The sequence below is a fragment of the Hipposideros armiger genome, unplaced genomic scaffold (assembly GCF_001890085.2).
Source record: "Hipposideros armiger isolate ML-2016 unplaced genomic scaffold, ASM189008v1 scaffold_908, whole genome shotgun sequence".
NCBI lineage: Eukaryota > Metazoa > Chordata > Mammalia > Chiroptera > Hipposideridae > Hipposideros > Hipposideros armiger.
This window is the reverse complement of record NW_017732258.1, coordinates 253,856-325,944: the sequence shown is the minus strand read 5'-3', so window position 1 is coordinate 325,944 and position 72,089 is coordinate 253,856. Positions and strand designations below refer to the sequence as shown.

The window sequence follows — 72,089 nt, the reverse complement described above, 5'->3', positions numbered from 1 at the left end:
TCTTAAAGGACCCACCCACAGACTCACTTGCTTGCAGGCACTCACCCTGGATTCATCAGAGGGACAGTGACTCAGGAGGCATCAGAGACACAGAGGGAGAGACTGAGTTCTGTGGCTTCAGGGCAAGAAGTGTAGGGACAGTCATAATTTTTCCTGTGTAGAATTCTCCTTTTGTGCAGTTGGCAGATGGGCACCATCTTTCCTGTGTTGAGCCCGCCCCCATAGGCCAAATCTGTATCTGATTGGCAAGGTGAACTCCTCTCATTCCATCCTGGTCACTCCCTGGGACCCTGCCCAACCCAACTCATACAACACCAGAGTCACTTTCTGGGCAGGCAGCCAGCCCTGTCCACATTGCAGTCTTACTTAGACACCTCTCAGGGTTCTGCAGGCCCCCAGCAGGCAGAGGCTGACCGCATGGTGCTCCGAGACTTTTGCTGAGTAGTTTCAGGCTCAGCATTGGCACCAAACCAGAATCTACATTAATCTGGTAAACACCACTTGTCCCACCATCATGACTCGAGATGCTGCCTCACCCAAGGAGTACCACACCAGGTTCTGTCAGTGGCTGAGCCTTACAGATGCCAGCAAGTTGCAGCAGGCCTCAGGGTGCCCTGAGCTTTTTGTGGAGCTACTCCAAGCTTGCTACTGGTGTCAGTAATCCTCAATCTGCAGCGTGGCCTCTCCCACTGACCTCCATATCCAGCACAGCCAGTGACCACCTGCAGTTCTCTTTGTAGCTCATACCAAGTAGTCCCCAGGCTGTCACAGGCAGTGATCTGGGCCTGTACTGCAGCCCCTCGCAAGAGGCTCCAGAGCCAACATACCTGAAGGTGAGCTTCAGGCCATAGCAGAGCACCACCCAATTACCCCCTCAAGTGGCACACCTAAAGGGTGGTCTCAGTAGGAAGTAGAGCCCACTGGGGCAAATCCTGCTCAGCAGCAAGCTGAGGATGTGGACAAACACCATACCCAATCAGACGGAGGGTTAATGCCACACACTGACATGCCAATAGCAATCAAGGCTCCACTATAACAGGAGGGCACTTGCAACCCACACAAGGGACACTTCTGGAGCACCCAGAGCAGAAGACTGTGCCAGGGCCCCACAGGGCACCTCCTACATAAGGCCACCTGGCCAAGACTGGGAGACATAGCAGATCTACTGATTATGTAGAAACAAACACAGGGAGTCAACCAAAATAAGAAAACAAAGAAATCTGTCCCAAATGAAAGAACAGGAGAAAACTCCAGAAAAGAATGAACTGAAATGGAGATGAACAACTTACCAGATACAGAGTTTAAAACAATGGTTATAACGATGCTCAAGGAACTTAATTGCAACTTCCACACAGATGAAAAGGATAAAGAAACCATAAAAAAGAACCAGTCAAAAATGAATAATATAATAACTGAAAGGAAGAATGCACTAGAAAGAATCACGAGCAGACTAGATGAAGCAGAGGATCAAATCAATGATTTGGAAGACAAGGTAGTGGAAAATACCCAATGGAACAGCAAAAAGAAACAAAAATTTTTAAAAATGAGAATAGTAGAAGAGAGCTCTAAGACAACATCAAGTTTAACAATATTCACATTATAAGAGTACCAGCAGGAGAAGAGAGAAAGTAAGGGATCGAGATTCTATTTGAAGTAATAATGACAGAAAACTTTCTTAACCTGGTGAAGGAAATAAACATCAAGCAGAGGAAGTGAAGAGAGTCCCAAGCAAGAAGAACCAAATCAGGCCCACACCAAGACATGCTATAATTTAAATGCCAAAGGTTAAACACAAAGAGAGAATTCTAAAGGCAGCAAGAGAAAGGCAACTAGTTACTTACAAGGGAGCTCCCATATGACCGTCAGCTGATTTTACAACAGAAACATTGCAGGCAAGAAGGGACTGGCATAAAATATTCAAAGTGATGAAAAGCAAGAACCTACAACCAAGACTACTACACCCAGCAACACTATCAATTGAAGGACAAATAAAGAGCTTCCCCAGAAAAGAAAAAGATAAAGGAATTCATTATACCAAACATGAATAATAAAATGCAATAACTACATATCTATCATCAATTACTTTAAAAGTAAATGGATGAAATGCTCCAATCAAAAGATAGGGTGGCTGAATGGATAACAAAACCAAACCCTTACATATGTTGCCTACAAGAGACTCACTTCAGATCGAAAGACAAACACAGACTAAAAGTAAGGTGATGGGTAAAAGATGTTTCATGAAAATGGAAACAAACAAGAAAGCTAGAATAGCATTAGTTATACCAGACAAAATGCACTCTAAAACAAAGGTTATAACAAAAGACAAAAAAGGACCCAGTAATTTTACTTCTGGGCATTTGTCTGAAGAAATCCAGAACACTACTTTGAAGGGACAGGTGTATCCATATGCTCTTTGCAGCATTATTTACAATAGCCAACATATGGAGGCAACCTGGGTGTCCATCAATGGATGAATGGATAAAGAAGAGGTGGGACACATATACAATGGAATATTACTCAGCCATAAGAAAGAATGAAATTTTGCCATCTGCAACAACAATGGATGGACGTATAGGATATTGTGCTGAGTGGAGTAAGTCAGACAAAGACAAATGCCATATGAGTTCACTTATATGGGAAATCTAAAGAACAAGATAAATGGATAAACAAAGGAAAACAAACTCATTGATACAGAGCACATTTTGATGGTTGCCAGATGGGAGAAGGGTTAGGGTATGGGTAAGAAAAGGGAAGAGATTAAGAAGTACAAATTGGTAGTTACAAATTGTCATGGGGATGTAGGGTATAGCACAATGAATTTTTCAACTGTAATTGAAAAATAAAAAATATTGAAATAAATATATAAATAAAAGACAAAGAACCCAGTCAGATGGCAAACCTAAATAAATGGAGAGACATAATGTGTTCATGTATTGGAAGACTGAACATATTAAGGATATCAATTCTCAAATTAATATAGATTTAATGTAATAGAATAAAAATTTCAGCAAGGTTTTTTATAGATAAAGACAATCTTCTTCTAAAAGTTATGTGGAAAAGCACAGGGTAGTTAAAACAATTCTATATATTAAAATAATCACAAAGGAGGAATCACCCTACCTGATATTAAGGCCTACTAGCTACGGGAATCAAGATAGTGTGACATTGGTCAATGGAACAGAACTAAGAACTCAAAAATGGATTCACACAAATATTTTTATGCCCAACTGATTTTTAAGAAAGGTAAATAGGAAGGATAACCTTTTCAATAAATAGTGCTGGAGCAAGTGGACATCCATAGGCCAAAAAAATCATAATAAATGAATAAATACCATTGACCTAAATCTTATACTTTATACAAGAATTAACTCAAAATGGATCACAGACTTAAATTTAAAATGTGAAACTACAAAACTTTTAGAAAAAAGAAATGTGAGAAAATCTTTGGCATCTCTGGCTAAGCAACACATTCATACATTTGTCACCAAAAGCACAATCTATAAAAGGTAAGACTAACAAATTGGATTTCATCTAAATTAAAAACTTTTGCTCATTGAAAGTCCATGTGAAGAGGATGAAAAGAGATTCACTACGTAAACAGGGCATTGTAAAACAAGAGAACATTCAGAGGAGAGTAATAATGATACATAAAGAAATTTGCTTTGAGAGCTGGAGAAAAGAGGATACTTAGAGGGGCTATGAAAGCTGTTTTTAAATGGTTTAAGAGTTATCATGACGGAGAAATGTTCTATTTATTTTATCTGGCTATAAAGGATAGAAGCTAGAACCAAGTGTTAGGGAAATGGATTCAGCTTTAAATAGGGAAAAACCTCTAATGATTCAAACTGCTCTATATTGGAAAGTCCTTCTTTGAAAAACTGGTAAAGATCCAGGCAGAGGCCAGATGACCACCTGGTCTTTAAAACAGAGATCCCTAATTTGGATGGGTTGTTGAATCACATGATCTCAAATTCTGTCGTGAATTCTCCTTCAAAGCAGAAGTTATGTCTGATTCTTCACAGCATCCTTGTAGAGTGTACCAACTATCCTCCACTCCAGAAATACATAGTGAGGAACACACTCTACGAAGGAGGCATCCTACTAGGGTCAGTAAGCCAACAAATCCAACTGTGTATGTCCTGTAAAGTTCCTGAGAGACCCCAGCTAGAGGAATATATTCTTCTGATCCCACATTGATCATGTTTTAGGGCAGGCCCAGGCAGACAGAGAAGTTGATTAGCATCAGACAGAAAAAGGCAGTATTATTTCACTTATATGTGGAATTTAAAAACATTGAACTAATAGAAACAGAGAATAGGATTGTGGTTGCCAGAGGATGAGGGGTAGGGGAAATGGGGAGAATGGAGAGATGTTGGACATAAGGTACAAACTTCCAGTTACAAGATGAATAATTTCTGGGCATTTAATGTACATCATGGTGACTGTAGTTACCAATACCATATTGTACACTTGAAAGTTTGCTATGAGATGAGAACTTAAATGTTCTCACCATAACAACAATAAAATGGTAATTATGTGAGGTAAAGGATGTTTTAACTAGCCTTATTGTGGTAATAATTTCACAATATATATGTATATCGAATCATCATGTTGTCGACCACAATGCTTTGAAATTGGAAATCAACTGCAAAAAGAAAGCGGGAAAACCACAAATATGTGGAGATTAAACAACATGCTACTAAATAATAAGTGGGTCATAAAAGAAATAAAAGAAGAGGTCAAAAGATACATAAAGACAAATGAGAATGATAATAAGAAATACCAAATTTTGAGGATACAACAAAAGCAGTAATTAGAGGGACATTTATATCATTACAGGCCTACTTTAAAAAATGAGAAAAATCTCAAATAAATAACCTAACATTTCACCTTAAAGTACTAGTAAAAGAACAAAGCCCAAAGTCAATAGAAGGAAGGAAATAATAAAAATTAGAGGAAAAGTAAATGAAATAGAGAACAAAAAGGTAATAGGAAAAATTAATGCAACAAAGAGTTGGTTCTTTGAAAACATTAACAAAATTGAAAAACCTATGGCTAGACACACTAAAGGAAAAAGAGAAAAGACTCAAATAAACAAGATCAGAAACGAAAAAGAAGTTATAATGGACACCACAGAAATACAAAGGACTACACAAAAATACTATGAAAGGCTACACACCACCAAATTTGATAACCTAGAAGGAATGGGCAAGTTCTTAGAAATATATAACCTTCCTAGACTGAATCATGAAGAACTGGAAAATCTAAATAGACTGATCAACAGTAAGGAAATTGAAACAGTTATCAAAAACCTCCTATGGGCCGGCCGAGTGGCACGATGGTTAAGAACTGGCTTGGGACACCAGAGGACCCCAGTTCAGAACCCACATATGAGGGCTAGTGACACTGCCCTCCACAGCTAAGATGCTGAACAACAGCTCAACCTGTAGCTGGGCTGCTGTGAGTCGCCGGCGACGGCGTGGGCTGCAGCCCCTGCTGCAGTGGGTTGCCATGGGCTACTGTATGTAGCCACCAGCCAGTGTGAGCGGCCAGCAGCCGCAGTGAGCGGCCGTCCAGAAGCCGGTGACTGATCTGATTTGCCCGGGAAGGCGCAATGATGGTGCCAACTTGGGCCAGTGAAGCAACGTCCTCCACAACTAGACTGAAGACCAAAACAACAGCAACTTGTCTGTTCCCCCCAATTCCCCAGCACTGTTCCCATCCCCCAAATTCCCCAGTAAAAATCTTTAAAAAAACCCCAAAAAACAAATATCCTAAAAAGTAAAAGTCCAGGACCAGATAGCTTCACTAGTGAACTTTACCAAACATTCAAATAAGATTTAATTCCTATTCTTCTCAAACTCTACCAAAAAATCAAAGAAGAGGCAATACTTCATAACTCATTTTATCAGGTCACCATTACCCTGATACCAAAACCTGGTAAGGACAACACACATTAAAAAAATTACAGACCAGTATCTCTGATGAATATAGATACAGAAATCCTAAAGAGAATACTAGCAAATCAAATACAACAACACAGTTAAAAGATTATACATCACGATCAACTTGGGTTCATCTTAGGGGCACAGGGATGGTTCAACATATTAAAATTGATCAATATCATACACTGCATAAACAAAATGAAGGATAAAAATCATATGATCATATCAATAGATGCAGAAAAGGCATTCAACAAGATACAACATCCATTTATGATTAAAGCTCTCAATAAAATGGGTATAGAAGGAAAGTACCTCAACATAATAAAGGCCTTATATGACAAACCCTCAGATAATATACTCAATGATGAAAAACTGAAAGCTTTTCCTTTAAGATCAGGAACCAGTCAAAGATGTCCACTCTCATCACTATTATTCAACATAGTACTGGAAGTCCTAGTCAGAGCAATCAGGCAAGAGAAAGAAATAAAAGGCACCCAGGTTGGGAATAAAGAAGTAAAATTGTCACTTTTTGCAGATGACATAATTCTTTACATCACCCTAACCAATCCACCAAAAAGCTATTAGAAACAAAGCAAATATGGTAAAGTTGCAGGATACAAATGCAATGTACAAAAACCCATTGCATTCCTATAAACTAACAATAAAATTTCAGAAAAATATATGAAAAAATTCCATTTGTAACTGCAACAGAAAGAATAAAATACCTAGGAATAAACTTAACAAAGGATGTGAAGGACCTATACACTGAAAACTACAATACATTATTGAAAGAAATTGAAGACACAAAGAAATGGAAAGATATTCTATGTTCACAGACTAAAACAATCAATGTAATTAAAATGGCCATATTACCCAAAGCAATATACAGATTTAATGCAATCCCCATCAAAATCCCAATGGCATTTCTCAAAGATATAGAACAAAAAATCTTCAGATTTGTATGGAACCACAAAACATCCTGAAGAGCCAAAGTAATCATGAGAAAAAAGAACAAAACTGGAGGTATCATACTCCCTGCCTTCAAATTATACTACAAAGTTGCAATAAGCAAAACAGTGTGGTATTGACAGAAAAACAGACACATAGGCCAATGGAAGAGAACTGACAGTCCATAAATAAATTCCCATGTATATAGCCAACTAATTTTTGACAAAGGAGCCAAAAACACATAAAGGAGAGAAGAGAGCCTTTCAATAAATGGTGTTGGGAAAACTGGAAAGCCACATGCAAAAGAATGCAACTACACTGCTTTTTGACACCATACACAAAAATTACCTCAAAATAGATCAAAGACCTAAAAATAAGATCGGAAATAATTAAATACATAGAAGAAACATAGATACTAAACTTATGGACCTTGGTCTCAGAGATGATTTTATGAATTTAACCCCAAAGGCAAGTGAAGTAAAAGCGAAAATAAATGAACAGAACTATATCAACTAAAAAGCTTCTGCACATCAAAAGAAACCATCAAAAGGGCCGGCTGAGTGGCTCAGTTGGTTAAGAGCTCGCTCAAGAGTTTGAGCTCTGAGCAACAGTGGTTCGAGTCAGCCCGAGCTGAGCAGCCGTGAGCTGCCAACAGGTGGCGGGATGGCTCAGCTAAAAAAAAAAAAAAAAGAAAAAAAAGAAACCATCAACAAAACAAAAAAGTAAACAACCAAATGGGAGAATATATTTGCAAACAATGCCTCCAGTAAAGGGTTAATATACAAAATATATTTGGAACTTACACAATTCAACAACAAAGAACAGACAATCCAATTAAAAAATGGGCAGAGGATCTGAACAGACACTTCTCCCAAAATATACAAAGGGCCAACAGATATATGAAATGATATTCAACTTCACTAGCTGTTAGGGAAATGAAAATCAAAACCACATTGAGATACCACCTCAGAAGTGTTAGAATGACTATTATCAATCAACAAGACAAATAATAACAAGTGTTGGAGAGGCTGTGGAGAAAAAGGAACCCTCATACACTGTTGGTGGGAATGTAAATTGGTACAGTTGCTATAGAAGGCACTGTGGAGGTTCCCCAAAAATTTAAGAATAGAATTACCATATGACCCAGCAATCCCTCTTCTGAATATTTACTCAAAAAATTTCAAAACATTTGTACATAAAGGTATATGTAACCCGGGCCGGCCGAGTGGCGTGATGGTTAAGAACTGGCTTGGGATGCCAGAGGGCCCCGGTTCGGATCCCACATATGAGGGCCAGTGACACTGCCCTCCACAGCTAAGATGCTGAACAACAGCTCAACCTGGAGCTGGGCTGCCGTGAGTCGCTGGCGACGGCATAGGCTGCAGCCCCTGTGACAGTGGGTTGCCATGGGCTACCGTGTGTGGCCAGCAGCCAGCGTGAGCGGCCAGCAGCCACAGTGAGCGGCCGTTCAGAAGCTGGCAACTGATCTGCCTCGCCAGGGAAGAGCGCAATGATGGTGCCAACTTGGGCCAGTGAAGCAACGTCTGAAGAGCAAAACGACAGCAACTTGTCTGTTCCCCTTCCCTCAATTCCCCAGCACTGTTCCCATCCCCCAATTCCCCAATAAAAAATCTTAAAAAAAAAAAAGGTATATGTAACCCTTTGTTCATTGCACCACTATTCAGAGTGGCCAAGACATGGAAACAACTGAAGTATCTTTTGAAGATGATTGGATAAAGTAGATGTGGTACATATACACAATGGAATATTCCTCGGCCATAAGAAAAGATGAAATACTGCCATTTGCGACGACATGAGTAGATCTTGAGAATATCATGCTAAGTGAAATACGTCAGATGGAAAAAGTTGAGAACCATACGATTTCCCTCATATGTGGGATATAAAACTGAAAGCAATAACAAACAAGACAAACAAATAAACAAAAAAACTCACTGACACAGACAACAGTATGGTGGTTACCAGATGGGAAGGGGATTGGCAGGAGGTTGAAGAGGGCAAAGAGGGTCAAATATGGGGTGACAGAAGAAGAAACGTTAGGTGGTAGGCACACAATGCAATTTACTGATGATGTATTATAGAACTATACACTTGAAACTTATATAATCTTATTAACCAGTGTCACCCCCAATAAATTTAATTAATTTAAAAAATGAAAAAATTCATATCATATACCTTAAATTTACACAATGTTATATGTCAATTACATCTTAATAAAGTTGGAGGGAAAAAAAACAAAAAACTGTTGTTTTTTAATCACACTGAATCTATACGTCAATTAGAAAAGAGCTATTATATTTAAATATTTAGTTTTCTAATCCATGACCATGGTATATAAATTTGAATCTTCTTTATTTGGGTCTTCTTTGATATATTCCAATAAAGTTATTTTTTTTAAAAAAAGTAGATGGGCCTTCTATAGCAGTGGCATAATGTCTGAGCTTGGCAGCTTTAGTCTGTCTAGAGGACCAATAGGGTAAGGGCCACAAGGTTCTATGAGGTCTGGCAATTATGTTTGCAAACTAGAAAAAATGCTCCATACCTCATTGCTGAATATCACTATGGTCATCTTCGAAATACTCCCCTCGGGAATCTGCACCAACACCAGTGCTTAGTCCACCCTTCAAAGCAATTTTGGAACTTTTTCTGGAATGGCCATCAGGGCTATCATCGCATTATCCTCAATGTCCTGAATGTCATCCAAATGTCTTCCTTTCAATATTTCCTTTATCTTTGGGTAAAGAAAGAAGTCATTGGGGGCCAGGTCAGGTGAGTAGGGAGTGTGTTCCAATACAGTTATTTGTTTACTGGCTAAAAACTCCCTCACAGACAGTGCCGTGTGAGCCGGTGCATTGTCGTGATGCAAGTGCGATGAATTGTTGGTGAAAAGTTCAGGTTGTTTTTGTCTTTTTCACACAGCCTTTTCAGCACTTCCAAACAGTAAACTTGGTTAACTGTTTATCCATTTGATACAAATTCATAATGAATAATCCCTCTGATATCAAAAAAGGTTAGCAACACTGTTTTGACTCTTGATTTGCACTGATGAAACTTTTTGGTCATGGAGAATTGGCTGACTTCCATTGTGTACTTTGATGCTTTGTTGCAGGGTCATATCGGTACATCCATGATTGATCGCCAGTGATAACACAGCCCAAGACATCATCTTGCCTCTCCAAAAGGTCTTGGCAAACTTCGACTCTGCTTTTATTCATCAGTGAGCTCCTTTGGGAACCTTTTTGCACAGACCTTTCTCACACCAAGATTGTCAGTTAAGATTTTCCTGTTTCTCTATAGATGTTACTTGGTCTGCTATGCTTCTCACAGTCAGCCAATGATTTTGACACACAATTTGATGAATTTATGCAATGTTTTCATCAGTTCTGCTCGTTACTGGCCACCTTCATCTCTCTTTATCAGTGACGTGTTCTCTCCCTCTAGAAAAACATTTAATCCATTTGTACACTGCCGTTTTCTTCATGGCATTATCTCCGTAAACTTGGACAAATGTTTCCCTGATTTCACTTCCACTGTTGCCAAGTTTAACAAGAAATTTAATGTTTGTTCATTCCTCTAATTCAAGCTCATTCTCACGATGGCACACAAAAACATGCAACAATAATGAGCGCTGCTTGTCAAGACACTGCCACACATCGACACAAACACAGCTGTGCGACACTGATATACCAAGGTTATGAAACCTTACCAAGCTGTTTGTACAGTGTTGCCAATGTAAGTGCATGGTGGCAATTTCGCAAACTTAATTGTCAGACCTTGTATTTACTTGAGGGAACTGAATAGTCTCATAGAGAAAAACTCTTCCATTAGAAGGATAACTGGGATGCTTAAATTTGGTCCAAGTTTAATAGGTCAGTTTTGAAGAGGAGACAAGGGCGTTAGTCTAAGAATATCACTGTTCCTGCCATTCAGATTGTCCTTAGACTTAGCCTCTGCAGTCCTAAGTCCTGGAGTGACAGGATCATCATAGTAGGAGGAAGAGAGAATGAGGGGTAAGGGAGAGAGGGAGAGGAAGAGAGGGAGAGAGGGAAAGAGGGAGAGAGAAGAGAGAGAGAGAAAGAGAGAGAGAGAGAGAGAGAGAGAGAGAGAGAGAGAGAGGGAGAGAGGCTCTAAAGTGCTCGATCTGGAGTAGAGAAGGAGTGGAGAAGGAGCAGAGACCATCACTCTTTGGTAACCTGCCCACAGCTTTGGTAGCTTCAGTAAAGGCCTTGTTGTGGTGGTCTAGTTAAGCACTGATTCCATTTCAGCTACAGTAATCATTACAGTCGCTGGATCAGGACAGCAGAAAATGGCAGACGCCATGATGTTATCAAGAGGAATACACATCTAACTCTCCTTGAGAATTCCTAGACCATTATAGAAGGACTTTGATGGGAATTGGAATATCTTTAAAAATGGATAGAACCAAAGCCAAATAAATACACTACCATATTTATCATGCTAAACAAAATTTTACTCCCAGCCCCCATGGTCAGAAATGGCGGAGTAGGTGAACACTGTGCTTACCATCTCTCACACTGGGATGCTTCAGCAAAAACTGCATTTATAAGACAAAGAGATTACAAGGCTGTCTTGCTTCAGGAAGCAAACCTTACAAAGTACACAGTCAAAGGCCTCAGGGGAGAAAGAAGAAAGTGGAAAGTTGCCATCGATTTTAGCTTCTTAGCAGCACATTGCTAAATGACCTTTTTCCCCAGTCCCTCTAAAGACAGAGAACTGTAAGTGCAAGCTATATGGAGTGGCCAGAGAGAGTGTGGTGTCACCATGGTATCAGGCCACAGGAGGCAAAGCGGACTGAATGGAGGTCCTGCTTAGTTAATGATGTTGCTAGGAAACCCACATCTGCCAAGGTTCTACCCACTCTGCTTTCTGTGCATCATTTACTCACCAGAAATGACATGGCAACATCACCCACAAAGTTGGAAGAATTCCCACCACAAAGCAGATCTGGCAAATCCCCTGCAACCGAGGCAGGAAGCAGCCTATTGCTGCTCCCTACGTACTGGCCATAGAGCTAGCTGTCCCTCAGGGGAGTTCACCCACCCTCCCCGGGACACCCACCCCTCAGGGTGCATTCCAGAACTGCTACCAGACCTGCTGCGCTCCAGCTTAGCCAGTCTACATCACAGAGTAGGAGCCATCCAACTAGCTATAGCAAGAGCCTTGTTGCAAGCAAGGCAAGGGATAGCTATGAATGAAATCTCCCCGGAGAACTGAAAGGCATGCAACACTAAGATGGGACTGCTGGTGTGTGTGTGGATGGGGGGCACTGGCAGCAGGAATCTCAGCCTGAGAGTAATGTGTGATCCCTGCAGTACTTAATGAGCACACACTTCCTGCAAGATACTACCCTACTCACTGGGGATCAGAGTTAAATTAGAAACAGTATGGACCACCAAGTACACAATAAAGTAGGGGGGAAAGACCTATAAATCTCTAACTAGAAATCAATGTGTGCTTTGGGATGGACCAAATTCTGTGAGGAGACCAAGTAGGGAAATCCGCTAATAGCCCAAGAGTGGCCACAGGCCCCCTTTCCTGCCTCCTGGGTGTAGGGGACTATGGGAGTCAGCGCCACTTTAAGGGACAAGGTCAGGGCAGACCAGAAGGAGTGGTTGACTGTCTGCTTGTAGGAAACATCAAGGAAAGGAGAGAGACTCTCTAGCACTTGGTTGAGAGGGATGAGGAGAATCTCATCATACCCCAAAGTGAAGTAGACCCAGGAAATGTGGAGAAGTGGTTTCTAGGCTAATACTGTCCAATTGAATAGAATGTGAGCTCCAACTGCAAGCCACGTATGTACAGAGGGTGCCAAAAAAATGTAAACACATTTAAGAAAGGAAAAAACTGTATTAAAATTGTAATACTCAATATATACCAATAGCAAAAGGTGAATACAAGTCATGTGCATACATTTTTTTGGCACCCCCAGGATTTTGAAAATTTCCATGTGTGGCACTGAGAAAACAGTAAAAAGAATAGATAAAATGAATAGTATATTTTATTTAACACAATATATCCAAAAATTATTATTTCAGCTTGTGATCAAGATAAACAAATTATTAATACTTTATATGAGCTATTTCGCATTTTTTTCCCACACTAAGCCCTTCAGTTAGGACCAACCATATTTCAGGTGGCTGGTGGCCAGTGTATTGGACAGCACAGTTCTAGACAAAGGAGTCAGGATCAGAAAACAGAAGGAAAAGAGCCAACTTGAAGCGCATCTATGAAGATACAAACTTTGGCTATGATACCTGTCCAATGCAGAAGAGAGTTAGGTAATGCTAATAGTCTCATCAAAGGAATAAAAGGTATGTTATTATCACGTTCTTGTTGTGTGCCATCGTTTTACATGAATTATGTCATTCATTTAATTCGTACAGAGACTCAAGGAGTAAGTACTGCCATCATCTTCATTTTATAGTTGAGAAAATTGAGTCTCAGAGATGTGAAGTAGCCTGTCTAAGATTCTGAGCTCATGTTTTTCTGAGTTGTGAGCAAGTCCTCTCGGCCACTCACTGGATTGTTCCCCACATGCTGCTTTGCCTCCTAATATGCATTGGCCCCATTAGATCAAGAGCTTCCTGAATCAGGACTGGGTCTTGCTCATCTCTGAATCTCCTCCAACTGGTAGCATTTCTAAGGTGACCCAAAGCTTGTGAATGAACGAGTGGCCACACTGAGTTTAATTTCTTTGTTTGTGTACGTATTGACCTAGCCTGATCCCTAAACTTAACATCTCTCCCCAGCTACTACCACCAAAATCCTATTTACCCTGTAAAAAAATAATAAATGCCACCTTTAAGGACATGCAAAAAGTGTACGAGGCAATGGCATTTGGCCAAGGGGGAGGACATCAGTGATTTTTGAGGGTATAAATTCATCATGGAGATGCAGGTGAAAAATATGGGGAGATTGACTCATCTAGACAAAGTGAGGGGATATGCTAGATGAGAGGGGCAGGGTGAGGCCCGGGCTTGAGGAGAGCTGAGGGTAGAGGTGGTGTGGAAAAGGGCTGCAGGGTCCACAGGAAGAAAAGTGCAGGATGGCAGCACAAGGGGCAGAGGTGTGGCCAGGCAGCCTGGGTAATGAACAAACTCCCCCTGCAACGTCTCAGGCCCTTAACTATCCACACCTCCCAGCCTGTGACGATTCATCGCCCAGAAAGTGGAGTTTGGATGACATTTAAAGTCAAGGACTGGATAAGGTCACTGAAATATGAGGTCTGACAATTAGGTTAGCAAACTCACCCTAAAAAAAGTGCTACATCTCTCATTGCTGAATATCACTATGGTCACCTTTGAAGTACTCCCCTTGGGAAGCTATGCACCAATGCCAGTGCCTCGTCCACCCTTCAAAGCAATTTTGGAACTCTTTTTCTGGAGTGGCCATCAGAGCTGTCATCATATTACACTTGATGTCCTGAATGTCATAAAAATGTCTTCCTTTCAATATCTCCTTTATCTTCAGGTAAAGAAAGAAGTAATTGGCAGCCACATCAGGTGAGTAAGGAGGGTGTTCCAATACAGTTATTTGTTTCCTGGCTAATCACTCCCTCACAGACAGCGCCGTGTGAGCTGGTGCATTGTCATGATGCAAGAGCCACGAATTGTTGGCAAAAAGTTCAGGTCGTCTAACTTTTTCACACAGCCTTTTCAGCATTTCCAAATCGTAAACTTGGTGAACTGTTTGCCCAGTTGGTACAAATTCATAATGTATAATCCCTCTGATATGAAAAAAGGTTAGCAACATTGTTGCAACAAGTTTGTGAACTTCATTGTCAGATCTTGTATATTCTTATACCAAAATATCAGTGTAACCTCTGAGTAAAAGCCTAGTAAAGAACGTAGAACTGGGACCTTCTGGCTTAAACACAAGCACTCTAACTATCTCACACATTTTTTTTTTAAGCTGAGCCATCCTGCTACCTGTTGGCAGCTCAGCGGCTGCTCAGCTCGGGCTGGACTCGAACTGCTGTTGCTCAGAGCTCAAACTCTTGAGCGAGCTCTTAACCAACTGAGCCACTCGGCCGGCCCCTTATCTCACACATTTTTAAAACTGTCTAAAGACATACTGACTTATAAGAAATCTCACAGATGGAGGGACCACGACAGTTCACCTGCTTCCACACACACAACCTTCAGGCAGATTCAGGATTATAATTCCCATTTTACTGAGAGGCCATTTAGCATAGGGGTTAAGAGGGTAGAAAACTTCCACTGTCTTACTGGTAATAGTAATACGGTAGTGTTATTTTTAAATTACCTTATGTAAATTGCAGGATAAAGCAAATAAGTATGCTATCACTAGGAACCAAGATTCTCAGCATAAGAAAAAAGGGACACAAATATAAAATCAAAGAACTTAAGTAAAAATCCTGAAACCTTATACTTAATTGGAAATATCAGCAATGTCACCCCAATAAATTTAATAAATAAGAAAAGGAATATCAAAATGATCTCATGATTTATTATATTCTTTCCATACAGTACATATTTCCTAGCTTTGTCCACTGAAAAGTCTAGAAGCACTGACTTCCCAGTAACAATAAGTAGCACCAAGACTGTGATTTCTAAATGACATTTCCCAACAAAAGGAACCAGAACTTCCTAGAGAAATGACTGATTCTAAGTTTGGGTAATGAAGTATACAAAATGGCCCTGGCATATCTTGTGCCAGAAAGCAAGTATGCTTTCAAAGATCAAAAGGTGCAATAGCCAACTGCAACTTCCACAGGCCAAAAATGGCACAATTAAAGCATCAAAAAGATGTACTGTAATCTATTAAAGCAAAAATATATTTTAAAATCTGCACTTTTTAAATAATACTAAAATAATCATTGGTTACTATTCGAAATTGTTAAGACACTGAATCATCACAATAAGAATTCACAAATAAAAGATTAAAAATAAAGCATTAATTTTGCTTCTCCTGTATAAACCATACCTCAAGGTAGTCAAATAGTTGATGATGGAAGGTTCTTTACGGAAGAGTGAAAAAAATCCCCAAATCACCATTTTGCAACTCTTAATGAAATGGAGGATCCAGAAAACAATCACTAATTGATAATAAAGCCATTAGGAAAAAAGGTGATGACGAAAACTTCATAATGGCAGCGTCAGACTGACATCACCTGAACCCACTGATGAAAGCTTCCATTGCTTTTTAGAGATAAGAACCAGACATTATGTGCCTCCTGATACAACAGGAAGTACACATCACCAATTATTAAGAAGCCTCAAAAAATTGTGCTTGTATGCATGTACATGTGCACGCGTGCGCGCGCGCTCGCTCGCAAACACACACACACACACACACACACACACACACCCTTAATTTAATCAAGCACCTATGTCTACCTATGATTATAAAAGAAATACTGGGAAAACAGGAACAAGTTAAACTGTACCAAAAAGTAGCAATTAGTCAAATCCAGAGTATGGGACATTCCACAGTTCAAATGAACTCATTTTAAAAAAATAATAAATGGCGGAGGCAGAGGGAGAAAGAGGTAGAGGTCATTTTATAGTAAGAGAAATCTAGTGACATAATTTCTAAATGCAATGAGTGGATCTTGTTTGGATTCTCATTTTAAAAAACCAATTATAAAACAAAAACTTAAGACAATCAGAAATATTTCATATTAGATGATATTATGGAACTACTGTGAATTTTGTTAGATATATTGGCACTTCGATTATATTTTTTAAAGTTTATCTGGTAGAGATATATATTGAAGTATTTGCAGGTGCAATGACATGGTATTTGAGATTTGCTCCACATACACAAAAATATTTGGACGGTATAGTGAGAGGGATAGTAGATAAAACAAATATGGCAACATGTTATTAATTATTGAAGCTGAGTGCTGAGTACCTAGTGATTCATTATACTCTTCATTTTTATGTATGCTTGAAAAAATTCATAATAAAGTCAAAAAGTAAAACTAAAAAGAGCGTAAGTTCTTGAGAATGTCTGCCTGACTGCCACTCACTAGACAAGTGAGTGAGGTGATGTCACTTAACCTTTCTGTGTTTCCTTTTCATTATATGCAAAATGAGGATAGTAACAGTGCTATGATATAGGGTTTCTGTGAGGGTTACATGAGTTTATGAATGCAAAATGACAAGGTTTGGTACACTGTAAGTGCTCAGTACGTGATAGCTATCATCATCATTATCATCTTCACCAACAACAACGGAAAATGAGAAGTTATCTGCCCAAGGCTATCTACTAAATCTGGGGTTTGCGCACTTTTTCTATAAAGGGCCAGATAGTAAATATTTTAGACTTTGCAGGCCAGATGATCTCTATTCCAAGGACTCAACTCCACCCTTCTAGCATGAAAGTAGCCATAGGCAATACATGAATAGATAAGTGTGGCTGTGTTCCAATAAAGCTTTATTTACAAAATCAAGCAACAGGCCAGATTTGTCCCTTTAGCTGTAGCTTTATAACTCTTGCAGTCTACAATGAAAAAGAAAGCAAAAGCTAGGTCTTCTATCTCTGAAGTTGCATTATCCAATCCTCTTTCAACTAAACCAAGGCATGTCATAAAGAAGATGTGAAAAAAAATCATAGTTTTGACAAATGTAACTATCTCTTGTAAATTACAGAGCTAGATTTTGAGTGAGCGTACATTTGCTTAAAGGCAAAAGACCTGCAGATCCCTTGTTAAGTTTAAAAAATTATACTACTTTATTCATAGTTGCTCTCCAACTCAACTATCATAAAAGAAATAACTTAGCCACTCCCTAGAGGTGTCTTCAATACTGTTGGTAGAGAGAGGGCTCTCGGGTTAGAAGCTGTGTCTCAGGGAGCTCAGTGTTATGGGGGAGGGTCCCCCAAAGACATGGCTTTTCTCCCACTTCATTATCAGTGCTCCCAGCCCCCAAAACATACCATCACGAACTTTACCTCCTACTTTCTCAACTCACTGCTTGGGGGTGCTCCCATTTTTGAGAGTGTTATGAAAGCAAGACAATCTGATGGACTAGTCTTCAAATTTGACTTCTGAAATGTTAAAAGTTAAGAAACATAATTAAACTGCAAATGCATTAACATTTATATAAAATATAAACCAAATGCTTATCCTGATTCACCAAACAAATTACACTTTGAACATTATAAAAACCCAGCTACTTATCACCGGCACCATTTGAAATTATTGCTAGTACTACAACTCCAAATGCCTAAGATGCCTTAAATACAAACCCTGAACATTTACATACTGATTTCATGAGCAAAGCAAAAGGTATTTGCCGGTAACAGTACAGGACTCAGCAATTTTATTGTCTGAGTAATCCTGGTTCGTTCTGATATGAAAATTCAATTATTTTAGAACGGGCCCTCTCATTAAATTTTGACAAGCAGCACGAGCTCGGTACCAGTTATAGCTCGAAGAAAACGGGGGTGCCTGATAGCACCACACTGAATTTTAAAATGTAGTATTTTTGCAGGACAAGATTATCTGACAATTTTGTATTAAAAGAAGAAAAAATTAATCAAATACATTGTAATATTCCACATTGGTATATTTGGTCTTCTTTTTACAGATATTTTACTAAAAATTTGCTGCAAAAAATGTTTATTGCATGCTTTCCCCCTGATTTCACAATTGAGCAATGTACGAGAAAAATATGTATATGTCGGTAGTGAACAGGAAGTATTTGACTACACATTTTTACCTACTGCTTCCTTTATCAATTGAAATGTATTTGTGGTACTTATAAACGTGATTTCCAGAAACAGAAATGACTTTATTTGCACATAGCCTGTTTTTTATTGGGATGCTTATTGTCCAAGAAAAATCTTTTAGAGCAACTTTTGAGCAAGCCTATTGTCTTTTAAAGCAGAGCTTACAGCTAATCACAACATGGGAACAAATAAATAGTTTCATTTATTCCCCATGGAGTTGAAAGAAGAATAACAAAGTCTCTAGCTTTAGGTTTGTTTAGTTTATTTTTGTCCTGTCTTGTTTTTTCCTGTAAATTGAAGGTTTCTAGGTGCTGTGGGCTCTCTGCCAAAGATGTTTTTCCATGCTCCAATATGTCTGTCCACATATGGCCTGTCATGAAGAGAGGCACACAAACAGTTCCTATGGGTTGTTTTAGTGACCAAACATTCAACCTAGGAAAAGGAGCCACAAGGTCAACAGCTTCAAAATCGGAATTGGGGAGAGGAACAGTAAATAGTAACGTGAACTGAAGAGCAAAAGATTACAGAAAGGACATCTGGCTCCCTGCAGGGGCTGACTCTGAAATCAAGCAAGAGGACCCAAGAGCAGGTCTGCCTGATGATGGTGATGCTCTGGGCAGGCCCCGCCTCCCTCCAGCCCTCCCCACTCTTAACTCTCCTTTTCTCTGGTCTTTCTCTCAGTACTTTTAACCCCTCTGAGTCTTAACACTCCATCTTTGTGTTGTCAGTTGCTTGTTAACTCCTTCTACCCCATTACACACACACACACACACACACACACATCAAATGGTATTAACATTTTATTGAATTAATTTTAACTTTGAGAAGTTTTTGAGAACACTAGATTATACCACAGATTTCTGATTCAGTTTCTGGGCCTTGATGTTCGACCTTTAAAGACTGAGCTTGATAACTCACATATAGCTGTTTGGAAGAACACGATCATTGAAATAATAGTATTACACATCATTTTTTTTGGAAGAAGGGGAAGAAAGGATGAAGAAGGAGGAATGAGGCAAAGAGTTTACAACATAAATTATTTCATCTTTTGTTGCTGAAGAGAAATATTAACTGAAAAATCAGTTGGCTTTCTGCTGTCTGACCTACAGTCCTTATTGGTGGTACTAGTTGAATTAGAAAGTAAAGTTCTCTATCCTGGAATACTCCAGAAAAACGTTGTTCAGTTTTAAAGAACTATCAAAAGATGGTAACCTAAGAAAGGAGCTTTGGGGAAGAGAGTTCAACAATAGAATCTGGGAGAATTGAGAAGCCAGACTACTTACAAGAGCAACCGGGACCAGAACCCAGGTGTTAGGCTTAGATACCAGGCTGAATAAACTTTATTTTTTCCAGTATTAGGAACAGAACTAGCCTAGAAGCCCTGAGAGTAAAGATAGAGTAGACGTGCATGTTAAGCTGAGCGAACATGGGCTCTCTAACTAGACTATGGACTGTAAATGTCTCATTCTATAAAGTCAAAACTTATACTCCTTCAAAAAGAATAGGTTAGCCCACTATTTTTGGCCTCCAACAATTTATGGTTTGCATAAATATATAAACTAAATTCAAGGGGCCCAAGGGTGGTCAATATCATAAAGAAAACATCACATACATGAGATACAAAACAGATTCACATATGATTTCATAACTGATCACACTATGGAGCAAGATAAAGAACTGAGCTTAAGCTTTTAGCTCACCTGTCTTAGCTACTTTTAGACAGAAATAAGCTTGAGTCATCCAGGTTCAAGTGCAAGGCCCTTCACTCTACCCCCAATACAGGGGAATACATATTTTTAAAATACTCAACAGTAAGACTTCACTACTGATTACCCCACCAATCTGGAATCTATGATTATTCAGACAGAGATTTTATTGGTTTATCTTGGCCCAGCAAAACATTTCTTCAGAGGAAGTTACGATATAATTATATGAACAGCTTTGCAGAGGGCAGGAGGAGAGATGTCTTAAATACAAAAGAGAATCTCATTTACAGTACTTTAACCATGGTAGAATCACAAACTCTCTGGTTGGAAGGTAATTCAGGACCACCAAGTCCAACCTGCTGCTCATTCAACATATGAATCTTCTCTACTATACAGTCATGCACCACATAATGATGTTTTGGTCAACCACAGACCACATATAAGATGGTATTCCCATAAGATTATAATGGAGCTGGAAAAATTCCTATGGCATAGTGACATCGTAGTTGTCATAAGGTCATAGCGCAATTCCTCATGTGTTTGTGGTGATGCTGGTATAACAAACCAACTGAGCTGCCATCACAAAAAAGTCTAGCACATACAATTATGTACAGTACATGATACTTGATAATGATAATAAACCACTTTGTTACTGGTTTATGTATTTACTATACTATACTGTTTATCATGATTTTAGCATATACTCTATTTATTAAAAATGTTTTGCTGTAAAACAGTATGCCATATTTTGCCAACAGAAGACTCATACATCTCATCGTTACCATGTCTCCTGATGGCATCATTTCTCTTGTGCTTGATTTGATCTCTTGTTGTTTTGTACAGTAACACGCGGTACAGGTTTGTAGCTTGGAGCAATAGGCTACCCCATATCTGCTTGCTCCTCTATCATGCACTCATTTCATCCTGTCCTGTCTTTTAGCTATTTATAAGTTTCCTCTACCTGGCTGACGTCCTTAAGGTGAGGGGCTATCTATATCTTTTCATCTCTCTAGGATCAGTATTTAGCCCAATACACAATAGTAGTAAATGAATTGCTTTTATTCTTGTGAGTAAATAAAATATAATACTAAGGAAATAATTAAGACTTAGAAAGACCACCCTACAATCATCAACCTGTATTATTTTCTTCATAGCATTTACTGTACTTTGAATTTGTCTTGCTTATATGCTTCACTGTTTCTTAAGGCCTGAAACCACTCACTAGAAAGTGAGCAGTTTGTCTGTTTCATTCACCACTATATCTCCAGTGACTATATCAGTGCCTGGCACATGGTAGGTGTTCAATAAATATTCCTGAATGAATGAATGAAGACACAGTTCTGATTTTTCTCCTTAGTTTCAGTTTGGGCATAGTCAAAACATGACCAGACAGTATCTCCACGTGGATATCTAAACACCTCAAACTTAAGAAGACTGAAATAAAACTCGATGCCCTGTCTAAACATGCTCTTTCCCACTTTGCCCTTTCTCATGAAATAACATCACATGCTCAAGCTAAAAACTTAAGAACTCACTCAATTCTTCTCTTGCCCTCAGCTCCCACATCTAACCCATGAGCTAACCCTGATGACTCTACTCTCAAAAATATACACAGAACCTGGCTTTTCTTCTCACCTCCTCCACTAGTACCACCCCTTCCCGAGCTACAATTTCTTGCTTACAATACTTTAATGGTCTCCTCACCTGCCCCCCTATGTCCACTCTTGTACTTCTATAATCCATTTTCTTCATGCATGCACAGTGATCACTGCAAAATATAAATGTGATCATGTCACTCCTCCATGTCAGGCATCTCCCTCAATGATGTCCCATCACACTTAGCATAGAATCTAGACTCCTCACCATGAAGTTCACGTTCCTCACTAGCCTCATTCCTTGCCATCTCCCCCTTACCCACCATGGTCTACCACTCAGTCTTTTTTCTGTTCCTCTGTTACACCTTAAATAGAGCCTTTGCTTTAGCTTGTTCCTCTCCTCTGCCGGCAATGCTCTTCTTTATGATCTTTGCCTGATTGCTTCCTTTTTGTCAGCCAGATCTCACTTTAAGTGTCACTCTCTCAAGGATGCTTTCTCTGAACACAGTCTAAAGTACTCTCCAAATCACTTTCAATCCCATCAACCTATTACAATTCTCTTTGGAGTACTTACCACTTCTGATAGCATCTTTATTTGTTTATTTGTTTATGTGTTTATTGTTTGTCTCTCCAAGCAGACATGAGGACAGCACACACATCTGCTTTGTTCCAAACTCTATGCCTAGGATCTAGAACCAGTTCCAGATACATAGTAGGAACTCAATAAATATTTGTTGAATGAGCGAACGGGGTAAATGCACCGAACAGCAATGCAGGCACAAGAACGAAATGCTCTGCTTGAGGTTCTGGTTGAGGTAAGGAACTGGTTGCAGGAAAGAAACATCTTCTCTTCCATTGGGCTTGCCCACTGACTTTGTCCAGATTGGCAGAAAGAGAGCAGGCCACCGACAAAAGAAACTCAAATGCATTCATATGAGGTCAGAGTAACTAGCTCATTCAAGGCATATGCAGGGAATGGAAAATCAGTCAAACTCCATAACAACATTTCAACATCCATTCACGCATTTGTCTGTTTGTTCCTTCAAATGGCCAGTATTTACTGGGTACCTACTCTGTGCGAGGAACTTTGCAAGACATTGTAGGAGCAAAAATATATTTGACAGAATAATTAATGTTTAAGCTAATGAGATGAACTCTGAAGAGACAAATCTTGAGGTGAGGTGAGAGCCATAGTGAGCAGAAGAGTCACTCATCTCTGCCTCAGCTTCTGCCTGGGAAGTGAGCAGAGCTTGGGGAAGTCAATCCAGGCTTGCTTTGTTGTGTTCACAGAAGGCAAGTGGGATTTGCAGGGTGGGTTGTGCAGGAAGCAGATATTGTGGAATACCAGAAGTCAGTGTCATCAACTCTAAATGGTAATTAAAAGTTTCTATAGGGGGCGGCTGGGTGGCTCAGTTGGTTAGAGTGTGTGCTCTGAACAACAAGGCTGCCGGTTCGATTCCCACATGGGCCAGTTAGCCGTGCCCTTTGCAACTAGATTGAAGACAATGACTTGAGCTGAGCTGCCACTGAGCTGCTGGTGGGCAGTCGGATGGCTCAGTTCGTTAGAGCACGTGCTCTTAACAACAAGGTTGCCAGTTCGATTCCCGCATGGGATGGTGGGCTGTGCCCCCTGCAACTAGATTGAAAACAGCAACTGGACTTGGAGCTGAGCTGCGCCCTCCACAACTAGATTGAAACAACTACTTGACTTGGAGCCGATGGGTCCTAGAAAAAACACACTGTTACCCAGTAAAAATTTAAAAACATAGTTTCTGTAATAAAAGCTTTTATGCTGACATAATTTTTAAAAGGTATCGTAAGATAGGAGAGTTTAGGAATGCTCTCTTAACTTGAACCCTATTGATGCAGTACACAGAGACTCACTAAAAAACACAGTAATCCTGGAGGGGAGATCAGGGTGACAAATGTCTGAAGGTCTGAGGATCTGCTCCAAATATCTGGATGCTTCAGTCTAAATAAGCAGAAAAAGCTAGAGCTGGTGTCAGAGCAAAGCTTACAAAGTCATGCAGAAATCCATACTGAGAAATCCAATCGTGGACTCCTTAACCAAAGTGATATCCCTTGAAATTTGTCAGCGATTGATTTAAAATGAATCCAAAGCAGGACTTGTTCACCCAGTGAGAAACGTACCTATGGGGCTTGTTGTCCCAATTAGGCATAAAATTCAATAATAACTGCCACTTGTTGACCATAACAGAGGTGAGAAGACGATGGAGGGACAGTGCTATTTTGAATAGTAAGGAAGGTTTCTCTCATACAGAGACACTGGAGCACAGGCCTAAATGAAGTGAACGAGGGAGCAGAAAGAAGATGAGGGGGAGAACTATCCAGGCAAAAGAAAAAGCATGTACAAAGACCCTGGGGTGCCTGAAGTGGAAGTAACTCCCTCAAAGTCACACCATTAGTATACAGCGGAGCCTGCATCTGAACCCAGGAACTCTGGCTCTGGAGCCCACATGTGGAACCACTACTCCATACTGGCCCCTAAATCAGCTTCTCCCATAGTAGTTTCAGCAAATTTACAATAGCCAGCCCCACCACCACCATTTCCTGCCCCCTTTCCTGGCTTTACTTTTTCCCATTGTGTTTACTACCATACCTTATGCTTCTTTCTTTATTTTGGTTATTGTCTGTCTTTCTGCCGCCCCACTGCTCCGCTAGAATAGAAGCTCTATGAGATCAGATGTTCTTATCTTTTGTGTTCACTGTGGTATTAGAACAGTGTTTGACACAGAATAGTGCTTAGTAAACATTTATTGGATGGATGGATGGATGGATGGATGGATGGATGGATGGATGGATGCATGGCATGGATTACACAACTCCAAGGGTTTCAAAGCTTTGGGGGAGTTAACAAATTGACTGGGTAAAATCCAAAAGGGTGACCAAATCCTCCGTCAAAATTCCCAATGGAGATTCCTGACAGATTGAAACCTAAGTGCTTGGTCTTGAGGGCAACTAACTGCTCCTTTTGCTTTATACGAAACCACTCTTTTCTCGAGAGATGCTGAGCACTGAAGAGCCGGGTAGTGCAGGGCAATAGAGAGGAACGTCCCAGGTTATGCCAACAGGGAAGGAATCTTGCTGAAGTTTCCAATTGTCCTCTGCTCAGCTCAGTCAAGTCTGGGAAGTATTTAACACTTGCCCAGTGGTTGGTGAGTGTAACCTAGTCTAGTATCAGTGTCAAGCACTCAGGCATATTTCAATATCACCCCGAAATATATTCATTCATTCATTCATTTGCTCAACACATATTGTGCCCATTTTCTAAACCAGGCCCTCTGCATCCACTATGGAGCTTACAGAGCCTATGGTTCTAGAAGCGATTATAGCCATCACAAGGGTGACAATGTAAAAAGTGATGAGAACCTTGAAAAAGACACAAGCAATGCATTCCAGGTATTCAAGAAAAAAAACAGAGATGATTTCCAACTGGCAGAATCCAATGGCATTTCGGTTTTGAGCTGTGGTTTAAAGAACAGGTAGCACCGGGACGTGAAAAGATGGGGGTTGAAAGTAGGTGAGGTAAGGCCTTCCAACTGTAAACAGCAGTACAGATGCAGGATCATGTAAATCAAAGACCCAGCAATTAGATGAGTGACAATGCTTGAACAAGATCTATATTTTAAGTCACAAAAAATGCTAAGGACACATTCTCATCTGCAACCCACAAGGCTGGCCATCCTCTGACCAGCTGGATTCATTTTAGGCCTCCTATTTAGGAGGCCCCTCTCTGGGCCAGAGCTGCAGGATGAAACATCATGAAGGGGAAGTAACTGCAGGTGTATACCTTCTCTTTATTCTCATCCTTTAGAAAAGAATCAAATAAAACAGTTCAGTTGACATATGTGATCAAAAAGTCAATTTTCCCTCAAAATGCCAGAGGAAAATCTCTTCCATTAACAGCCTACCTCCATTACTCCCACTCACCTCTACTTCTAACCCTCCTGATCTCTGCCTCTGTAGGATTCAACTCCCAACCAGTCAACTGGATGAATTAAGATAGAAACCACAGCCGTCTGCTTCCCATTCCACTCAGAAAATCATCCAATTTTGCAGTGATGCCTGAAACTCTTAAACCTTCTAGTCAGTTTACAGTAAAAATGTGCAAAATACTGCAAAAATCCGTCACATTTTCTCCATTTAATGTAGGTAGGTGATGGGAGTTTGAGTTTTAACTGTGTATGCTTTCAGTAATATAGAATACCTTGGGGAAAGAAAAGGATGGGAAGAAAAAGATAGAGCTGATTAGAGATTTTAATTGGCCAATGCATCGAGTTTAAACACCATCAGTCTAACTCTACCACATAAAACACTGAGCAAACAAACGCTGTTTTCCCTCACTTGAGGCCTTTGCGTTGAAACAAGAACGAGCATTTGGCATGGGTGTTAGCACTCGCTGATTCATGCTATTAGGCAATTTTTCCCCCTTTGGAATAAAAATGTCAATTAGTCCTTTTGCCAGAGCACTGCAATAGAGCATTTTAAGCCACTTCTTTTCCAGACCTCTTTTGTGTAACCTTTCACACAGAGATTTGTTGTGCGGGGCAGTCTACATCCAGGAAGAAAGCTGTGGCAGTGGGGAAGCAGCCTTCAGAGTCGACAAGACCCAATAAAAATCTCACCTGAGGAGGGAAAGAAAAGACCCAAAAAAGGGTGCACTGGCGGGGATAATGGACAGCTCAGCTGTGTGAGTGTTGCTGCTTTGGCTGTGCACATCAGCAAGATCACATTTCAGTCGGTGACTTGCTACTTCATCAGTTGTTTATGAATGAACACGCGGTTGCAGCACACAGCTATAATATCCACCTCACCCCAAACAATACCTGTAAAGAGCTGAGGCTCTTCCTAAAGGGTTTATAGATTGACGCAAAGGTCACATAATGAAACGATTAGGAGCACAGGTGCTAGATGCTGACCCTCTGGATTCAAATTCTGTCAGTGCTACTGATTAGCTGTGTGCCTTTGGTCAAGTTGCTTAACTTCTCTGTCTCTGATTCCTCTTCGGTAAAATGGGGCTCATATAATACCTACCTTAAATGAGTGTGGTACGAATTACAGAGGTTAATACAGAGAAAGCGGGGTAAGCAGTGTCATAAATTGTAGCGATAGATATGTTTATAAAAAAAACCCACTTTACAAAATTGTAAGTCAAAAACAAGGAAATATATTTGCCTTCTCAAGTACAGACATCAATGGAAAATCATTTATCTGGCAGCCTCAGCAATCTAGAAAACACACTTAAATCAGATAAAGCCTCTAGAGAGCCTAAGATGAGGTTGCAAAGTTCATGATCTACATGTCTGCCCTTGGCTCAAGGATGGGATCTCCCGGCCTTCACTCAAAGCCTGCACAATCTTTTTTTTTTTTGTAACAGCGTTATTGAGCTATAATTCACATACTACACAATTTACCCTTTTAAATTGTACAATTAAGTAGGTTTCAGTATATTCACAGAGTTGTGTGACCATCATTACTATCTAATTCCAGAACATTTTCATCATTCCAAAAGAAACCCTGTACCCCTTAAGCAGTCACTTCCCATTTCCTCCTACCTGCAGCTCCTGGCAACACCATTTTTTAAAAGATTTTATTGGGGAACTGGGGGAGGGGAACAGCATTGGGGAATCGGGGTAGGGGAACAGACAAGTTGCTGTCCTTTTGTTCTTCAGTCTAGTTGTGGAGGTCATCGCTTCACTGGCCCATGTTGGTATTGTGATCATTGCGCTCTTCCTGGCTAAGGCAGACTGGTTGCTGGCCATTGTGTGGCTGCTCACGCTGGCTGCCGGCCACTCATGGTACCTTATGGCAGCCCACTGCAGCAAGGGCTGCAGCCTATGCCATCGCCAGTGACTCACGGCAGCCTAGCTCCAGGTCGAGCTGTTGTTCACCATCTTAGCTGTAGAGGGTGCAGTGTCACTGGCCCATGTGGGATCCGAACTGGCGGCCCTGATGCTCAGAGCTTGCACTCCCAAACCAACTCTTAACCAACGAGTGACTCGGCCGGCCCCCAATATGTTTTTTATATCTATGGATTTCACTATTCTGGATATATCATATGAAAGGAATTATGTAAGATGTGGCCTTTCATGTCTGGTTTCTTTCACTTAGCATAACGTATTCAAGGTTCATTCATGTTAACGCAGGTATCAGCACCTCATGCCTTTTAATGGTTTAATAGTATTCTATCATATGGATATACTGTATTTGGTATATCCAGTCCTCATTGATAGACATTTAGGTTGTTTTCATTTTTTGACTATTATGAATAATGATGTTATGAACAATTTTTGTACAAGTTTCTGCTGAACACGTGTATTCAATTCTCTTGGGCATATACCTAGGAGAGGAATTGCTGGATCATGTGGTAACTCTATGATTAACCTTTTGAGTAACTACCAGATTTTTCTTTTCCAAAGAGGCTGCACCATTTTACATTTTCATCAGCAATGTATGAGGATTCCCATTTATCCACAGCCTTGTGGACACTTGTTATTGTCTTTTTTTTTTCATTTTAGCTACCCTAGTGGATTGTGGTTTTGATCTGCATGTTCTTGATGGCTAGTGGTATTGAGCATCTTTTCATCTGCTTTTTTGGTCATTTGTATAGTTTTTGGAGAAATGTATGTTCATATTATTTGCTTCTTTTCAAAATTAGTTTGGACACACTTTTGACACAATCTGGCCACAAGCTGGGATAGCTGGTTTGGTTGCCCTAACGATTAGAACTAACACACCAGGGAGAAGGAATCAGTGGAGGGTATGGCTACCAGCAGGGAAATATTCTGGAGGCCGTGAGAGCAGAGGCAGAAGGAAGAGCAGAGACATAGGAACTGAAAACTCCTAGAAGTTGTTTGTGGGAGAAGCAAATAGCCTGAAAACCCTTAATTGCCCTGTGGCCATGTTGTTGAATAGGGAAGGCAGAAAGGAAGGTGGAGCTGCCTAGTTAGTCCTGGGACAATTATACGTCAGGGTGCCCCATCTCACCTCACATTCACTCTCAGTGTTGAACTTGATTTCATAGTTGTGGGGACCCATCAGCATCTGTATTACAATTAATAGTTGCATTTTTGAGCACCTACCATATCCCAGGTCTTGTGCTTAGAATTTTACACATATTATCTCATTTGATCCTCACAAAATTCCTCTGACATTCGTTCCAGTAATAGCCTCACTTGACATATCTGTAAAGGAAACTGAGGCTCAGAGAGGCTAAGTAGCTTGCCAAATGTCACACAGCCAATAAGTAGCAGAGCCAAGAATTAAATCCATGTCTGTCTGATTCTAAAGGCAGTCAACTGTCCTCAAGGCTGTCCATTTACAATAGTAGCTCATAGTTATTGAGCCACTACTATCTGCCAAGTATTTTGCTAAATTCTCATTACCTCATTTAATCCTCACAACAATCCTATGAGATGGAGTGCATATGCAATGGGTAGGTGAAAAAAATGGATGGCAATGACCATGAGAGTAAAGGAGTAAGTTGATCACAGAGGAGGAATGCTAAGTCTTCACAAAGGTGAAGCAATTCAATTTTTTGTGCATCTATTTCATCTATTTAGTTGCCACACAGTCAAGGAAAGTAAATGGACAAATACCGATATGTGTTGCTTGAACAATAGCAGTAGTATTTCTTGAGTATCTAATATACATAAGGCACTTTATACAGATCATATCATTTAACCACCACAACAACCTTATCAAATTAGGATGACTATGACCAATTTGTAGATGTGGAACCTACACCTCAAAAGTCATATGACTTGCTTAAGGCCACACACAGCCTCTTAAGCGTGAGAACCATAAATCAAGTCTGTGTGACTTCAAAGCCTGGGCTTTTAAATGCTGCACTCAGGACTGCAAACTGGTCCATTCACTGAAGAATAAGTACACAGTGTCAAGGCAAAAAGAAGGTAATGTCTGAACTAAATGGACTTACATAATCCTCAAAGTAAACGCCATGAGCAGCCAGGAGAGTTTGCTTTTGTCCAGCTCAATGTGGCTCCTTGAAGTGGCAATGTCCCTTCCACAAGGGCAGAATGACAGCTAAAAGGAACGCCATAGACAAGACTGTTGACAAGTTTGATCCCAGGCTGATCTTAGACATCCAACGAGCATCCTTTCCTGTCTCTCCCTTGAAGCTGCCCACTTCATGTCTTCCCACTGACTCTTTTACAAGCCCCTCAGCCTTCAGCATCGACAAACACTTTGTCTTCCCAGGTAAAATTCTGGTGCCTAACTTTTATCATCCCTTCTTTTTCCTCAGAGCAACCTCAGCCCATGTACAGGGTAGTTGTCAAACATTTTTTTAACGAACAAGCAGAACCTTTGTTTTGCTCCCAAATAATATCTTATGTGTAACTAGCCAACACAAAACAAACACACACACAAACACAAGCCAAGCTCATTGATTGTGGGGGAGGGGAAGGAAAGGGGACAGGGATGGTTCAAGGAAAACACTTTAAAAACCAGCCACAAGTCCACATAAGTTCCTGAGATTCTCCAACCTGGATGTGTAGAACTTTGTTACCCTATCTGTACAAGGTCAAGGGTGAGATTTGATTTCCCAGTGAGGTCCATGATCTCTCTATGAAGAGGTGCGATTCCCCTCAAAATGAATCTTTTTTCTTTTTTTCCCATAAACTATCATTTTATGTTGTGATGAAAGTGATTTTCATGCTTAACTTGTGGGACCAGTCTCATTTATTTGAAGATTAATTTGCATTAATATGTATATACAGAAAGTCAGTCACGAGCTCTTATTTCATTTAATGTCCTTGTTTAATTGTTTGCTTGTTTTAATAATTCACCTCTATTCATTGACAATGTTCCTGACAGGCTTCTACTCATTTCGTTCCCAGCTCATATTCTTGTTTATCCTCCCAGAAATGTATATATTTTATATATCAAAATATATATCTTATGCTTTAATTTATATTTTAATTATTGTGTTTTATTGACTCTAAGACACCATGGATTATAAAATGCCCCACTGTTCAATGTAACACTAGGAAACACTGATAAATGACAACAATACTTTGTTATTAGAACCTTTAGTTTATATTTATTGTAAGAGATTTTTAGAGTTAAGTACATGTAGATGCAGCTGTTTCTCTCTAGTGTATGCATGAAAAGGGAAAGGTAAATGAAATAAATTGGTTGTGGTATTTTTTAGATTGTACTTATTCAGAATCACATTCTGACTCAGTCACTGACAATTCTGTTTTTCCTCAAAATATTTTCTCCTGTGCTAAAATGCTCTAGTAGTGTCTCTGGGATTTTATTCCATGCTGCTGATACTTATTCTGCAAGTTTTGTTGAGTATATTCAAGAAATGCAAATTACAACACAACTGTCACTTCGTGATAGCAACAAGCATTTCAAAGATGCTAAAGAAGATATCAGAGATATTAAAATGAGAAAAATCTTAAAAGTGATGAATTATGGTATACATCTTTTCATAACACAAATGGGATCATTCATTACATCCTGTTCTGCAACTTTTTTCTCTCTTAATATTTATTTTAGACACAATCCATATTCATACATATATACCTACCTCATTTTTGTGTGAATGTATCATAATTTCTTTTACTAGGAACTAATTCATTTTCCCTAGAATTTTAAATTTCCCAGGTCTTAAAAGTCACCTATATTCACCCCCCTTAATTGTCACCTATATTGTAATTCCCTAATATCTCATGATGCTTCATGAGCACACCCAAAACAACTTTTTTAAAACTGGTTAAATGCAGGCAAGCATCTGAATTCTACTGTTTTCAAAGAGCATTGAACTGATTTTGGCTTGTCCCACACACTGCATTTGTAGTCTGGTGTGCAATATGCACATATGCAGAAAGCATCCGGACTTTTCAATCCTTAGGGTAGCACGGTCATAAACCTCAGAGCAGAGAATTATTAAATAGCTGTTGACAGGCCCGTTATACAATTTGGAGGGCACAGGGCAAAACAAAAATGCAACAGTTTATCTACTGTGCCCACGCGCACCAGCCCCAACCCAAAACAGATAGGTAACCTCCAAGGTATCACAACCTCTGTGCCAGAACGCATGTGTGTAAGAAAACCGTCTGCCAAAAAAAAAAAAAAAAGAAAACCCTCTGCTGCAGACTGCTCAGCCTCTGTCCTAGCCAAGGGCAGAACAGCTTCTGCCATGTCCAGCCCCAAGATGCCCCAGGGCATGGGAATCCAACCTTGAGCTTTCCTGCACCTGGGCCCAGGCTCCCACCTAGAGTGAAGGGCAACGGCAGAACTTTGGGCTCCTCCTGCTGACACAACTCATTTGCTGCCCTAGACAGAGGGCAGCAGTGATAGCTGGGCCATGGGAAATAAGGGGTGCAAGGAGGAGGTTTGGAGGGACTGGGCACCCAGGAGTCAGGGAACAGATCACCAAGAATCTAACACAGGGTTGTGGTGGGAGGCAGGAAGGGGTATCACGGGAAGCTCCAAGGCCCTGGCATATGCTCCACTGTCCCCTTGAACTTCACTTACAAAACACACATCCAAAAATAAAGAATTTCAAGACAGTGACCACAAAGCACTCATCCCCAAGCACAGCGCCCTTCTGTGCAACTATTCTGTCCTACACCCAATGAAACAGCCTTGATTACTGTAAAAAAAACCCCCGAAGAACCCACACACCTCTCATCTAAACTACAATGGTGAAGGTTAATCAGACTGCTAGTACAATGTGCTTAGGAGATAAGCAATTTGTACTCAGGAAGGTTTATCGTTAAGCTCCTGTGCAGCTTGAGTTTTGGTGCCCCTCACTTGCACAGGACAGCAACAGGGTACAATCAGAAAGCATTGGTATATAATTTCATTGGTAAATTGCCTAAAAGGAACTCAGAAAAAGATTCTTATTCTAAATAGACATTCATTTCATACCTAATTTGTGATTTTATATTCTTTTTATCCCAAAGGGACCTCAAAAATATATATATAAGTTCCATTCCTCAATCTGTTCTAAGGAGATCCATGATCTCTGATACGAAAAGTGTTCTCTATAGATATTCAAAGTTGACTTTCAATTACAATAATATTGGAGAAACTTGTGACAATAAGTGAGACATGCACTTTCAAAGAAACAGAAAACAATGACCATGGGATCAGGGAAGTCACTTTCACCTTAAAAGGAATCTAAACTGCAATTAAACTCAGAAGTGTGTCAGATTTAAAAGCTGAAAGGATTGTCAGCCATTAAAAAGATTTGAAGTGAAAAGAAGACAAGGTATATTTTAAATATTCATCATTCAAGTGTATTTGCTCTTTACTTATTATTTAATAAGTTTCCCTGCTCCACATTAAAAGGGCAGAGAAGAAATCAGCTTACTGTTATCAATATTAACCTGATGCCCCAGGTTAACCTGACCCATAAAACTTATTAATTTGCCAAGGACAACCTGATAATGACTGTTGGACCTGAACACTGGCCAACAGGAGAAGAATGAGTCATTGCACTGTAGAATTCATTTCCTAATTTATTGTTGGCAAATGCAGTATTCCCTTGGTCCAAACATCAGGGATTTGAACGTATCTAAACACAAACTGACCTGAAAACCAAACTGGTTAAATTGAGAGATTACTTTCTTAGAAAACAACAGATCTATAAGTGATTAATAACCAAATAGTTTTTAAAAGAAGCACATTAAAACAGTGTTATCCCATCGACTTTGGGATATGTTTGAAATTTTACCGTTTTTAAAACAGTGCTGTTATTAAGTGTAACTTGAGTTTTTTCAGACTACACTAGCAAGACATACATGTTTTTCCAACAAATAAACTGCAAGGTAAAAAAAGAGGGGTAAGAGAACTGGTATAGATTTAAAAGGACAAAAGAGACATTTTCCTTTGCAATGTGTGAACTTAATTGGCTATTAATTCAGGGGAAAAAAGCAACTAAAAGTAAAAAAAAAATTGGGTGTAGTATTAGCCAGGATTCCCCCTTCAAAGGTGGTTTTTCTCCTCTTGTAATTGATGTTTAGTGGGCTAGGTACTTTGTAACTATGTGAATATCCCATTCTTCATCATATTTTTAATTTAGTCATTATTTTTTTGATGATCAAATTGTCCCCAATTTAGCAGGTAGAAGCCCCATCAAATTGGCTTTTGTGTCTTTTAACATGACCCAGTTTCTTTTTCATTTAAATGCATTTTATTTTTAGATAGCTTACATGACATGTTTTTGTTAAAAACAATGCCTCCATTACAGATAAATCAAGGTCAAAATAACTGAAGCACTCAAGATAACATCAGTCCCATTTGTCCTAGTCCCAATGTGTGGATAAAAAGCAGCAGCCAGTTATGATGACAGGTGATAGATTCAAATTATCAAATTTGTTAACATTTTTCCATTTCTAAACCATCCTTAAGGAAAATCATCTGTAGGGTCACACCTTCCTCACAGTAGTCCAGCAGAGCAACCATGCCATCTGGATTCATGATTTCACCCGTAAAGAACTTGTCATATTTTTTGTTTTTCAGTTTTTAATAAATTTTTCTTCTTCAACAACAGTTGACATACAATATTATATTAGTTCCAGGTGTACAACACAGTGATTAGACATTTATACAACTTACAAAGTGATCACCTCAATAAGTCTAGTACCCATCTGGCACCATATGTAGTTATTACAATATAATTGACTATATTCCTTATGCAATACTTTACATTCCCATGACTATTTTGTAACTACCAATTTGTACTTTTTAATCCCTTTCCCTTTTTCCCCCACCCCCTCAACCCTCCTCCCATCTGGCAACCATCAAAATGTTCTCTGTTTCTATGAGTTTATTTCTGTTTTGTTTGTCCTTTTAGTTTTTTAGATTCCACATATAAATGAAATCATATATTTGCTTTCTCTGTCTGACTTATTTCACTTAGCATAATACCCTCTAGCTCCATCCATGTTGTTGCAGAAGGTAAGGTTTCATTCTTTTTTATGGCTGAGTAATATTCCATTGTATATATATACCACCTCTTCTTTATCCATTCATCTATTATGGACAGTTAGGTTGCTTTCATATCTTGGCTATGGAATGAACATATGAATGCATATGTCTTTTTGAATTAGTGCTTTGGGTTTCTTCAGATAAAAACTCAGTAGAATTCCTGGGCTTCTCTGTCTCTTCTTACAGCCATAGTTTTAAAATATATTTTGTATGGTACAAGTATTGCTACTCCAGCTTTTTAAAAATTTTGTTTTTTGTTCCCATGTTCGTAAAATATCTTTTCCATCCCTTTACTTTCACTCTCTGTGTGTGTTTTCATCATTAGTAAGTCTCTTGTAGGCAGCATATATAAGGGTCATGTTTTCTTATCCATTCAGTCACTGTATATATTTTGATTGGAGCACTTAACCTACTTACATTTAAAGTAATTTTTGATAGATATTCAGTTATTACCATTTTATTATTCATATTTTTCATCTCCTCCTCCTCCTCCTTCTTTTTCAAGATGGCCCTTTAACATTTTTTTATAATACTGGTTTGGTGGTGGTGAACCCCTTCAGCTTTTTCTTGTCTGAGAAGCTCATTATCTGTCCTTCAATTCTAAATGATAGCCTTGCTGGGTAGAGTAATCTTGGCTGTAGGTCTTTGGTTTTCATCACTTTGAGTATTTCATGCCAATCCCTTCTGGCCTACAAAGTTTCTTTTGAGAAATCAGCCGCCAGTCTTATGGGAGCTCCCTTGTAAGTAACTAACTGCTTTTCACTTTCTGCTTTTAAGATTCTCTTTGTCTTTAACCGTTGCCATTTTAATTAAGATGTGTCTTGGTGTGAGCCTGTTTGGGTTCACCTTGTTTGGGACTCTCTGTGCTTCCTGGACTTGTACCTTCCTTCACCAGGTTAGAACAGTTTTCCATGATTTCTTCAAATCGGTTTTCAATCCCTTGCTCTCTCGCTTCTCCTTCTGGTACACCTACGATATGAATGTTGGTACACTTGATGTTGTCCCTGAGGCTCCTTAAACTATTCTCACTTTTTGGATTCTTTTTGCTGTTCTGAATGGGTGTTTTCTGCTACCTTCCAAATTGCTGATTTGAGTCTCTGCTTCATCCAATCTCTTGATTCCTTCTAATGTATTCTTTATTTCAGTTATTGTATTCTTCATTTCTGACTAGTCCTTTTTCATGTTTCCTAACTCCATTTTTATGTTTCCTATCTTTTTGTTGAAGTTCTCACTGAGATCACTGTGCATCCTTATAACCAGTGTTTGGAACTCTGCGTCTAGTATTTTGCTTGTTTCCATTTTGTTTAGTTTTTTTTCTGAAGTTTTGCTCTGTTTTTTTCATTTGGGACATATTTCTTTGTCTCCTCATTTTGGCTGCCTTCCTCTGTTTGTTTCTATGTATTAGGTGGAGCTGTTATTGTCTCCCAGTCTTGGTTGGGTGGTCTTATGTAATAGGTGTCATGTTGGGCCCAGTGGCACAGTCTCCCTAGGTACCTGAGCAAGGTACTCCAGGTGTGTCCCTTGTGTGGGTTGGACGTGCCCTCCTGTTGTGGTTGAGGCTTACTTGCAGTTGGCACATCAATGGAAAGGAATGACCCTCAGGCTGATTGGTTGTGAAGATGGACCGTGATTACAGTGGAGGAGCCAATATGCAGGGGCTGACCCTACAGAGCAGGGTTTGCTTTATCAGGGCTCTGGAGCCGGCCCAGTCTGGTCTTTGGGTATGTTGTTTGTGGAGGTGGGTGGATGGTACTCTGGTGTGGGCTGCAGCTGGCCACCAGTTGTGTTGCTCCTGGGGCCTCTTGGGAGGGGCTCTGTTGAATGCAAAGGTTAGTCACTGCCTGTGCCATGCCCAGAGCCACTTGGTATGAGTTACAAAGTGATCTGCAGATGGCTGGCCCTTGTGCTGAGCTTGGAGGTGCCTGGGAGAGGCTAAGCTGGGAACTGAGGCTGGCTGCCACTAGTGCATACTTGGGGCTGCTGAGAAAGAAATATGGTGCAAATCAAAGCTAGATGCTGCTTGTTTGAGGTTTGTGAACCTTTGAGAGATTTTAGGAAAGTCCAAAGCATAAGCCACAACAGGATGTTTGTATGAAACAACCACTGGAAGCGGCTTGCATGGACCCACAAGTCAGTGGGGCAGGGTCTCAGGGAATTACCAGGGTGGGGCAAACAGTGTTAGCCAAGATGATGGGGACTCAGATATAGCTACTGCCTGCTCATGCAGTCTGGGTGAGTGGAGGGCTCAACAAAGGAACAATGGCTTCTGCCAGCACTTCTGCCCGGGAGAAAGCTGCCCCTCTAGCCCTCAACCTGTAGCCAGATGACTCAGTTCCTCCCCATATGTTCCTGGCACCTTTCAAACTGCTGCCCCAGCACTGGAGCTCAGAGTGGGTGAGTCCCTCAGTGAGTAAGTCAGTATGTGAGCCCTTTCAGAGCAACACCTGGGTCTCTAGCAGCCCTCTGTCTCACTCACCAACAATCTGTGCTGGTTTCACAGCCAGAAGTTGTGGGACTTCTCTTCCCAGCACTGGAACCTAGGGCTGGGGAGCCGGGTGTGAGGTTGGGACCACTCGCTCCTCTGGGGGGGGTACTTCCTAAGTCAAGATATCCCTTCTGATTTTTAACCACCACCCATGGGTGTGGAAACAACCAGTTCCACGTCTCTGCCCCTAATACCAGTCTAGAGGTGGCTTCTTATGTATGTCCTTTCTTGTAGGACTTCTGTTCAGCTAGATTTCAGGCAATTATCAATGATGGTTGTTCATAGTTTAGTGATAATTTTGATTCTGTCATGAGAGGAGGTAAGCACAGCATTTACCTACTCCACCATTTTGACCAGAAGCCAGAGCTGTTAGTTCTGAAATTAGCAAGGATGTGCTTGATTTGTTCTGCAGCCCCTGTCATAAAAGGTTTACTCCTTCTGGTCTGTGTTCTTCAAGTTTCCCTTTGATTGATTTAATGTAATCTTTGATGTACTTATTATAGGCTTGTTTTATAAAGCTGGTTTCCTGCAAATGATGGTTTGTGAGAATATCAACACCAGTGATTACTGTGCTTTCCATACCTTCGCCTGCCAGGCCTTCAGCAGAGGCATTTCCACCAATGAGCAAGTCAACCATGTTATCCTCTGTCTTCCTGACCATCTTCCTCTCCACCTCCAGTCACAGCCCACCTGCAATCTCCCAAATCTTGTAGATGTCAGAGAACATCTCATCATAGCTGTGAAGAGGTCCCGTTAGATGATCCTGATGGCAGCTGAAAGGAGATGCGGCAGTGCTGGCTTAGCAGGAGCTAGGAGCCCAGAGCCAGTGTGATGCAGGCGTACTGGCACTTGGGCAGAGGAAAAGCTCAGTTTTTATTAATGTTGAGACAAGTGGGAGAAATCTGAATATGATTTGGATATTAGATGATATTTGTGAAATAGTGTTAAGAGTTATAATGGCACTATGGGTATTAGGAGATTACTTTTATTACTGGAACATGCTGAAATATCAGGATGACCACAGCTTCCATTAAAACAATACAGGATATATATTGCATATATAGAGACTGAGAGCAAGATAAAACAAATATTGCAAAATATTAACAAATGTTGAATCTGGTAGAGGGTATACATGTTTTTATTGTATGTACTATTCTTTCCACTTTTCTATATGCTTAAAATTTTTCATAATACAAAGTAGGAAAGGGAAAGAAATTTGTGAACCAAATTATTCAGCTGTTTAAAGACACTTATGAGACAATTGTGGAAATTTGAATGCTGACTTGATATAACACAGTATTAAGAAATTATTTTTAATATTTAGGACTGATAATTGTATTACTATATTTTCAAAAGGAGAACTTATCTACTAGATAAATATTACTGAAGTATTTGTGGATGCAATGACAAATGAATTTTGCTTTTAAAAATACAGTGGTTTAGGGTTATAAACGAAGCACGATTGGCCATGAGTTAGTTGATAATTGTAAAAGATAGGTGATGAGTTCATGGGAGTCTATTATACTATTTTATTTTTGTGTATATTTAAAAATTTCCATTACAAAAATATTTTTAAGACAACACTGAAATAAAATAAGAAATTAATGATTTAGAAATAGAAACAGTAAAGATGACAAAATAGTTTTTCTATGAAAAATCCATAAAACAGACACTTAGCAAGCTCATTTTAAAAAGAAAACACAAATATACAACATTGAGATGTAGACTCCATGGGGGCAAACATCTCAGCTCTCTTACTTGCCATTGAGTATGACATGAAAGTCAGAAACCATTGCACAATACCCAGCACAAAGCAGGTGCTCAAGAACTAAAATAAAAGAATGAACAGGAGGGCCGGCCGAGTGGCACGATGGTTAAGAACTCGCTTGGGATGCCAGAGGGCCCCGGTTCGGATCCCACATATGAGGGCCAGTGACACTGCCCTCCACAGCTAAGATGCTGAACAACAGCTCAACCTGGAGCTGGGCTGCCATGAGTCGCCGGTGACGGCGTGGGCTGCAGTCCCTGTGGCAGTGGATTGCTATGGGCTACCGTGTGTGGCCAGCAGCCAGCGTGAGCGGCCAGCAGCCGCAGTAAGCGGCCGTCCAGAAGCCGGCGACTGATCTGCCTCACCAGAGAAGAGCGCAATGATGGTGCCAACTTGGGCCAGTGAAGCAACATCCTCCACAACTAGATTGAAGAACAAAACGACAGCAACTTGTCTGTTCCCCTTTCCCCAATTCCCCAGCACTGTTCCCATCCCCCCAACTCCCCAATAAAAATCTTTAAAAAAAAAAAAAAAGAATGAACAGGAGAATATAGCCATAGATTAGAGATGAGCTTAACATAAGAGAAAAATACGTACAAGTTTATGCCAACAAACCTGAACATCTGGATAAAACTGATACTTTTCTAGGAAAATATAGTTATAACAAGTGACAGAAAGAAGAGTAAAACACCTACAATGAATAATAACTAAATGTGAAATTGAATAGGTTGACAAAGATCTATTCCCCCAAAGGGCACTAGATCCACAATTTTACATAATTTTTATCATTCTTTCAAAGAGCAAACATTTTCTATCTCATTTTAACACTTTATATCATATTTAACTATATAATTTTCTATATCATTGGGAGCATAAAACACTGCCAATTCTTTTCACAAGGTTTGCAAATACCTAATAGCAAACATGATAAAGACAGGACAAAAAAAGAAAATTATTATCAGATTAAATCTCTTTAAGAATACAAATATTAAAACCTTAAATAAAACATTAGCAAACATGATCCAGCATTATATTAGAACACAGCTAGGAGAAGAATACACTGTGACCTAGTTGATTACTCCTAAGAAAAAAAAAAGATGACCCAATATTAGGAATATACTGAGATATTTTATTATATAAGCTGCTTAAAAAAGAAAAATTATATGATTATCTCAATAGATGCCGAAATAGCATTTGATAATTCAACATCCATCCTTATTTTGAAAAAAATAATGAACTAGAGATAGAAGAAATCTTCTTAAACATGATAGAATGTTTATCAAAAATTACCATCAAACATACCTAGCAATGAAACACAAGAGCCTTTTTCATTAAAATCAGGAACACAATAAGGGTATCCATTATCGCCGCTATTATACGACATTATCATATAAATTCTAGCCACTGCAACAAGATAAGAGGTATTTCTTTTGAAAAGAAGAGGCAAAATTATCATTATCTACAGATGATGATATGACAGCCTAGAAAATTCAAGAGAAAAACTATTAGAAATAATAAAAATTTCAGTAATATATATGGAATTTCAATAGACTTCCTATGCAAGCCATAATACATTAGAAAATGTAATGAAATAGATGCCATATAAAATTACACAAAAATAATTCATACGGCATAAATCAGAAAATTAGAGTTCAGAAACAGACCCATGCATATATGGGAATTGAGTACGTAATAAAAAATGGTATTTCAAATCAATAGATAAATGATCCACTTAAAAATAAAATTATATCTCTGTCACAAAATAAAAATAAAAATACATCAAATACTCAAATTTTTAAATATTAAAGAAAAGCAATGGAAGAAAATATGAAATATTTTTATAATCTTGGAGTAAGAAAGACCTTTCTAAGTATAACATAAAACCTAGAAACTACAAAGCAACTGACTGACAGATTTAATTACATAAAAAATAAAAATAGCTATAGAGAAAAAGAGACCATCAGCAAAGTTAGTAAACAAATGAAAAACTGGGAAAAATATTTGCAAAATAAGACAAAAGGAAAAAAATACATTATGCAATATCTTTAGGCTAGATCATCAGGCAACCATTAAAAACCATGTATTATGAAAATATTGTTTAATATGGAAAAATGCTCAATATAATGGTAAAGGAAAATGAAGAATACAAAATTGTATAATGTGAGGACTTGTAAAAGCAAATAAATTGCAGTTACATAAAAAATAAGACAACAAAAAAATGACAGAAGGCTAACAACATTGTGACCTTATGAACAAATAGAAAAGAGTTCTTATACATCAGCCAGAAGAAAACAAAGCCCCCAATAAAAAAGGTGTAAATAATAGAAATTAGCAATTCACAAAAGTATTCTAAATTGCCAACAAACATATGAATAAATTAGAGGTCAGCAAACTATTACCTGTGGGCCGAATCTGGCTGCTGCCTGTTTCTGTACATATTGAAACACAGTCACAGTCGTTCACTTACATATTTTCTATGGATGCTATCCTAATACAATGAGGCAGAGTTGAGTAGGTGCAACAGAGAGCATGTGGCCTGCAAAATCTTAAATATTTACTATCTGGCCCTCTACCGAAAAAGTTCGCAGAGGCCTGGAATAGTCAAACTCACCAATAATTAAATACATAAAAATTAAAGCACAACAATATTGTCATTCAACAAATATTTACTGAGCACCTAGTTTACACCAAATATCCATTTTGCCCATCAGATTAACAAAGGTTAAGAAGCATGATGTTGATGTTGTCCAGTGATGTCAAGAGAGTAAGGAAAGAAACATTCTCTTATACTATTGGTAGAACTGTAAATGGACACAACCATTCTGGAGGGTAATATAGTAAAAACAAAACAAAACAAAACAACCTTGAAGTGGACATACATTTGATCTAACAATTTCATGTCTGACCATTAATCCTAAAGAAAAAAAAAGAAAGAAAGAAAATAATAGTCCTGGTGTGTGGAAACTACAAGTATAGGGATAACCATTGCAGAATAGTTTATGACAGAAAAAAACTAAAAACATATAAAAATCAATAAGGATAGGTACATAGATAGATAGATAGATAGATAGATAGATAGACAGACACATATAGAGGTAAATAAATATATGTTAAAAGAAATATATATTTATAGACACATGGAAAAGTCTAAAGTACATATACCAAACTGCTAGCAATGGCTATTTCTGGCAGGTAGACACAATTCCCTGTATTTTTTGAATTTTTAAAAAATGATCAAGTATTATCAGAAAATGAAAAAAAGATAAAGATATTTCTAGGGAGAGGAGGGATAATTAAAGCTTACCTTACAAATTAAGGAGGAAATGATCATTAAAAAATAGTGTTGGAAAATTAGCCAAAACAGGTTACAAAAGTTGCTTAAGCTTCAAAATTGGTAAGGATAATTACTCTGGTTTGATTTAAGTTTGCTTTTACTTCACTACTGAACCACCAACAAAAACAATGCAAAGACTATGCAGAAGATCAAGGGTACAAATGGGTCCACCACAGGTCACTACCCGCCTATAAGGAACCTTTGTGTAAAATCGAAAAAGGTATCCCCTCCTCCAAGAAATGCAACTCCAACCAAAGGACAGGAAGCCAGGTGTGGATTTCAGCCCCACTTGCTCCCTCTACTGGGCATCCTTGTGTAGGGCACAACCTGCTCAAACCGCCTCAACTTTAGCTAGTTTCTTCCATAGTTACTTACATAAGCAACCAGTGAATTCAGCCTGCAAGAAGTGATTGATTTACCAGGTCAAATAAGGGAAGGCCTCATATTCACTGCCATTTAAGTTTTTGAGCCTGGAGATGTCAGCACTCAAAAGATTCACCCTAATACCATATATTGACTCTTTTCCCACACCAATTATATATTTTTTTAATTAAAGTTTATTGGGGTGACAATGGTTAGTAAAGTTACATAGGTGTCAGGTGTATAATTCTGTAATCCATCATCTGTGTATCACATTGTGTGTTCACCACCCAGAGTCAGTTCTCCTTCCATCACCATATATTTGATCCCATTTTCCCTCATCTACCCCCTCCGCCCCTCACCCCCTCCTCTGTTACTCCCCTGGTAACCACTAAACTATTGTCTGTGTCTATGAGTTTTTGTTTAATTGTCTTGTTCCTCTGTTGTTTTCAGTTTTATATCCCACATATCAGTGAAATCATATGGTTCTCTACTTTTTCTGTCTGGCTTCTTTCGCTTAGCATAATAATCTCAAGATCCATCCATGTTGTTGCAAATGGCATTATTTCGTCTTTTCTTATGGCAAAATACTATTCCATTATGTATATATACCACATTTTCTTTATGCAATCACCTATCGAAGGACACTAATTATCAGAGAAATGCAAATAAAAACTACAATGATATATCACCTCACACCAGTTAAAATGGCTATCATCAACAAGATAAATAATAACAAGTGTTGGAGGGTCTGTGGAGAAAAATGAACCCTCATACACTGTTGGTGGGAATGCAGATTGGTGCGGCCACTATGGATGGGAGTGTGGGAATTCCTCAAAAAATAAAAAATAGAATTACCATATGACCCAGCAATCCCTCTCCCGGGTATCTACCCAAATAATCTGAAAACATTTATCCGTAAAGATGTATGTTCTCCGATGTTCATTGCAGCTTTATTTATGGTGGCCAAGACATGGAAACAACAAATTACATTCTTTAAATGTACTGCTTTTCTTACTGTGACCTTGAGCCTATAGTTGGCCTGGCCATAGACGAACCAAAGAATGATTATGGTGATCTTGGAAAAAAATTGATAGAATTTAACATCACACCTATATCAAAAAGAATTTTAGATGAACTATACAGTAAAAAGTAAAAAAATGAAACCAAAAAAAGAAAAATATGTATTTAATATTTAACTGACTGCATGATAGGCAAAGACTATCTAAGAAACTTTCAACTGAAGACAGTATAAAGGAAAATACTGATGTATTTAACATTAGAAAATGTAAACTTCTTAACAAATAAATAAACTATCATGAATAAAGATAAAAAGTAATATATAGAGGGAAATATTTGCATTGATATCCTTTCAATATAAAGAGCTATTACAAATCAATAAACTGAAAAATCAATAAAAGGTATATAATAATTAAAATACATTTAAAAGGCACATTCACATATGAAAAGATGCTCAAGTACAATAATAATCTAACAAATACATACGGAAACAAAATTGAGATACAATTTCAGCCTATCAAATTGAAAAAGGATAATATCAATGTTGTCTAGGAGGTTGGCAGGGAGGTAGTGAGACTGACACGCTCAAACACTGCTAACAGGAATGTAAACAGTTCCAAACTTTCTGGAAAGCAATTTGTCAGTATGTACCAAGAACCTAAAATTCAAAAATGTCATAACCCAGTAAATATATTTCTAGGAATACAGTCTTTGAAAATAATCAACTGTAGAAAGAAGATTTCCTTAGAAAGATTTTTTTAAAACTATAACAATGAAAATTTCTTATCAATGTAAATGTCAACTATAAATGAATAATGTAATAAATGTGGTACACCCATATCCCAGACTATTATACAGTCATTAACACCTGAAATATTCTGTAGCCACCTAGTTCCCTTCCATACAGGCAATGATGCTATTTACTTTTTATTTATTCTTCCATAGATCCTTCTATTTACCAAAGTAAATAGCATGGTTGTCTATAGGGTAGAGAACTGGATGGCTGCAGAACTTTTCAGTGCCTATCCTTTAATACTCTCTGATTTTTAAATTTAATAAGTTAATTCAATAATTTTTTTAAATGTAAGCTTACTTAACTCATCAGAGGCCTGATATATTGTTTCTATAGCCACACCTATCCTTACCTCCTTGTTTCCATTTTCATAGAATAATGTTCCTCCTCCCATTCAGGACCAAACCCTGATGTATGCCCTTAACACCATCCTTTCCTGCCTCCTACTACACTACTGAAACTGTTCTCTATAAGGAGACCTATATCTTTTAACTACTAATTCAATAAATATTTTACAGCCTTTATCTAATTGGATTTTTCTGTTCACATTGACATTCTTTTTTATTTTTAAGATTTTATTGGGGAATTAGGGGAGGGGAACAGCGTTGGGGAATCAGAGAAGGGGAACAGATAAGTTGCTGTCCTTTTATTTTTCAGTCTAGTTGTGGAAGACTTCGCTTCACTGGCCCATGTTGGTATTGTGATCATTGCGCTCTTCTTGGGTGAGGCAGTTGCTCACTGGCCATTGAACGGCCACTCACGGTGGCTCATGGCAGCTCACGAAAGCACACACCAGCTGCCCGCCAGCCACACTACAGTCTACGCCATTGTGGGCAACTCATGGCAGCCCAGCTCCAAGTTGAGATGTTCTTCACCATCTTAGCTGTAGAGGGCGCAGTGTCACTGGCCCTCATGTGGGATCCGAACTGGGGCCCTGCTGCTCAGAGCTGGCATGCCAAGCCAAGTGTTAGCCAACGCACCACTCAGCCAGCCCGCCATTGACATTCTTTATTGCTTACATCTTGAGATTTTATTCTGATCTTTACAACCTGAAAGAGTGGAGCCTTGCGACTTTTCTTCCAGTACACTGACTGTCCCCAGGGACCAAGATTTCTGAGCTTCCCATCACTATCAGGGTTGTTACTGCGCATCATTCTCCAACATCTAAACCAGAGACGGAAGACATAAGTTGGCACCTAAGGGTGTGGTGATCATATATTCTAGTTACCATGAGACAGTCCTTGTTGATATTGGTGTAATTATTAATAGTTCCCCTTCGCACTCGAGTCTGGATAATTAATAGTTCTCCCTCGCACTCAAGTCTGGATGATATCGTCACCCTACTATCTAAGGGAATCCACAGCCAGATAGTGAAAGAGCAAAATAATGTCAACAGGCAGCACCCCAGTAAAATAGACCTGTGTTCTGGAGGAGAGAAAGAAAACCATTACTTGAAGAAAATAAAAATATTCAGTTATAAAAATCCAATGATAAACATTAAAAGACTTTTGGGACTAAAAATGTATATATATATATATATATATATATATATATAGGGACTAAAAATGTATATATATATATAATATAATATATATATATATATATATTTTAAGGACAGGAACTATGACAGTTTATGTGTCTACATAGTTGTGGCACCTAGAACAGTACCTGGCTATATTTAATTTTAAAAATTCAATAGATAAATTGAAGGAGAAGCTGATCACTTGTTGAGAAAAAAAATAGAGGCCTGAAAGATAGAGTAGAAAATATCTTTCAAAAATAGAAGAAAATAAGAAAAAGATAGAAGGGATTTAGAAAACAAATGAATCCAGACTACATAATATATGAATAAAAGGAATTTTAGGAGAAAGGAAAAGAACATGTAGGAGGGGTAATAGTTAAACAAATAATACACATAAAAATTTCCCCTAAGAAAAATAAAGTTTGCAAGCTGAGAAGTTCTCACTGGGTTACAGACAGGATTAATGTTTTAGTGTATTAGAAACATAAATCACATACAGTAATGTGCTTGAATCCTAAATATACAGCATTGTGAATTTTTGCATATGTACTACCTATGTAACCAACACCCAGGTTAAAGATATAGAATGTTACCATCATCCAATAATCCTTCATGGCCCTTTCAGACTCAAAAATCCATCTCTACCCAGAGCTGATCATTAATATGATTTCTAAACCCATACATTAAGTTTTGTAAGCACTTGAACTTTCTTTCAATGGAATCGCACAGTATTTACTCTTTTGGACTGGCTTCTTTGATTCAACATGATGTTTCTGATGCAACTATATTAATGTATCAGTAGTTAGCTTTTTTATTGCTCTTTAAAATCTCTTTATATGAGTATACCATAATTTATTTCTCCATTGTCCTCTCGATGAATATGTGGGTTGCTTCCAGGTTTTGCTATTATCAATATGGCATCTATGAACATTCTTGAATATATCTTTTGATGGACATATACATTCATTTCTCTTGAGTGTATAGCTAAGAGTTAAACTGTTGGGTTAGAGTACAGGTGTATGTTAAGCTCTGTTAGATACTGGCAAACAATTTTTCAAAATGATAGAAAAAATTTAACTCATACCAGTAATATATGAGAGTTCCTGGGGCTCTACATCCTTGCCCCAAATTGAAATTTTCAGTTTTTTATAAGTTTAGCCAGAAAATAGAAAAGATGGGAACATTTCCACCTCATTTTATGAGGCCATCATTGCTCCAATACTAAAACCAAAGACTTTAAATAAAACTACTTACTAATATACCTCATGCATATACAAAATTTTAACAAATCAAATCCAGCAATATATATAAAAATATTAATATATTATGATTAAATGGGGTTTGCCTCAGGAATGCAAGGTAGATATAACATTTGAAATTCATTCAATGTAACAAACTATGAGATCAACCCAATGAATAACAAAAAGGCATTTGATAAAATTTAAATCTCATTCATGATGAAAGAAAAAACAACTCTTAAAACTAAGAATAGAAGAAAACTTCTTTAAACTGATAAAAGGCTTCTACAAAAATTTCACAGTGAACATCATACCTAACAGTAAAGTACTGAATGTTTTCCCACTCAGATCAAGGAAATGGCAAGGATGTCTGCTCTCATGTCTTCCATTTAACATTGTACTGGAGGTTTTAGCCATGGTATTATGTAATAAAGTGAAATAAAAGGCACAGAGAAAGGAAGTAGCAAAACTCTCTTTATTTGCAGAGGACATTTTTTGTCAAACTCATTGCATGATGCAGTAAAATAGATGAGTTTCATATAAAGTATACTTCAACAAAGGTGATTCTAAAAAAGCAAACTCCCACAGAGAAAACTCCAGGCTCAGAACCAGGAAGTGTCATAGTTTCACGGGTCAAATCTATCAAACATTTAATGAAGAAATAATACTGCCAAGAGAAATATAATATCGTTAAGATAAAGAAATTGTAGTACAAGTAAATTAAATACACCCGAATAAATAACTGGTGTTATATACCAAATTCAAAAATTGAATGACGCAATATCATTAAGATGTCTATTTTCCACAAAATTTAGTTAATGTAATCAAAATCAAAATCCCACCAGACCTTCTGGAAGAAATTGAGAAGCTGATTCTAAAATTTACATGGAATTGCAAAAGATATAGAATAGCGTAAAACAATCTTAAAATAAAAGAACAAAGTGGGAGAACACACACTACCTGATTTCAATATTTACTTTAAAACTACAATAATCAAGACAGTGAGCGATGAGCATAAAATTTACAAATTCAAAAAAATAGAGGAGAACACACAGCTCAGAAATAAACCCACCTGTAAACATTTTTTGAAACTTGATTAAGGCACCATGGCAATACAAAGAAGAGGAGTTAAACATAGAGTTATCATATGATCCAGCAATTCCACACCTAAGTACATACCCAAAAGAATGAAAAACATATGTCTACAGAAACTTATACAAAAATGTTCATAGCAGCATTATGTATAATAGCTAAAAAGTGAAAACAACCTAAATATCCGTTAACTGATGGATAAACTAAATGTGGTATACTCATACAATGTGATAGTATTCTGCCAAAACAAGGAATGAAGTACTGATACATGCTACAAAATGGGTGAACTTTGAAAACATAATACTAACTAAAAGAAGCCAGACATAAAAGATCAGATATTGTAGGATTCCATTTATATGAAATGCCCAGAATAGGAAAATGCATAGAGACAAAAGGTAGATTAATGGTTTCCAGGAGTAGGGGGAAGAAGGAATGGGAAGTGACTACTAATAGGTACAGGGTATCTTTCAGGGTTGATGAAAATGTTCTGGAATTAGATAGTGGTGATGGTAGCACAACCTTGTAAATAGACTAAAATCTATTGAGTTGCACACTTTAAAATGGTGAATTTATAGTGTGCAAATTCTATCTCAATTTAAAAAATTAATTTGAGTTGGAGCATAGACTTAGATATAAAAGCTAAATCTATAATACTTCTAGAACAAAAATAGTGTATATCTTCAAAACTTTGAAGTGGACAAAGATTCCCTAACAAGAATACAAAAGGCAGTAAAGCCTTCTGGAAAAAAAATGATACACTGAAAGTCACTGAAACTTATAAACATCTATTCTTCAAAGTACAGGTTTAAGAAAATAAACTCTCCCAGGATGGGTGAAAATATTCTCAATACATACAACTGGCAAAGTACTGACAAAAGAACTCCAACTAATCAGTAATAAAAAGACAAACAATTCAACTTTAAAAAAAATTGGCAAATGATTTTGAATAGCCACTTCCCAAGGAAGACATACAAATGGCCAATAATTACATGAAAATGTGTTCAACAGCATTAGTCATCGGGGAAATGCAATTTAAAGCCACAAAGAGATAGCACTTCACATCCACAAGGGCGGCTAAAATTAAAAAGACTGACAGTATGAAATGTTGACCAGGATGTGCTGCTGGGAGTGTAAAATGGTATAAACCACATTTTTGTGGGGTTTTTTTTACCCACATGCACACACACACACATATATTTGTTTCTCTATCTATTAAAAATAACAACCACGAATTCATACTGATATTTCTTTTTTTAAATTTATTGGGGTGAACGTGGTTAATAAAATTATATAGGATTCAAGTGTACAATTCTGTAATATATCACCTATATGTCGCATTGTGTGTTCACCAACCAAAGTGAACTCTCTTTCTGTCACCATATATTTGACCCCCTTTACCTTTTCCTACTTCTCTCCCTCCCAACTTTCCCTCTGGCAACCACTACACTGTTGTTTGTGTCTATGAGTTTTTGTTTGTTTGTCTTATTAGTTTGTTGCTTTCAGTTTTATAACCCACATATGAGTGAAATCATATGGTTCTTGACTTTTTACATCTGACTTATTTCACTTAGTATGATATTCTTAAGATCCATCCATGTTGTTGCAAAGGGTAGTATTTCATATTTTCTCATGGCTGAGTAATATTCCATTGTATATATGTACCATATCTTCTTTATCCAATCATTTATTGAAAGACACTTTGGTTGTTTCCATGTCGTGGCCACTGTAAATAATGCTGCAATGAACACAGGAGTACATACTTGTATATATCTTTACAAATAAATGATTTCAGATTTTGGGGGGTAGATACCAAGAAGAGGGATTACTGGGTCATATGGTAATTCTATTCTTAATTTTTTGAGGAGACTCCATACTGTTTTTCATAGTGGCTATACCAATTTACATTCCCACCAGCAGTGTATGAGGGTCCCTTTTTCCTGACAACCTCTCCAATGCTCGTTATTACTTGTCTTGTTTATAATAGCCATTCTAACAGGTGTGAGGTGGTATCTCATTGTGGTTTTTATTTATATTTCCCTAATGGCTAGTGAAGTTGAGCATCTATTCACATATCTGTTGGCCGTATAAACTATTTTTTTAAAATTTTGGTGACTTCTTATAAAGTTAAATATACTTCCACAGCTAGGTAGTCACCAAAGAGAAATGTAAACATGTATCTGTATTTTGTAAGCTTGTAAAAGTTTAGTCATAGCAATTTTATTCATATTAGCCAAATGTCCATCAACAGGTAAATGGATAAATTGTAGTATCTTAAATACACAGGAATACTACTAAGTAATCAAAAGGAACACACTATTGTAGTTACACACAAAACAACATGGAGGAATCTCAGACATTAAGTTGAGCAAAAAAAGTCAAGTGGAAATAGAGAAAATATGTCATTTATAATAACATGCATATAAACATTAGAAATAAACTCAAAAGGATAACTATTGCATTGTTCTGTACACCTGAAACTAACAATAAAAAAAAGAAATAAACTCAATATGAGAAGTAAAGAAAACTATAAAAATTTTATTAAAGGGCATAAAATTCAATCTGAAAATGTACAAAGACAAACTATTTCTTGGATAGGCAGATAATATTATAAAACATAGTTGAAAAATAACATATAAATGTAATGCACTACCTATTAGAACCCCAATAGGTTTGTGTGTTTTCAACTAAATAAAATATTAAAATCCAAATGAGAACATACATGTCTGAGAATATACAGAAAAATTATGAAGGAGAAGGTTGAGGTGGAATTTGATTTATTAGATATTAAACTGTAACTAAAAAATATGATGTTGGCATAGAAATGGACAACTAGATTGGTGGAATAAAGTGCCCAGAAACAGACCCCAGTATTTATATAGTTTATGACAAAGGTAATATTTAATTCAATGGGTAAAAGGTACTTAACGTATTCACTGGAACATATATTTGGTGCTCCACTAGGCAAAAATGGAGCTTTTTTCTTTCCTCACACCACGTATAAAAATAAGCCCTAAATTCTAGGTGGATTAAATATTTAGTATTTAAAATATTTGTTTTTATTATATAAAAATAAAACAACAAAAATGATGCAAAAAATCTAAGGAATCACATGCACAATTTACATGCACAGGGGACCTTTAAATCAAGACTAGAACAGACACTGGATAAGAAAAGCCCAACATATCTGACTATTTAAAATTTTAATTATTTTTAATTGGTAGAGTTTCAGATTGGGATAACTAAAAAGTTCTAGAAATGAAGTGATGATGGCTGCACAACAATGTGAATGTACTTAATGCCACAAAACTGTATGCTTAAAAATAGTAAATTTTATATATGTATTTATTAACACAAAAAATATATTGGGTTGTCAGAAAAGTCATGATGTATTTTTTCTGTGCTTTTCGTTGCAAAATGCATCATGACTTTTCTGACAATCCAATAAGATTTTATGTGACAAAATACATACTAAACAAATTAAATAGAAAACTGATATACTAGTTAAATATATACATACAACTACATACACATATATTTTAAACACTTATGAGACTAAAAGACTTAAAATCTATAATTTTTTTAATGGTCAAAGAACTTTAAAAGACATTAACAAGAGAAGATATGTGAATGGCCAATAAGCACATGAAAAGATGCTCAATGTCATTAGTCCTCAGAGAAATGCAAACTAAAACTATAAACAGATACTACTTCACACCCACTAGAATGACTAAAATTAAAATAACTGACAATGTGAAGCATTGGCCAGACTATAGATATCCTTTTAAATATAATAAAATGATGACACACAATGACTGAAAGGCAAGGGATGGAAAAATATATTTCATAAAAATGGAAACAAAAAAAAACAGCTGGAGTAGCAATACTTATATCAGACAAAATAGATTTTAAAACAAAGGCTATAATAAGAGACAAAGAAAGACATTTCATAATGATAAAGGGATGAATCCAACAAGAGGATATAACCCCTGTAAATATTTATGCACCCAAACAGGAACTCCTAAGTATATAAAGCAAATATTGGTGGACATAGAGGGAGAGATCAACAGTAACACAATCATAGTAGGGGACTTTAAAACCCCCATTGACACCAATGGACAGATCTTCTAGACAGAAAATCAACAAAGAAACAGTGGTCTTAAATGACACCCTAGACTAGGTGGATTTAATTGATATTTTAGAGCATTTCAAGCAGCAGAATATATACTCGTTTCAAGTGTACATGGAACATTTTCCAAGATAGACCACACATTAGGCCACAAAGCAAATCTCAATAAATTTAAGAAGATTGAAGTCATATCAAATGCCTTTTCTAACCACAGTGGTATGAACTAGAAATCAACTACAAGAAAAAAACTGAGAAACACACAAACACATGGAGGCTAAATAGCATGCCACTAAACAATAAATGGGTTAACAATGATTTCAAAGGAAGAAATCAAAAGCTACCTTGAGACAAATAAAAATTAAACACAATGACCCAAAGTCTATGAGACATAGCAAAAACAGTCCTAAGAGGGAAAGTCATAGCAATGCAGGCCTACATTAACAAACAAGAAAAATCGCAAACAATCTGACTTTACACTTAAAGGAACAAGAAAAAGAACAGCAAATATAGCCCAAAGTGAAAAGAAGGAAGAAAATAATAAAGATCAGAGGGGAAATAAACAAAATAGACTAAAAAATCAATACAAAAGATCAGTGAAACTCAGACTTGGTTCTTTGAAAAGATAAACAAAATTGATAAACTTTTAACCAGACTCATCAAGAAAAAAAAAAAAGAGAAAGGACCCAAATAAATAAAATCAGAAATGAAAGAGAAGTGACAACTGACACCACAGAAACTCTCTGACATTGCTCTTAGTAATATTTTTTCTGATATATCTCCTAGGCAAGGGAAACAAAAGAACAAAATTTAAAATGGCACTACATCAAACTAAAAGATTTTTGCACAGCAAAGGAAAGCATCAATAAAACGAAAACACACCTACTGAATGGGAGAAGATATTCACTAAGGAGATACCTGATAAGGGGTTAATATCTAAAATGCATAAAGAACTCATTCCACTGAATATTAAACACACACACACACACACACACACACACCAATTTAATTAAAAAATGGGCAGAGGACCTGAACAGACATTTCTCCAAAGAAAACAAACAGATGGCCAACAGACATATGAAAAGATGCTCAACGTCATTCATCATCAGAGAAATGCAAACTAAAACCACAATGAGATACCACCTCACACTTTCAAAATGGCCATCATCAATAAATCAACAAACAACAAGTGTTGGTGAGGATTCAGAGAAAAGGGAACCCTCATGCACATTGGTGAGATTGGAAATTGGTGCAGCCACTATGGAAAACAGTATGGAGGTTCCTGAAAAAGTTAAAAATAGAACTACCTTATGACCCAGCAATTCCAATCCTGGGTATTTATCTGAAGAAATCCAAAACACTAATTTGAAAAGATATGCACACCTATGTTCATTGCAGCATTATTTACAATAGCCAACATATGAAAGCAACCTAAGTGCCCATCAATAGACGACTGGATAAAGAAGAGGTGGTACATATATATTCTATGGAATATTACTTGGCCATAAAAGACAGTGGAATCTTACCATTTGTGACAACATGGATGAACCTAGAGGGTATTATGCTAAGTGAAATAAGTCAGACTGAGAAAGACAAATGCCATATGATCTCAGTTATACGTGGAATTTAAAGAACAAAATAAATGAACAAACAAAACAGAAACAGACTCATAGATACAGAGAACGAACTGATGGTTGCCAGATGGGAAGGAGGTGGGGGAACTGGATGAAAAAGGTGAAGGGATTAAGAGATACAAATTGGTAGTTACAAAATAGTCACGGGAATGTAAAGTACAGCATACAGAATACAGTCAATTATATGGTAATAACTATGTATTGTGCCAAGTGGGTACTAGTCTAATGAGGGGATCATTTTGTAAATTATATAAATATCTAAATACTATGCCATATACCTGAAACCAATATAAAATAATATTGAATATCAACTATAATTGAAAAATAAATAAATACAAATAATAAAATAGACAGGATAGTGGGAGAGAAAATGTAGAAACACAAGCAATTCACAGCACAACATATCCAAATGGTTGGTAAACATTTGAGAATATGCTCACTGGTAGTTAAAGAAATGCAAATTAAAGTAAGAGTAGTCCCATCCATTGGCACTGGAAATGAAAATTACTGTTTCATTTTTGAAATTCATATCCTTGAGCCAGAAACCCTATTCCTAGGAATTTATCTCACAGAAGTAAAAACACCAGTATGAAAAGCATATATAAAACATTATCCCATATTCATATATCAGAAAATGACCAAAAGTAAAAAAAAAAAGACAGAAAGGAGAAAGAAAGAAAGAAAGAAAGAAAGAAAGAAAGAAAGAAAGAAAGAAAGAAAGAAAGAAAGAAAGAAGGAAAGAAAGAAAGAAAGAAAACTCTGTATGTAAGTATAGTATGGAATGGATGGGCAGAGGATCAACATTATTTTCACTGTTTCTGGGTGGTCTGATCTGTCTTCAGGGTTACAACTAACATGCTGATGGTTTCCTTTATGTTGAGGCCACACCACTCTACTGAGCTTCAGGCTGCTTACTGCACAGTTCCCCTTAAAGGTCCTAAAAATAGGGCTAGGTTCATAGTTTGTGGGGCCCAGTGAAAAATAAAAATCCAAGCCCTTTGTTCAAAAAGCAGGAAAGGTGCCATTACTAAGATATAAAGCTTTTCCTTTTAAAACTATTTAATTATTTACAAAACATAACAGGGGTAATAGTGATAAATGAGTGTATTAATTTCCTAATACTGCTGTAACAAATTACCACAAACTTAGTAGCTCAAGGCAACACAAATGTATTATCTCCCAGCTCTGGAGGTCTGAAGTCCTAAAATCAAGATGTCAGCAAGGCTGCATTCCTTCCCCAGGCTCTAGGAAAGAATTATTTTCTTTACGTTTTCATCTAGAGGAATCCCTTGGTTTGTGACACCTTCCTCTATTTTCAAAGCCAGCAGCATAGCATCTGCACATCTCTCTCTCACTCTCCCTGCCTGCTCTGTTAGCCCTCTCAAGCCTCTCATCTCCACTTTCATCACAACTCCTTCTCTGACTCTCCCTCCTCCCTCTTTCCCTTATAAGGACCCTTGTGATGACATGGGCCCAGGTTAAAAATCTCCCCATCTCAAGATCCTTAACTTAATCACAACCACAAAGTCTTTTTTTACCATGTAAGGTTCTGGGAATTAGGGCATAGACATTTTGGCGTGTGTGTTGAAGTGGGGGACATTATTCTGTCTACCACAATGATTAACAACAGAAATTTACAAATTGCAAAAAATACTTTTGGTGTCATAATATTACCTAACACAATAAATACTAACACTTTATTAATATGATACCTTGATTGATCACAAGATTTTTCTGGTTCAGTTTTCTACCAATCCATTTATTATTTATTAAGTCATCAAAAAAATTTTATGAAAGTTTATTGGGGTGACAATTGTTAGTAAAGTTACATAGGTTTCAGGTGTACAATTCTGTAGCACATCATCTATATATCACATTGTGTGCTCACCACCCAGAGTCAGTTCTCCTTCCATCACCATATATTTGACCCCTTTTACCCTCTTCTACCACCCCACTCCCCCCTTACCCTCCGGTAACCACTAAACTATTGTCTGTGTCTATGAATTTTTGCTTCATCATTTGTTTATCTTATTTCTTTGTTTTCAGTTTTACATCCCACATATCAGTGAAGTCATATGGTTCTTGACTTTTTCTGTCTGAAAGTCATCAAAATTTATACTTCTAGCAACTTCATTTTCAATCAACGTAATTGAAAGAACCATTTGTTGTTCTTGGCAAACGCAAGATGGCAAACAATTTTTGATAATTTCAAATTTAAAGAAGAGTCTTCCTGATGATGTGACTGTTACTGGTGCTGATGAGAATATTTTATGGCCTGTGGTAACACTGGGGTTAATATATAAATTTTAGTACATCTAGAGTTGATGATTCTCAGAGAATAGTTTTTCTAAAAAGGTTCAACTCATTATATTATATAAATCAGTTTGTTCAGGCCTAAATTTAATTTTAAATGTACATTTATACAATAGTATTTTAATTTTTCCTCTGACACTTCCTGTAATTTGTGAGGGTTACACAATAAGCCAAAAGTGGCTTCATGATTTGTATATTATTGAAAACATCTGTTTACACTTTCTATCACAGCATATTCAAATACAAGAAAATTAATTTGAAAATTGTCTTCCTCATTAATAATTGGCTCATCTGAAGCTTCATATAAAAATAGTGTTATTTTCTGTGCAACACAATGATTTTTCAATATAATTTCTATTTCTAAACCTGTGGATATTTACTTTGCAGTGTTGCAGCAGTTTGCAAAACCAGAGATTCTAAACTCTGAAGAATTCTAATAAGTCCTTTATATACGCATTATTATAATGTCCAGGTGTACACTGTTATTTTGCAATAATTCACTGACAAAGTTTAATGCCTTGTCCCTGAATTCAGCCATAGGGATGGACTCCAGGAACAGACAGGCAAGCCCATCTCCCATTGGAAGCCCTAGTGCTTCTCATTATGGGGTCCCTGCTTTCTCCTTCAGCTACAGCTCCTATTAGCAGGGCTGCTGCTTTTGCTGCTACTACCACCCACCATCAACAGCACCAATATAGACCCAGTTCCTAGCCTGCCTACCCTGGGGCCCCATGTGGCTCAGGCTGCACAAAAGGTCTATTTGTGCGCACATTACCTTCCATGCCTATGGACCTGAGATCACGAGTGCACACACTAACACCTAGCAAATCTCCATTGTTCAGGTACATGCTTCATTGTCTTATCAGACCTCATTTACAAAACACAGCTCAAAGACAACATTATTATAAATTGTTTTTCTCATTTTTATTGTATTTTTTAAATTTATTTTTCTATTTTTAAAATAAATTTTAATAAGACAACAGCAAAGCATTAAGACAAGTATGGAGCCCTTCTGGGAGTGGGGGCCTCATGTGACTGCACAGGTTTGCACACCCAAGAAGATGGCCCTGGTGTCAGTCAGGCGTCAGAATCTAACCAGTCAATGTACATGTATCAGGTACAAGCCATACATCTGGTGCTCACTCATGATATTTTTTCCAGCCTCTCCTAAATGTGCCCTACACAAGGAGAAACTTGGGCATAGAAGCAAGTGACTGCTTCACTACCTAAATAATTGCTCAGATCGTGTACTCCTTTGTGTTTTCATATCCATTATCTCACCAGAGTGCCACAACCCACTGAGGGAGTGAGAGAAAGGATTATTGGCTCTAATTAATTAATCCTCACAACAATCCACAGTGGTCTGGAAGTATTTTTAATGCTGACAGATGAAGGCAGCGGTTAAATGATTTTCCTATCTACCTCACCAGGCTGTTGGAAAGATTGAAGTAAAAAATGAATATGAAAGGGTTTTGTCAATGGTAAGGTAAAGAACACATATAAGGTATTAGCATTGTTCTTCCTTGGGAATGTCACATGGTAAGGACAGGGGAAGTCAATCGAAGTTTACCTCTAACTAATCAAGATCTGGACTTACATATCAGGGGGATTACTTCATAGACTATGTAGATGCCTGACCAATACACTATACATCTGAAGCTGAAGTAGAATAATATTGAATGTCAACTATAATTAAATGTTATATAGATAGATAGATAGATAGATAGATAGATAGATAGATAGATAGATAGATAGATAGCCATGGGATGTGGGGATGTGGAGTACAGCATAGGGAATGCAGTCAATGGAATTGTAACAGCTATATACGATGTCAGAGGGGTAGTAGATTGGGGTGGGCAGTTATCACTTTGTGAGGGATGTAAATGTCTAACTATTATATTGCTTTGTATACCTAAAAAAAAAAGATCTCACCTTGTAAGTGCTAAATCTTTTCAGCTCAGATTATCTAGCCAAATAACATAAGATCACTATACCTTAATCTAACCTTGTTTCCATGGTCTGAGTCCATTCAAGAAGTTCAATTTGCTAGTTACAGAAAAATATAATTATTCAACCAGCTAAGAAAATCTCACGTAAATTAGAGAATGAGTCGGAGATATATAAAAGAGAAAAAAATGTTCACATGTTTGTAAAGTAAATAACATTACAATAAAACTATTGGTTAAAAAGGTAAATCATAAATAAAATTATGCAATTATTAGAACTCAAGGGCAATTAAAATATCACGTTAAAACTTTGTGGGACACAGAGCAAACTTTAAGGCTTTAAATACATTTATCAGAAACAAAATTTTCAAATGAGCTAAGCATTTCTATTAAGCAAACCCAAACAAAGAAAATAATACAGGTAAAGAAAAAAAATAATAAAATGAGTAAAAATAGGAAATTGAAGATTAAAAAAACAGAAAGCTGGTTCTTTGATAAAAAAGTAAGATAGGCCTTAGGGAAGAATATTTTTTTAAGGGGGAGAGAGTTACGTGCGCGCATGTGTGCACGCACATACACACACACACACACACACACACACACACACACTACCTCTATGACCAAAAAGGAAGAAAGGAAGGAAGGAAGGAAGGAAGGAAGGAAAGAAGAAAGGAAGAAAGGAAGAAAGGAAGAAAGGAAGAAAGGAAGAAAGGAAGAAAGAAACCTCTAATAAAAGACCTAAAAGATGATCAAAATAAATGGAAAACCATTCCAGCATCTTGGATGGAACAACTTAATATTGTAAAAGGTCAATTTACCCCAAACTGATACATAAGCTCTATGAAACTCCAATCAAAATTCTAATTGCTTTCCAATTCTCCCAGCACTATTTATTGAAGAGGCTGTTTTTTCTTCATTGACTCTGGGTGTTGAACATACAATGTGATATATAGGTGATGTATTACAGAATTGTACACTTGAAACCTATGTAACTTCACTAACCATTGTCACCCCAATAAGCTTTCATTTAAAAAAAATTCTAGTTGCATTGTTTGAGCAACTTGAGAAATTCACTGGAAAATTTACATGGAAAAATGAAAGCCCACAAACAGCTAAGTCAACTTTCAAAAATAAGAACTAAGAGACAGGAATGTTCTACGATATATTAAGACATATTAAAACTCTAGAGCATTTTTTTAAATGTGTGGTACCTTGACTGTAGTCTTCAAATATAATATCATTTCCCACTAAGGAAAACCAGAGCACCTTAGAAAAATGGCCTATCAGAGGCAGAAAATATACAAGATAAACCTGGAACATTTTGGCCTGACCTATAGGAAGGATACTGTCCAAAACCACTGAGTCATGCTGAAAGGGCCCACCAAGGAGCCAAGTTGAAGAGTCTCTCAATGACCAAAGAACATTCAATATGTTTAAAACCATGTGTTTATGTTTAATACCCACAGTGATATTAAAAAATGAAAAAAATTAAAAAACCTAATTGGCCACCTTAGAAGATATTAGTAAACTAACTCATTATTTTGAAAAGATGCAAATAAAGGGAAAGAATTGAACTTTTATCCTGATTTTCTGAATTGAATTGTACCACTGAGTAATCAAATAGTAGATAGGGGGATACTTCTCTTAATAGAAGTATTCAGCTAATAAATGGAGAAGAATTGAAAGAATTAAAATGTCATTATTTTTAAATTCCTTGATTCCTATCTGGATATTGATCATCACAAAAAGAAAGATAACTAAGCATCTTGATGGAAGAAAACATCTTCATTTATGAAGTAGGCTTCTCAAAAATCCCAATCTGAATCTGATCAAGCTTCTAGATCCCACCATGAATTTATAAGAAACACAGAGAATGGAAAAACATATTGAATAACACTATAGGGATGCAGTCAGCAAAATCAAGACTGGGAAATTTCACAGGACAACGAATCAAATTTCTTCCTTAAATACTCATAAAATCCAAGGGGATCGAAAGATATTGAGGGGAGAATCAGTAAATTACTATAACGTAAGAGACATATCAATGAGTCACACTTTATTTGGATTCTGATTCAAACTATTAAAAACTACAGACATATTTATGAAACAATTGGGAATTTGAACATTGGGATCATTTTTGTTTTAATTTTGTAGCTTTTAGAGATACATGGATTTGGACAGTATCCTTCCTATAGGTCAGATAATGGCATTGGGACCATTTTTGTTTTAATTTTGTAGCTTTTAGAGATACATACTGAAATATTTACAGATAAAATATGTTTTGGACTTTCTTCTAAATAATACAGAAGGTGTGAAGAGTGGGTGGAATATAGATTTTCAAAGACTGACCATAAGTTTATAATTGTGGAAGTTTGGCAATGGGTACATGGTACATAGGAATTCATTATATTAACCTGTCTAGTTTAGTTTTGTATATGTTTGATATTTTTCTTAGTCACAAAACGTTTAAAATAGCATGATACTCAAAACAAGACTATACAAATTAATCAATGGAGCAAAAGAGAAAGATCAGAATCAGACCCATTTATATATTTGAATCTCACTTAACATTTCATTTCAGTCATTATAAATTAATGGGGAAATAATAAGTTGTTTAGTAGATGTTGGAAGGAAAACAGACTCATTATATGGAGAAACATTAACCAGAATCCTCACATAACATCATATACAAAGATAGAATCCAGATGGATAAAAGACCAAAATGTAAAAGGTAAAAACTATAAAATTAGTGGGAAAAAAGAATATCTTTATGACTTAAAACTGGAGAAGAATTTTAAAAATTCTTCAAATGCATAAAATATAAGACAAAAATTATGAATTTGATTATATAAAAATTAAGGACTTATGCTTAATGAAGGACATCAAATAACAGTTGTCAAATGAGAGACTGAGAGGATATAATGTTGAAAACCAAAATGGACTAATAGCTAGAATATTCAATGAACTCCTTCTCATTAATCTGAAAAAGACAAGAAACCAATAGAAAAATAGTCAAATTTTCAGGAGAGGAAGTACAAAATGCTAACAAATATATAACAGGATACTCAAAAAGACTGGTGATTTTAAAAATGCAAATTAAAACAACACTGAGGTAGCACTTTATACTTATTAGCTTGACAAAATACACAACACTCTTTATTGTAATTTCCATATAATCAATTGATGTTCACAGGATGCTTTTGTTGATTTTTGCCAAACTCTTATATCTGTTGCCAGCATGCAGTTGCAATATAAAAAGGAGTGTAGATTTGATATCAATGTTAGTTAATAATTTAGTTGATATTAAGGAAGAAAACAAAAGTGAAACAATGAACATGTATGTATGTCAATGACATGAACAACTTTGCTGAATCAGATAATAGTTTTCAGATATTGGAGGAATATGTCCTCCAATTTTTGTATCTATTCACACTGTAACAGCTACAGATCCAATACACTTTTAAGTTTAATTGTATTACTAATATTTTCTTTATCAGTTTCCTAAAAACAATCAATAAGATAATAAATTAGGGGTCATTAACCTTTTTTTTTTGGTAAAGGCTCATATAGTAAATGTTTTAGGTATTGTGAGCCATATGATCTCTGTCACAACCATTCAACTCTGTGGTTGTAGCACAAAAGCAGCTATATACATTAGGTAAATGAACGGGCAAAAATTGGCAGTGGGTTGGGAAGCTGTAGTTTGCCAACCCCTGCCATAAATCAAACCCTAAATTAGCATTTGCTGATGTTTGCTACTAATGTGATGTCACCGAACATGAAGTTGAGAAGAGATCCACAGTGGCATGCCATTATACAGTATTTCTACATTACAAATAGAATAGATATAAGTGATTTTAAGAGCAAAAATAATTATACAATAGAGTAAAATAATTAGGAAGTGATGAGTTTTGAGTATTTATTAGCTTTGATTTTGATATACATTATCTAATTGTAATTTTATATAATTTAGCATATAATAATGACTGTGTTTAACAATCAACTTTGCACAACTCCTAAAAATTAACCAGCTTTTGTGAGCCTGTATGAATAAGCTGGTAGAAATTCTTGAGAAGAATCTTCTAGCCATGATGGAATAACTAGAGCTAGATTAGCCCTCTTGCTGTGAACATTTAGAAAATTGTACAAAATATATGAAACAAAGTTTTAGTCACTGGTCAACAGGCAACACAAGACTGTGATCCCTGCAGGGATACAGACGAGATACCAAATAAGCCTCATAATTACCTTGGATTTCTTACCTGGAGGCACTATGTGGATCACAGGGGAGGTGTGGGGGGTGAAGGGAGAATGCAAGCAGAGCTAGAGGGCTTGCTTATTTAAGGAGATAGAACTCAGAGTTCTATGAGGTTGAGCAGTTGGAATTTATGGGACAGAGTACTGGAAAATGGAGTTACACAGAAAACAACTTCAGAACTTTACACTGGGAGAAAGTATAAGAACGACCAATAGGGCCGGCCGAGTGGCGCGTTGGTTAAGAACTGGCTTGAGATGCCAGAAGCCCGGTTCAGATCCCACATATGAGGGCCAGTGACACTGCCCTCTATAGCTAAGATGCTGAACAATGGCTCAACCTGGAGCTGGGCTGCCAGGAATCGCCAGCGACGGCGTAGGCTGCAGCCCCTGCTGCAGTGGGCTGCCATGGGCTACCGTGTGTAGCTGGCAGCCAGTGTGAGTGGCCAGCAGCCGCTGGGAGCAGCCGTCCAGAAGCTGGTGACTGATTTGCCTCGCCCGGGAAGAGCGCAATGGTGGTGCCAACTTGGGCCAGTGAAGCAACGTCCTCCACAACTAGACTGAAGAACAAAACAACAGCAACTTGTCTGTTCCTCTTCCCCCAATTCCCCAGCGCTGTTCCCCTTCCCCAATTCCACAATAAAATCTTAAAAAAAAAAAAGAACGACCAGTAACTAAAAGCTGAAGAATTTCTAGAGTTCATACAGACTGGAGAGTCATTTGATTTCTGAACAACGAGAGGGAAGAGTCTTCATTGAGCTTTTGGGGAGTAAGCAGAGAATCCATAAAGGTAACACTTTAGTAGTAGAGGTAAATTAGGCCTAGAGTATAGGGTATTATAAGTCACTCTAACAAAGTTTAACAACAAGCCTTGAAAAAATTGAGCAGATGCACAATTGACTACATGACAGAACAAAGTCCAAGACACTTTTAAACAATACACAAAATCTTGCATTCAACAACATAAATATCCCACTATCAAGCAACCCATCAAAAAATACCAGACATACCAAGAAGCAGGGAAGTAAATAAATAGAAACAGACTCAGAAATGACAGACAAGGAATTAGCAGTCAATAATTTTGAAACAGTTCTTGTTAAATATGATCAAACATTTTTTAAAATATGAACATAATGAGAAGAGAAATAGAAGATATTAAAAAGACCAAAATTGAATGTCTAAAACTTTAAAATACAATATGTGAAATTAGAAGTTCTCTGGCTTAAACACCACAGAAGAAAAGATCAGTGAACGTTAAGACATAGCAATAGAAACTATCCAGACTGAACCACAGAAATAACTAAAAAAAATAAAATAAAGTAAAGTTTCTGGCCTATAGAACAATACCAAGCAGCTGGATATGCATGTATTTAGAATACCAGAAGGAGAAGAGAGTGAGATTGATGGAGAAAAAAAATACTTGAGGGGGAAAAAATGGCCAAATTTTTTCAAATGTGATAGAAGCACTAAATCGCAGATTGAAAGGCTCAAAGAATCTCAAACAAGCTATACACAATGAAAACCACACCAAGACACATCAAAATCTAATTGTTGAAAACCAGTTATAATGAGAAAATCCTAAAAGTATCCAGGAAGAGAAAACACACATTATACACATATATGAAAACAATTGCTGATTATACAATAGAAAACATGCCAGTCAAAAGAAAATATGACCCATTCTCAAAAGAAAATATAATCGATGGAGACAGACTCCAACATGACCCAGATGTTGAGATTATTAGGCAAGAATTTTAAAGCAACTATTATCACTGTGTCCAATTTAATAAAGGACAGAGAAGATACAAATTCTCAAGGTATTTCAAGACAAGATGGCACAGTAGTTAAGTGCTGTGCTTGTCTTCTCTCACAAGCACATCAATATTACAAATAACTACAGAACAAACATTCTTGACAATTGCCTGAAGTCTAGTTGAACAGAAGTCCTATAACTAAGGATATACAGAAGAAGCCATATGGAGACTGGTATAAGAAGCAGAGACGCTGAATGGGCTGGTCCCACACCCACGTGCGGCAGTTAAAAATTCAGAGGGATATCGCGACTGCGGAGGTCCCCCCTGAGGAGCGAGACTCCCCCCAGACTCCCCAGCCCAGGGCTCCAGTGCCGGGGAAAGAAGTCCCCACAACTTCTGGCTGTGAAAACCGGCAGAGATGATGACTGAATGAGAAGAAGGGCAGCTGGAGTCCCTTAAAGGGCCTGTGCACAGACTTACTTGCTGACGGAATCACTTGCTCTGAGCTTCGGCGCTGGGGCAGCAGCTCAAAAGGTGCCAGGAACATTCAGCGAGGAACTGAACTGTCTGGTTTCCAGGCGAGAGCTGGCAGAAGCCATCGATCCTTTGTTAAACCCTCCCCCATCCAGCTTGCAGATACAGGCAGCCGCCATATCTGAGTCTCCATCAACTTGGCTAACACCTTTCACCTGCCTGCCCTAGTTATTCCCTCAGACCCCACGCTACCTAACTTTCAGGCACACCTCAGCTGCTTCCAGTGGATTTTCCCTATAAATGGCCTCCCTTGGCTCATACTGTGGACTTTCCTAAAAGCTCTCTCAAAGGTTCACAAAACCCAAACAAGCAGCATCTGGCTTCAGCGTGTCCTGTACCTCTGGCTGAGCAGCCCCAAGCTTGGGACTAGTAACAGCTGGCCTCGGTTTGAGGCTTGGCCTCTCAAGGCACCTCCAAACACAGCAGTGAAGTGACCATCTCCTGATTGCTTTGTGGCTCATGCCAGGTGACCCCGGGCAGGGCACTGACTGCACCTGAACTTGGCCTGCAGTGGATCTCCTCCCAGGAGGCCCCAGGGCTGGCACAACTTGTGGCCAGCTTGGGAACAAGCCGGAGCATTGCCTGGCCACCTCCAAGGGCAACACACCCAAAGATGGGGCTGGGCAGGCACCAGAACCTCATTAAAGTGAACCCTGCCCTGTAAAGTCAGCCCCTGCACAACAGCTCCTCCACTGTAGTCAAGACCAGCCCTCAAAACCAATAAGCAAAAAGTCACTTCCCCCCACTGATGTGCAAACAGCAATCAAGTCTCAACTACAACAGGAGGGTACACACAAGCCACACAAGGGACAAACCTAGAGCATCTAGCTCTGTTGACCAGGAAGACTACACAACTGGGTCCCACAGGACACCTGCTACATAAGGCCACTCTACTAAGACTGGGAGGCATAGCAGCCCTGCCTAATACATAGAAACAAACACAGGGAGGTGGGCAAAATGGGGCAACAAAGAAATACGTCCCAAACAAATGACGAGAACAAAGCTCCAGAATAAGAACTAAACAAAATGGAGGCAAGCAATCTACTAGTTGCAGAGTTCCAAACACTGGTTACAAGGATGCTCAATGATCTCAGGGAGAGTTTCAACAAAGAAATAGGAAACATAAAAATGGAGGTAGAAAACATAAAAATGAACAAGTCAGAAATAAAGAATACATAGAGGGAATCAACACTAGGTTAGATGAGGCAGAAGATCAAATCAGCAATTTAGAAGATAAGGTAGCAAAAAAACACCCACTCAGAACAGCAAAAATGAAAAAGAATCCAAAAAAATGAGGACAGTGTTTTGGATGGACATGGAGGGTATTGTGCTGAGTGGAGTGTCAGACAGAGAAAGACAGATGCAATGTTATTTCACTTATATGTGGAATCTTCTGAACAAAATAAAAAAACAAACAAAACAATAACACACTCATAGATAGAACATTTTGATGGTTGCCAGATGAGGGGGTATTTGGGGGTTGGGTGAAAAAGGGAAAGGGATTAGGAAGTACAAATTGGTAGTTACAAAATAGTCATGGGGATGTAAAGTAAAGCATAGGGAATATAGTCAATAATATGGTAATAACTATGTATAGTGTCAGGTGGGTACTAAACTAGTCAGGGAAATTCTTAAATTATATAAATGTCTAACCATATGCTGTACACCTGAAATTAACATAAAATAATATTCAATGTCAACTGTAATTGAAAAGTTAAAACGGTGAGGAAGATGAATGGGAATAAAAGGTCCAAATTTACAGGAATAAAACAAATTAAGTCATTGAGATGTAATATACAGCACAGGGAATATAGTCAATAATATTGTGATAGCATGGTATGGTGTCAGATGGTTGCTGGACTTCCCATGGTGATCAATTCTTTAGGTATATAAATGTCAAATAACTATGGTGTACCCCTGAAACTAATATAATACTGTATGTTAGCTATACTTTAATAAAAATCTTTTTTAAAAAGATAATCTCAGGAGAGAAATAGAAACTATAAAGCAGAATCAAATGTATATTCTAGAACTGAAAATAAAATATCTGACATTTTAAAAATCACTAAATAAGCTTCACAGTAGAATAAAAATGACAGAGGAACAAAGAGTCAGTGAACTTGAAATCAGATCAACAGGAATGATCAAATCTGAAGAACAGAGGGTAAAGAGAGCTTTTTAATGATTAAAATTTCAGGGACCTATGGATCAATTCATATATTTTAAAAAATCTAACACAGGTATAATTAGAGTTCAAGAAGAAGAAAAAGAGAGTCTGTGACATAAAGAGTATTTGAGGAATACGGCTAAAATACCCCCAAATACAGTAGAGACATAAATTTACAGATCTAAGATGCTAAGAGAAACCCCAAAAAGGGTAAAGAGAAAGAAATTTGTATTCCTTAGTCACACTGTAGTAATATTAGTATCATTATATTGAAACATACATATATACATATACATGCCTACACATTCACACATATAATATCATAGAGAAAATAGCAAAGAGATATGAAGAAAAAAATCAAAGGAATTAACTGAAAGCCCTGTAATCTTTCATTTGAATTGGAAACATCAGTATGCATTCATGACTCATTTTTCTCTTTCCAAAAAGCACATAGTTCCTAGTTCTGCTTCCTGTAAAGGCCTAGAAATAATGACAACCCAGTAGCAATGAACATCCCTAACACAGATAGTCATCGTTAAAGGAGCCATGTCTCCCTGGGAAAATGACTGATCCTAGGTTACAGCAATAAATGTTCAGAATGAGTCTATAACACCTTATTTTGCTAGTAAGCAAGGAAACTATCACACACAAATGAGATCTGTCAAAACAAACCAAAAATCAACTTTAAGGGGCTCCCACTGGCCAAAAATGAGACAGTTTGAGCATTAAAAAAGCAATGACTTTAATGGACTGAAAGACAGTGATTATTAACAAATCCATGAATTCATAATACTTTTAAAAATCTCATTTTCATCCTTGGAGTGTACTAGGGCACCTACCTGTTATTTTGAAAGTCGTTAAATAAAGGGAAAGAATCAAGCATCTATCATACCTCCCCTATACGAGTATGAACTTCATTTCAGGGTAACAAATAGCTGATAAGGAAAAGTCCTTCTTTATGAAAAAATTCCTGCTAATAAATGCAGAAAGGATGACAGACTTAGAAAATGACCATTTCACAGCCCTTATAAAAAAATGGATCTAGCAAATGATCATCACTAATTATTAAACCATTAGATGAAATGTTGATGGGGAAATTTATAACTGATAGATCAAGCTGCCAACACCTAAACCCACTGATTAATCTCAACATCACAAAAGTTGGACAACCAAACAATAATAGGAAATATACATTACGAACTATGAAATTATTTTCCCAAATAATAATATTAATAATTTTTAAAATATAAATTTAACCTAATCAAGCCTGTATAGCTAACTGCCTAATTACAGGAAATATGAGATATATAGGAACCAGTTAGACAACACCAACAGATGTAATCAGCCAAATACAGTATATGGGAAATTATGAAGAAAAAATAAAATGGTTTATTCATCAAATAAATGCCATAAACATGTTATAATAAAGAGACATACCAGCCAGATGCAATGTGTAGACCCTGCTGGGGTCTAACAAACCAAATATAAAAACAAAATAAAACATTTTTTATACAAGCAAGGAAATTTGAACATGGAGTGTAAGATATTATTAAGGAAGTATTAGTCATTCTATTATATGTGAAATGATATTGTGGTTAGGTTGTGTGTGTGTGTGTCTATACTTTTATCCCAGTGGCCACTCATGCCAGGGCACCATCCTGCCCTGGCAGGGTGGACTTTTAAAGGAATGAGTTAGCCCACTTCTAGGCAAAGATTATCTTTGGCTGCATAAATCATTAGGTACTAGTTTGTTGGGGAACCTTATAATGAATGGATCAGGCTGTCACTGTTGCCGACTGAGTCATCTTAGCATATCCAAAATAGGCAATTAAACATGTGCCTCCAGGTTTAATGGAACAGGACCTAATACAATGTTTAGCAAAGAATAAGTGCTCAACACAATGTTGTTAAAAGCATGCTCCCATCATGGTTCTAGCCCCACCGGTCTATTCCACCAGCTCTCTGCTACTTAAATGCTTCTCTCTGGATTGTATAGCTGTTCTTAGTTCAAGCTCAGAACCACCAGCAGTGTACTTTATAAGACTGCTGCTATTGCTGTCCCCATTCCCACCATTTCCATTGCTACAGCCACAGCAGACTCTGATTCTGCTATGACCCAGAGTTATCTCTTTCCTTGCTCCATGTGGAAGCAGACTTTTTCCTTCCCAGCATGATAGCTCTCTCAATGGACCTTAGGAGGGTTGGCCCAGAAGTGGTCACAGCCCCTTTAATGCCTCTTCAGGTGGACAGCTCCATATACCAAGGAAGAACTGATGCCATATAGCCAAGCTAGGAGTGTCTGCTTCCGTGTGCCTCACCATGGGCTCTGCCATCTCTACAGCTCAACTCTATATAGGGCACCAAATGGCTCTTGGCCCCTCAATTCTCTCCCACCTGTCTGACTTCCTTAGGAACCCCCTTTATCCCTGGCCCCTCCTTTGTGCTTGATGAGAGAAATGGAGGAGTTGTTCATCTTAGTGTCCTTGGAACCCAATATCAATGCCAAAAACCCCTTTACTGCTTCTCCCAGGGGATGGAGGGCTTAGGGACCTTTACAGAACCCTAGGAATCTGCCTCCACATCACAGAATTCCAGAGCTCTGGGGGCAGATAAGCCCATCCAGGACACTCCTTACCCATAGAGAAAAGAAAAGCCATCTCTTTCTGGAACAAAAATGAAACACAACAGGAGGAGGCAGCGAGCACAGGCAGTGTTGATAATGAAAGGGAAAAGCTGAGCAAGCAAATTAAGGCCTTTTCTCTGAAAAGTAAAGCCAGGCGGAGGTACCAGAAGGGCTTCTGAAGCTAAAGCAGCGATTAACGCCCAAAATGAAGCCGGAACAAGAGCTGAGCACAGCAGCACAAGATTTCAGCCTCCAGTAAAAAAGTTTAGGGTGAGTGAAGGACATTTGTGTACTTAATCCTGGTAAGGAACATTAGTTAGATAAAGCAGAAATTTTAAACATAGTTCTATCATCAAAGTAATTTATTTATTTAGACAGCTAGATAGATAGACTATAGAAAGATACATGTATGTACCATTCTATAGTCTAGCTTTCCATTAAATATGCACACATAATGTTAAATCTTGTTTAAATCATAGTTTGCATTATTGCTTTTGAGAGTTTGTTGTTACTTTTCCAGAAAAAGCTCTGACTGATGAAATCGTATGTGAGGTTCCTTCTCCTTAGTTATAGATTATTTAGGAAACGTCCTCACCCACTAGCCTCAAAGCATCACTTTCACTTGCTTGTAGATACCCAGGTTGCAGCTCTATTACCCAGAAAACAAACCAAACTTGTATACAGGCATATGGCACCAGGACCAAACCACCGGTCAATGAAGAGTCAAGTCATCCACATCCATTGTGTCCACGCCAAATGATCTGACAAAGTTAGATGATCTCTCCAAGGTCAATGATTGTGCCTGCTCCCATCCCACCCACCCCCAAACTGAGAAAGTGTCCATTTGGAATCTATTCCCAGGCAGAATAGAGTTTGGTTTATTTTGTATCCATTTAGCAAACTCCTGATGGTAGCTGCTGTGTGCCAAACACTGCAATTAACCCATCACCAATAGGTATCAATTCATTTAATTTAACTAGGAGCTCTTTGTATATCTGTGTAGGAAGCATGCAGCTACTGCCCCCTAATCCCCTCCACCATGACCCCCTTCCACGAAGCTTGTGTGGATGTGTTTTAGGGAGCCAGGGGTGTAGGTACGTTGCCATCGAATCACACCCCCCAGTTTAGTCGTACTAACCACTTGGCAGATAGAAATATTTCAAAGGCTATTTATTAAGCTCCCCACATCCTTGGGGGTTCTGTATTGGGCACTGTAATTGCAGGAAACATTTTTGACTCTGCTTCTTTTCTGCCGGCCTGGCTAGGCCGCCCAGGGAGTGGGCCACTGTAACCACTCTTCATTTCCCTGGGCCATTGTAACCCTAATGAGATCCATTCGGATGACAATTAGAACAGTGCGCAGCAGGTGAAGCCATATGGAGTGTGGTCATCTTGAAGCAGGAGCTGAAAAGGGGCTTTTGTCTACCCAGCTCTGCACTTGCCTTTTCTAAAATCAGGTCCCACCTGGTCCTGCCAACAGCCCTGTAAGACACAAGAATTGTCTGAGGGCTGAAGCTTCTATCCATGCCCACATGATGAATAGAAAAAGAATTATTGAGTGCCTACAGTTTGCCAGGTGCTGTGCTTGCTAGGCTTTTTCTCATGTCATCTTATCAACCTCTCAGTGAGCCAGCTATCATGAGCAGCATTCTACTCAAAGTAAAGCCCAGAGAGGTCATTGGGCTTGCCCTAAGTTGCACAGCTTGAACATGACAGCACCAGGATGGCCTTGACAGCACTAAACCTCCTCACTCGAACACATCAATGTTTTCTATTCCAAGGGGAAGCTGTCATTGAAATCTTAAAATTTCTGAATTTTTTTTCATTGCTTGACTTGGATGCACAGATTTTCTTTTTTTTTTTTTAAGTTAAAGCGTACTGGGGTGACAATGGTTAGAATAGTTACAAAGGTTTCAGGTGTACAATTCTATAATATATCATCTATATATCACATCGTGCGTTTACCACCCAGAGTCAGTTCTCCTTCCATCACCATATATTTGATCCCATTTACCCTCATCTACTGGATACACAGATTTTCATTAAAAAATTCCTTTTTCCAGAGGGTCCCTAAGCTCTTTTTCCACCATATTATGTGATAACTGACTTGGCTGGGGGGAAGCTGCTGACTAGATAGAAGCCGCCACAGCCCACCTGCCCTTGGCATCTTCCATTCAGAGAAGTGGAAGGGGAGGGATATGAGGGATAA

At 37.9% G+C, this 72,089-nt stretch overlaps 1 pseudogene; it reads right to left on the bottom strand.

Annotated features, from left to right (window-relative positions):
* Nucleotides 1-34,308: 34,308 nt before the first annotated feature.
* Nucleotides 34,309-38,436, bottom strand: LOC109375171 (translationally-controlled tumor protein-like; annotated as a pseudogene).
* Between the last annotated feature and the right edge of the window lie 33,653 nt (nt 38,437-72,089).